Below are 72,089 nucleotides of genomic sequence, written 5' to 3'. Positions count from 1 at the left end.
TGATGCTGCAAATTCGCTGGTCTAGGAAAAATGGAAACTTAATATGTTTCAAATTTCTGAGATTTTCCAAGATTTCGTAACACTTTCCTGCAAAATCGAACAAGCAAATCAGCAGTAATTTTCGAAAATCTGTAATAAACAGAACGAAGAACGCGAAGAACACGAAGAACAATCTTCGAATTCCAGCCAAATATTCTTCAAAAACAACCAAATATTGTCCCTAAAACCTGCAAATCAGCCAAATCAAACAAACCAGAAGATCAAACAGCCAAAAAATTCGAAAATTTTATCAAACCAAACACACAAATTTCGAAAATTTTAAAAACCCTAATTTTCAGGTTTCAAAAATTTCGAAAAATCTCCCTGTTTCTGCAGCAAACAATTCTGAACCGAGCCTTCAAGAGCCTAATGCTCTGATACCAATTGTAGGTCCCCTTGATGTGTATGGATCTTCACAGAATCTTCTTTCCTATCAAGAGTGCGGAATCCTCTTGATCAGAATTAGCAGAAAACGTGTAGAAATAGAAATCAGCAATCACTTTCAAACTGGGTTTTCTATTGATTATCAATCACAAGGAATTACAATCAATCCAAAACCCTAACCACTATCAAATTCGTCCAAGCCTAGTGCTCTCACGAAAATACTCTCTCACAAATACTGATTTGGCTGATTAACTGATCAACCTAAACCCTAAAGCCTAACCTTGTTTATATACCACAAGGTTTACAAGTTGGACTAGGGTTTACTACTTGGGCAAGCTCAATTCGTTCCCTAGACCCAAACTGGGTTTAGTTTAGCCCAAACTCTATAATCTCACTAATACAAAGCTAAACCCGCTAACCGTTTATCGTTTAACTAATTACAAGATATCCAAAGACCAAATCTAAGATGTTGTCACAAATATGCACCAACACTAGTTAAGCTCTGACTATATATAGGATCATTCGAGGAAATTGAATACATCAAAGGTCAATAGCTTTTAAACTAAAACCTATTTATGGAAGTGGTGGAACTCGCAATGTGACCCACACTAATGATTTAAGGATGTGTTTCACCAATAAGTCGAGAAGCATTATCACATAATGATATGCGTATCGATGATATGATAAGAAACCCGTATCGATTAAGGATCGTCAGGATTAGAATCTAAGGAAGAAAACATGGACCTATTATAAAGGTCATTTAGGATGCCTCTAGAAGCCCAAATAGCCTGTGGAAGTTAAATCCACTGTCCGACAGAGAGTACCTCCATTACTTTAGCAAATCTCGAGGTCGAGATTTCTTTTAAGGGGGTGAGGATGTAACACCTCGTAAAATCACGTCCAATGATGTATTGAGACGTGTAATAAATCCTAATGAAGTCAAACATTGAATTTAAGGGACTAATTTTTCGAAAAATCGAAAACTTTTATTATGAAAGGATTGGAAGTGTTAGCATACCTAAAATAAGTTTCTAAATAATCTCTTACGATGTTTATATTCATAAATGTGCCACTTGATGATTAAGTGTAACCGTTTGCGTAATTAATTGAAAGTTTGCGCAATAAAGGGTTAAAAGCGTCAACATGTTAATTCTTACCTCTGAGTGACCTTTTGACAAACCGGGAGGTTCATAATATTTAATTATACTCTCGGGAATGCCAAGTAATGGCCGTCTAAGGATTTTTACGCCTATAAGTAAAGTTACGCGCAACTTTGCAAGTTAGAGGGACTAAAAGCGTCAATATGTTCAATTATACCTCTGAATGACCTTCTAGCGAACTCAAAACATCGTGATGCTTAATAATACTTCCAAGGATGCCTAATATGGATTAGATGAGGCTTCAATTCTAATAAATGATGAAATGCGCAAGTTTGCGTAATAGAGGGGCCTAAAGAGTCAACTTTTGAATCTACGCCTTTCGGTGACCATTTAAGTGAACGGGAGTGTAGTAATATTTAAATATATGCTTGGGAATGATCAATATGGGCCATGGAAGGCTTGGATATAATTAAATGACATTTCGTGCTACTTTGCGCAATTAAAGGACTATTTGCGTCAAACTGCAAAAGTACGTTGATTCGTATGGTAACGAACCTTCCGGAATATGATCATAAGTTAAAAATTCCCTAAATATCCTTTGTATAGCTTAGATATAGGCTTAGAGGTGTTTAGTGCGCAAAAATAAACTTTTAAGTCAAACAGGGACTAAAAGTGTCAAAAAGTGCACAAGTTTGCATTTTCGCGCATATCTTACATTCTGGATATATCCGGACATCCAAAAATTTTGGTAAGCATTAAAATATTTTATTTTAATGATTAGCATGATAAAATTCCATTTGTCGCGTATTTCGGATCGTTTTTCGCGTCCGTTCGTATTTCGTCGTAATTAGCCGAACAACGTGACCCTACGGCCAAACGAACTGACATCCGACATATTCTGGGCATGTTTTGTATCCCCTATGTTTATGCATCATTGTAGAGCCTTGGAAATGGCTTAACAAGCCTTAAACATGCCAAATAGGACCTTATATGCTCATAGGGACCATTTCTACAATTTTTAAAAGTTCTGTTTGCTGAACTAAAGTGCATCAGACCTGTAAATACAACTGTTTTCATTATAGCAGCTGATTTCTGGTTTCCACACATTGTTTCCTTCATTCTATGGGCCATTTTGAGCACCCATGGTATTGAAAAACAATGGGTGATACTTGTAAGGCCGAGATCGAAGCACGTTTATCGATGAACGATCTTAACGGTTCTGAAAAACCTATAAATACCCCACCTCATTTCCTTCAAACCCACACTTGATTTCTGAATTCTCTAAGTTGGAGACCTTGCCCTTCATACCTGAGAATTTAGGAATCAAAACCTCCTTGCTTGGACCCTTTGTAAGTGTCCTTTCGTGCTTAGTTTAAATTTTTAGTATTTATAGCCGAAAAGTCAAGCGTTTCGATAAACGCTTTCACTTTTAAAACGGTTAAGCCATTGTTCGCAACGAACATGGCTACGTGACCGTAATTAGGTAGGTGCTAAACCCTCAAAAGGGCACCTCCTAATTACCACGTTTACTTAGTTTAATTGTCGGGTCAAATAAAAGTCAAACGGGTTAGTTTTAAATAAAATACGTAACTATTAACATAAAAACCATAAAATAAGTTTTCTTACTTTAATAACTTGGTAAATATTAGTTGAACATGTCTAAGCATGTTCAACCCGACAATTCTAAGTATAGGCTCGGTTCGGAACCGAAAGTCGCGAAAGTTGACTTTTGCTTTGACTTTCAGTTCTGACCCGATTTAGCTTAGTTTAGAAATGCCTTAGGATTCCATTAGGACCATATTATAGGTTAGTATAACCCTCCGAGGTTATACAACTTGGTTCCATAGAAATCCTAGTTCATGCATGTTTCCGTTAAATACCTAAATGTTGACCGTTATGCCCTTTTGATCCTAATACGAGAATTTTGAAAATATGAGAGGACAATAATCTTTATTACTGATTTATAAACTTGTCCCTAAAATTTGACATCAGTTTGAGGTCTAGATTAGGAGTTATGCTCATTAGCGTAAATGAAAAGCTTTTTATTAATTAAACGGCATAATTAGCGTATATCCTATCTAAACCCATTTTTTGATACCGAACTTTTTACCTACTGATATAAAATAATATTTTGGGATTTTTGGAGATTTTTATTTATTTTTAGGCTGAGCATAACATAGGGTTCTAAGCTTGATTCGGTAGTTGTCGGTTTTGCCCTTTTGGGCTATAAAATGAGTTTTACAAATCCTATTGATATCAAACCTTTTTAAACTGATCTGATATGATAAATAGAATATTTTAAGCCTTCTGGAATAATAAAAATATCAGCTTTTCTAATAAAACCCCGAAACCGCTTAAAACCGTCTTTTTACGCGTTTTAAACGCATAGTATGTATTAAAACCATTACATATATATATATATATATATATATATATATATATATATATATATATATATATATATATATATATATATAAGACTTGAGACCTACTGATATATTCAGTAAATTTTTATATTTTAATGTAAGGAAAAGTTTTAAACTCGGGTTTTCAGTTTTGACCTTTTAAGCCTATATGAAATTACCAAAATGCCCCTACGGTGCATAGTATGATTATAATTAATAAATTTGACATATATATGATACCCTACTGTTATAACTTATTAAATTAAGTATATTTACTGATTAAGTCAGACCTGTAACTCAGAATAATATTTAATCTCTCTTATAACCTTAAAATGACCAAAATACCCCTACGGGGCATAAATTGGTTTTAAATTCGTTTTGGGCATAATGAAAGGTATCCTACTGATAACACAACATATTTAAGGCATATTAACTTAGGAAACCTGTTCATGACTCTTGTGGTTACCCGTTACGCCCTTTTCGCGTTCGGATCGGCTTATGTAACTAGTTTGCATAAATTAGGCGAAACGGGTCAAACCTTATCATTCTTTATCTCAAAATCCAGAATGTGTTTAGTTTACACTTATCACACAAGTGTTCAAGCTTGTTGGGTCTAAACCACATTCTAATCCGGTTCTCGCTTAATCATACTTCTTGGGCCGTATCTTCCTTTAAAACTAACCGGTCGAAGCATATGCTTAATTACGACCCGTTAGGAATCTAAGAGGTTATTAAAAACGTCCGTTCTAGAGTAAGAGCCCCAGTAAAGGTACTTGCACTTGCTGATTAGGATGTACGGCTGAGTATAAATTGCATTTTTAAGCTCAGGTAAATACTCTTAACTTATTTTCCCTATACGGGCTTGGGATATGGTATTATAATAATACTGCTTGGTCGGGTATTGAATGTTTAATCATATTGTGATTAAATTATTGAGGTAACCCGCTTTAATCTTTCTTGTTTGAAATAAAGGCCTTTAGGGGTTAATGACCATGTCCCGGATATCCTTGGCATCATTATAAAATAAGAATGGCCACGTCTTATGCACGGGGTGTAGGCGTACACCTGACAGTTGCATAAGGGAAACGGTATCTCACTCTCTTGTGGGCCTATACTTGTGGCGTGTCTGTTAATCTTGACTCGGTTTCTACATCGGGCCCTAAATGTATAACGAACAATGTAAGTCTGTATACAAGATTATTTTTATATAATTGTCCCAAGTTATAAAAGTTTTGTGCCATGTGCATTCAAATCAATTTTTAAACATTTTCAAAATGAGTCAGTTAAGTTGTATTTACCAGTGTAAACTGACATATTTTCGCATAAAGATTAAGTGACATGTACTATACGTAATTGGTTGGGAGCTCATGGCGTCAATAGGGAATCTCGCAAGTTCTAGATGCCTAAAGTCTGTTGAACAATATTATCTTTCTGTTTTAATGATCCGCCTGTGGATCCAACTTACATTCCGTTGTAATATTGATATTACTTTTGAATCGGATTGTAATATATTTATCTTTTGCTTCCGCTGTTCATTTAAATTGTGTTGTTTGACTATGATGATATCAACTACGTCACGATACTCCCCTTCGTGCCCACCGGTAATACGTGGAAATATCGGGGTGTGACACAAATGATGGAGAAGATGAAGAAAAAATGTTTTTTTTATATTTAAAAAACAAATTGTCTCTTTTTTGTACTCGAAAAGACCAAACTACTCCTGAGTTGGACGGTTAAACATGCGTTTGATTGACGAAGGAGGTTAGAGTGTTATTATATTTGAGCACAAGGTGACATCAGGCAAGGCAAGATCTGGAAAAGAGGGAGTCATTACGCAATCTGGGACAAACTAAGGGGGCAAATTATAATTTTCTCTTGATGTATTTTTTTTAAAGATTTTAATGTTAACTTTCGTTTTTCTCCCTGTGGTTTGATTATTTTAATGGTTTTACTCCATTAGTTTTAAAATAGCCATTTTCCTCACTTTCCTCACTGATCTTTCAAGTTTGTGGTCAGTTTGCTTCCTAACTCTAACTCAGTTAAAAAGTTTAAGGAAAAGTATGGGTATTTCGGTAGTTTACTCCCTGGCTCTAACTCAATTAAAACGTTTAGTTAAAAGTTGTGGTCGCCAGGTGGTAGTTGCAGGTGGTGGTGGATGGTTGTGGATGGTGATGGCCGGTAGAAAGAGTGGTTGAAAAGACGGGGAGATCAGAAAAAAATTACTTATATACATGTAAATAAACAAGTTATAGGTTTATTTAGGTGAAAAGACTTACATACCCTTGCTTTTATCTATAAAATTACCAAAATACCCTTCTAGTTAATGGATATTTTTGGATGAAGTTAGAGTTGGGGAGCAAAATAACGATAAGTTAGAAAAATCAGAGAGAAAAATGGCTGTTTTTAAACTATTGGTGTAAAATTGTTAAAATAACAAAATCACATGAAGCAAAATGGATGTTAACTCAAGAATTTAATGAAAAAGGGTAAAATTCAATATTTTAATTTAGGAGTAAAATGCACGGATAGTCCCTGTGGTTTGGTAAAATTTCACCCTTAGTCCCCAACTTTTGGAAATTACACCGGTGCTCCCTGTGGTTTAACAGTTTGTTACTCGGATAGTCTCTGGAGTGGATGGGGGTTACTTTTCTCCGTTAAGTCCATGTGAAATTACAAAATTACCCTTGCTTTTATTAAAATATAAAAAATAATTCACATACACACACATATATATAAACATAGACCAGATTTTTTCCACCATGGCTCTCTCTTTCTCTCCCTGGCAAACCCCTATCACCACCTGCCGCCACCAGCACCACCACCTGCCACCACCCACCCCCACAACACCACCAGCCACCACCACGACCAACCCCACACCACGACCGCCTGCTTCAAATCCGACAATCAGCAGCTCCGTCGTAGTCATCACCACTACCAACACAAATCTAGCAACCCTGCACCACCGGTTTGTCGAGATCTGAAACCAAGTTTCAATATGGGGGTTTCAGGGCTTCAATTTTGGGTTTGAATTTTGGGGTTTGATACTTTGATTCTGAATTACAATGATTGGAATTACTTTGATGTGGGTTTAAATTGGGGGTTTGATACAATGGTTGTGGTGGGTGAGTAAAGGCGTTGGCTGTGGTGGTCGAATGAATGCGGTGGTGGTGTTTGCAGATGAATGTGGTGGTGGTTAGGGTGTTTGCAGGTAAAGATGAAGGAGATGACGGAGAAGAACGAGGTGGTGGTTCTGGTGGTCGAGTGAAGGCGATGGTGGGTTTAGGTTGGAGGTGGTGCGATGGTGGAGGGTTTAGGTTGGAGGTGGTGCAACGATGGTGGGTTTCAAGGTGGAGGTTGGTAGATATGGCCGGTTGTTTCAGGGTGGAGGTCGGTAGCCATGGTGGAGGTGGTGGTTCAGACAAAATTTCCGGCGACAAGGTAAAAGTGTTAAATGTTAGAGGGTGGTGGCGGTGATGGTGCAGGTTTGAGGAGGCTGTCGGTGGTGGGTGGAGGGTGATGGTGGTGGCGGTGATGGTGCAGGTTTGAGGAGGTTGTCGGTGGTGTGTGGGGGGTGATGGTGGTGGATAGAGGTTGAAGATGAAGTATAATTTCTACTTTTTTGTATTATATTATTAAGGGTAATTTTGTAATTTCAGATGTACTTAACGGAGAAAACTAACCCCCATCCACTCCAGGGACTATCCGAGTAACAAACTGTCAAACCACAGGGAGCACGGGTGTAATTTCCAAAAGTTGAGAACTAAGGGTGAAATTTTACCAAACCACAGGGACTATCCGTGCATTTTACTCTTTCATTTAGTAAAGAAATTAAATCCTAGACGTTTTCCCCAAATTATCACTTTCGCTTCCATCCCAATTCTACCCGCTTCCGCCCTTTCGACACACAGGAAGCAATTAAAAGGGAATTGAAGGATGGGGGCACAGATTTTCTCGATGGAATCGAGTAATTGTTCGATGTATGTTGATGCTTTTAGGCTCTTACTCTGTCTTTCCAGTTAATAACTTTGTTTTATTGTATTCGAATTTCTTTGTTTTATTTTATTTTATTTTTTATTTTTTTGTTTGGAATTTGTATACGTTTTCATTAAAAGGCCAAAGTAACACATTACAAACAAGTGGCAGGTAAACGGGCAACAAGCGGCGCCGCAACCCCCTTTTGAATTGCAAAACCAATTCAACTAAATACGAAACGACCCTTGAAGGTTGAGAGATTACTATTCACAACCCGTTAGACCCTGTTTAGTAATTCCACAGCCTGTGGGACTAGGGAACCAAATGTATCAAAATTTGGTTATAAATGTATAATGTTTTCTTATTTACTTACATATTATGCTAGACTTAATTAATGGTGAATCAAATTTCGTTATAAAGGTATAATGTTTTCTTTTTTAACTGTCTGATTAACCATACGGAAGAAAATATTCTAATATATTATATATATGATGATGATTGTCAACTATACTTTCAAAGGTCAGCAGCGTTCTTTAACCACAATCTGCTTGCTGAAGTCACAATTTGATATTTTGATTCATGATCAATGAGATTTCACTAGGTTTAAAGGGGGTGTGAACCAGCCATTCTAGATAAATAAAATTGTTATGTTAATAATACTTGTTTTTATCATCTTGATCATCACACATAATCTTGTATTTTTGTTCTGATTTAATGCCATATCAATTAGAAGTACTTAATTGATTGAGAAGATGACGGTCAAAGTCAAAATATGTGATTCTTGTGGATGAAATAAATCTAGATAAAACAATATATGCTTCTGCATTTTTGTCATTTTTATATTATGAATTTAATTGCAACATCTAGGTTGAAGCTTTTATTTTAGAGTTGCTAGACCGGTCAAGCATTGACTTTGTTTTAACTGAAAATGTTAAAGGACATTTGGAAAAAAAGTATGCTTAGCCCAGTGAAAGTATGATATAATCACTTTGTTAAGTATACACAGTTTAAAGTTTGATAAAACAAGGATGATTTAGACCAAAAGTAATTCCATTGGTATTACAATAAACAGAAGTGTTTTATTTACCTTGGAGACAGGGAGTATGGTGTTACCAAGGGTTATGGAATAGTAGATGCCTCTTTGTTGGTTAGTTTTTGTGTTTATCCTTTATTTAGTCCATAGCTTATTTTCACCTACATTCATTCCTCCATGACATTATACATAACAATTTTGAGTCTTTTACTTATTTCTGGGCTAGTTTGGGTCATGGTGAAAATCCACTTCTTGTGTTACAAAAATGAAAGGATGCAAAAAAGTTGTAGGAAAGTAGGCTCTAGACTCTAGAGGATTAGTTATTACCTGAACCATGATGCAAACACGTTCATAGAAAGTATTTCTACCATTGTGTATATTTCTGTTTTGTTGCGTATTTAATATCTGATGTGTGTGTTCTCACATATGGTCATACAATTTTTTTTGTATTTTACAACATGAAGGTTAAGCGTGTCGTTACTTTCCGTTTTAGTTGTTTAAGGTGATTAGGCAAACACACTTTTATGAAATGCTGTAGATAATTTCATGGTGCTATTATGTTAGAAAGTTATAACTTAGAGATGGCAAAAAACACAGCTAGAGATCAAAAGAAGTTCTATGAGAATCAAGGCAAAAAAGACATGTTGGAGCCTACCTATTTCAAGTCGGACATTAGGGGATGGTTGTTGGATGTGATTCATGTACTCGAGCCTATGAGGCCGGTTATACCGAACTAAACCGAGCCTATGGATTATTACGCTTATTTGGTTAAGTTAATTAGAGAAAAATCAAATGAGTAATATGTAAATTATAATAGATAGGTTAGATAAACATGGGGATTTATTATATTATTATATAATTAATCAGTTGAGTCCTACCCTGCTTGTGATCAAGCTGTATCCTAGATAACCTAATCAAATTTGTGATTAAGGTTAAGAGAAGCGTAATCAATTTTGAAGTATTTTATGATTAACAAGATTGAGAGATATTCAACTAGCTTCGTTGCGTTTTGCTATGTGATATGTCTTGTAACACTATGCATTGTGGGGTGATGCCCCATGCTACCTCACCCGTTAACAATTGAAACATCGGGCCCGTGTGTATGTTAAATGGGGATTTGGCATTTTGGGTGAAGATTCAATTATCTTAAAAAAGTAATGAAAAAAAAAACATATATAACTATCATATATACATATAAATGAAAGGGGGGGGGGGGATGTATATGTTATCTGGTATTTGGGTTGGGTAAACGACTACCTTACCAAATTCCATAGCCTACTAAAGTTATTTAACCCATAGGCCATAGGATACATGGCAAGAGCTGAACGGAAAGGTTACTATATATCCTCTTGTGTAATTTCATTTTTATAAATACAATGTTATGTAACACAATTTTATAATTTATGCCTGTCCCACACTTCCCTCCCTTTGCTCTCTCTTGACCTGACGGGCCACATCCGAATGTCTACGGCGCCCCTTGACCTCCTCCTATCTGCCCTCTCGCATTGCTTTAAGGTGAAACTCAACCCTTCTTTTAATAATTAAATACACACATCATAGATGTCGATTGACCATAAAACTCTATGATTATCTGTTTTTTAATCTCTTCTATGTCGCCCATCTGGGTTTAGTACCATTCTGTATTTGAAGTCAACTGGAAAACTTATGTATTTGATTCCTTTTAGTAAAACAATTATAATTAATTAAGTAAATAAGTATAGTTAAATGATTATGGATCCATAAAGTCAACTACAATCGTGAAAACACGTATTCAATAATTTTGAACACGGGTTAGGTGTTGGGTTGTGGAGGATTTGACTAGTAGGGTTGTTCTTTGTTACACTCCTTCTGCATCTAGCAGGAGTTTCTCTGTTAATGTAGTAAAGTCCACAACCCTAATTGTAATCCCTATATATACTTCTCTTCATGTACTGTAAATTTCCTGATCACCTAATAAAAAGAAAACTAGTTGTGGAGAGTGGATGTAGATCAAGCTTGATCGAACCACTATAAATCCCGTGTTCTTGTGATTTTAGAGAGTGTGTGTGAGTGTGTGAGTGTGTAAGCTTGCTGATTATTGTTATATTGTTTGTGTGAATCGTGTTCTTGACCTAACAACTGGTATTAGAGCTAAGGCTCTCGATTGGTTCACACAAACTAGTAACAAACAGAGGTGAAGAAGAAGATACCTCTCGGGACTAGGGTTCCGATTGAAGACGTATTCATTGCCGCCGCAGCAGATCGCGACTAGGGTTTCAGAAACCCAGTAGCCGCCGTCGCTGCTGTTCATCTTCCCGCCGCTATCACATCCGCCGCTACCTAGGGTTCCAAATTAGAGACCATCCTTGCTGGAAATCGCATCTAGGGTTTCAAAATCGAAGGTCTAAGGTTTCGATTTTACATTTGGGAGTGGTGATTTTGTGAAGATCTTGGGAGCAGGTCGCAGGAAGAAGAAAGAGAACCAACATTCTTTTTTTTTTGTCTTTCTTTAAGGGAAACAAGTTTCCCTTATTTGCTAGAAGAACCCCTAACTTTGACAAAGTTCTTATCAGCCATTTTTCTCAGTGCCATTTTTTTAAAGCTCGAAACAAATAAGTGTTTGTTTTTCGTTTGTTGCTTCCGCTAGTATAATTATCCCTTAGCAGTACGAACTTGTTTAGTTTGTAGCAGTTGATAATTATTTGTTAAAAATGGCAGAAGATAGTAAAATCAAGATTGACAAGTTTGATGGTAGTGATTATGGATTTTGGAGAATGCAAATAGAAGATTTTTGTATCAAAAGGGTTTGAATTTGCCTATGTTGGGACAACAACCGGATGACATGTATGATGAAGAATGGAAGTTGTTGGATAGACAAGCTTTGGGTGTGGTTAGGTTTTCTTTGGCAAAGAGTGTTGCGTATAACATTGTCAATGAAACAACTACGTATGGTGTATTGAAACCTTTGTCCAACATGTATGAAAAACCATCTGCTTCAAACAAAGTATTCCTCATCCGACAATTGGTTAACACCAAGATGAAGGAAGGCATGTCAGTTACCTCTCACATAAATGATTTCAACTCGATTATCTCTCGTTTAGCCTCAGTTGAAATAAAGTTTGATGATGAAGTACAAGCGCTCATCCTTTTATCATCATTGCCCGAAAGTTGGTCAGGCACAGTCACAGCTGTTAGTAGTGCATCTGGCACTACCAAACTCACTTTTGAGACTATTCGTGACTTGATTATAAATGAAGATATCAGACGGAGAAGCAATAATGAAACTTCCAGTTCAAGTTCTTTATTGCACACAAAAAGTAGAGGAAGAAGAAACTATAGAGGAACTAATCGAGGTAGGTCAAAGTCCAGAAAAAGGGGGCAATCAAAGAACAGAAAAGACATTAAATGTTGGAACTGCAAAGAAAAGGGTCACTTTAGAAGCCAATGTACAAAACCAGCTGCAAAGAAAGAAGTAAACAGTGTAGTCTCTGAAGAATCAGGAGATGCTCTCATATGTTGTGTTGAGAATTCAGTGGAATCCTGGATTATGGATTCTGGTGCTTCTTTCTATGCTATCTCATGCCCAGATATGGTCAAGAATCTACGAACAGGTAACTTTGGTAAAGTTCATTTAGCCGATGATCAAATGCTTGATATTACGGGTATTGGAGATGTAGACTTGATGACCTCATTGGGAACTATATGGACATTGAAAGATGTCAGGGTTATTCCTAATTTGAGGAGAAAGTTGATTTCAGTTGGAAAATTGGACGATGAAGGGTTTAATGTTCATTTTGGGGGTGGACAATGGAAAGTGATCAGAGGCAACTTAGTGATTGCCAAAGGAAAGAAGAAAGGCACTCTATACATTGCAGAGATTCATGCCAAAGGTGTTCATGCCATGACCGCCAGTCTAAGTCCATCTACTTTATGGCACAATCGACTCGGACACATGAGCGAGAAGGGATTGAAGATGTTGGCTCAGAAACGGAAGTTTCCAGACTTGAAGAAAGTGGAAACTGAATTCTATGAATCTTGTGTCCTTGGTAAACAAAAGAGAGTCACTTTTGTGAAGACGGGGAGGACACCGAAAGCTCAGAAGCTGGAGCTTGTTCACTCATATGAATATGGACCAACATCAGTTTCATCTCTAGGAGGCGCGAGATACTATGTTACTTTCATCGATGATTCAACACGCAAGGTATAGGTCTATTTTCTTAAACATAAATCTGATGTATTTGATGCTTTTAAGATATGGAAATCTGCTGTTGAAAATGAAACTAATTTGAAGGTAAAGTGCTTAAAGTCGGACAATGGTGGTGAATACATATTGACTATTGTGCCAAGAAAGGGATAAAGATGATCAAGACGGTTCCAGGAACTCCTCAGCAGAATGGTGTAGCAGAGAGAATGAACAGAACACTGAATGAGAGGGCAAGAAGCATGAGGTTGAATGCAGGGATGCCCAAAACATTCTAGGCAGATGCTGTTAATACTGCAGCCTACTTGATTAACTGTTCACCATCCGTTGCCTTGGGTTTCAAACTGTCAGAAGAAATGTGGCAAGGAAATGAGGTAAGTCTCGAACACTTAAGAGTCTTTGGTTGTAGTGCTTACGATTTGTTAGAAGATGGTGACAGGGATAAGTTAGACTCAAAGTCCAAGAAGTGCACATTCATTAGTTATGGTTTAGAAAAGATGGGTTACATGCTTTGGGATAATGAAGGCAGAAAAGTAATCAGAAGCAAAAATTTCATCTTCAATGAAAACGAATTGTACAAAGACAGAAACACCAAAGGACCAGAAGTTCAAAAAGAATATGTTGAATTCGAAAGTGGTGAAACAAGAAAAGAAGCTTCAGTCGACATTCCAGAAAATGGGGATGAGTCAAGCGACAGTGGGAGCTTAGGGGATGATTCTAGTAATGATTCGGAGGAAGAAGAAGCTACTCCTTCAACTCCAAACTCCCCAGAAACACCTCAAGTTCAACCAAGAAGGTCGTCTAGAGCAACTAGACCGCCAAACAGGTACTCACCATCAGTCAACTACATACCTTTGACAGAAAATGGTGAACCCCAGTGTTACTCTGAAGCTATGGGGTTGAAAGATTCATTGCAGGGGGAGCTTGCAATGAAAGATGAAATGAAGTCGCTTGAGAAGAACAAGACCTGGCACTTGACAAAGCTTCCATCTGGGAATAAGGCTCTTCAGAACAAATGGGTTTTCATGGTCAAGGATGAACATGATGGTACCAAACGGTACAAAGCAAGATTAGTAGTCAAGGGATTTTAACAGAAAGAAGGTATTGATTTTAATGAAATAATCTCTCCACTGGTGAAGATGACTACCATCCGACTTTTTCTCAGTATTGTACCAGTAGAAGGCTTGCATCTAGAGCAGCTAGATGTTAAGACAGCTTTTCTACATGGTGACCTAGAAGAAGACATCTACATGACACAACCAGAAGGTTTTCAGGTTAAAGGCAAAGAAAACTTGGTGTGCATATTGAAGAAGAGTTTGTATGGTCTGAAACAAGCGCCTAGACAATGGTACTTGAAGTTTGATAACTTCATGGGAAGAGTTGGTTACAAGAGATGTTACAATGACCATTGTTGTTACATCAAGAAGTTCAAGGGTTCTTATATCATTCTACAACTCTATGTGGATGATATGTTAATTGTCAGTTCAGACATGACAAAGATCAAGAAGTTGAAGAAACAAATGTCTGAAGAATTTGAGATGAAAGACTTGGGAGCTGCAAACCAAATACTCGGGATGAGTATTTTCAGAAACAAAGAAGATGGTTCTTTGACACTCTCTCAAGAGAAGTACATCCAGAAAGTGTTAGAGAGATTCAGCCTTATAGATGCCAAGATCAGAAGCACACCTTTGGGAAGTCACTTTAAGCTTTCTAAAGTTCAGTCACCCAAATCAGATGAGACAAAGCAGAAATGGCTAAATTTCCATATGCATCTGCAGTTGGTAGCCTCATGTATGCAATGGTATGCACGAGACCAGACATTGCTCATGCAGTGGGAGTTGTTAGTCGGTTTATGTCCAATCCGGGAAGAGAACGTTGGGAAGCAGTTAGATGGCTGCTAAGATATATGTAAGGAACTTCCAAAGTGGCATTGCATTTTAAGGGGAAACAGGTTATTCTGAACGGTTTTGCGGATGCAGACCTTGGTGGGTGTAAAGAGTCATTCAAAAGCACCACAGGGTATGTCTTTATAGTGGGAGACACTGTTGTAAGTTGGATGTCCAAATTTCAGAACAGTGTTGCCCTATCAACCACAGAAGCGGAGTATATGGCAAGTGCTGAAGCAAGCAAAGAGCTTATTTGGTTGAAGAATTTTCTCAAAGAGCTTGGCAAGGAACAAATTGATTGTGCACTGTTCTGTGACAATCAAAGTGCAATACACCTTGCAAAGAACCCTGTCTTCCATTCAAAGACGAAACATATACAGTTGAGATATCACTTTATCAGAGATCAAGTCAGTGATGGCACTCTGAAGTTAAAGAATATCAAAGGAACTGAGAATCCAGCTGATATGTTGACTAAGATTGTCACCTTAGAGAAGTTGAAGCTTTGCATAGCTTCAACTGGCCTTCAGGTTAATTGATGAGAAGGCCGCCCGCAACTAGTAAAGATGAAGAGTTTACAGAGGTACTTATGAAGACAAAGTTTTAAGGAGAGCAGTTTGAAGTCATCAAAGCCTCCAAGTGGGAGATTGTTGGGTTGTGGACGATTTGACTAGTAGGGGTGTTCTTTGTTACACTCCTACTGCATCTAGCAATTTAGAAGGGTGTTCTGTGTTACACTCCTTCTGCATCTAGCAGGAGTTTCTCTGTTAATGTAGTAAAGTCAACAACCCTAATTGTAACCCCTATATATACTTCTCTTCATCTACTGTAAACTTCCTGAGCACCTAATAAAAAGAAAACTAGTTCTGGAGAGTGGATGTAGATCAAGCTTGATCGAACCACTATAAATCATGTGTTCTTGTGATTTTAGAAAGTGTGTGTGAGTGTGTAAGCTTGCTGATTATTGTTGTATTGTTTGTGTGAATCGTGTTATTGACCTAACAACTGGTATCAGAGCTAAGGCTCTCGATTGGTTCACACAAACTAGTAACAAACAGAGGTGAAGAAGAAGATACCTCTCGGGACTAGGGTTTCGATTGAAGACGTATTTTCGCCGCCGCAGCAGATCGCGACTAGGGTTTCAGAAACCCAGTAGCCGCCGCCGCCGCTGTTCATCTTCTCGCCGCTAGCACATCCGCCGTTGCCTAGGGTTCCAAATTAGAGACCATCCTTGCTGGAAATCGCATCTAGGGTTTCAAAATCGAAGGTCTAAGGTTTCGATTTTGCATTTGGGAGTGGTGATTTTGTGAAGCTCCTGGGAGCAGGTCACAGGAAGAAAAAGAGAACCAACGTTCTTTTTTTGTTTTGTCTTTCTTTAAGGAAATCTAGTTTCCCTTATTTGCTAGACGAACCCGTAACTTTGACAAAGTTCTTATCAGCCATCGTTATTTTGCTCAGTGCCATTTTTTTAAAACTCGAAACATATAAGTGTTTGTTTTTCGTGTGACAACCATCACCAAACCAGGTATCCGTACGACTTAATTAATACTTAATTACTGCTTAATTACTGTGCTTGCTTGAAATTATGGGTAAACTGCTACCTGAATACTGATACATGTACTTACTTAAATCATACTTTACTTGCTGTCACTCCACGATTTGCTTACAACACCTTAGTGACAACCTTGATGCACCAAAAGCACAGTAGCACAATAAACGGATAACCTATTAAACGTGCTGTTATAGCCAGCACCAGGCAGGTACTGCCTCTAAGGCCTGTAAGAGCCAGAGATAGTTTGCTACACTAGTAGTGAGTGTAGGGATACAAGGGTTGTAGAACTACGTTACTTGGAATAAGTTACAGTGACCGGATTTACCTAAAACGTACTCTAAGTACAAAACACAGCACTTTAACTAAAAATTCAGCATTTGGTTAACTAATAAAGTGCCAAAAAAACATGAGAAAAATATTACTAGACACTTTCCAAAGTGTCGGGAATAAGTTGTGTCACTAAAAATAGTAGTAACGACACTTTAAAGCTTTGTTAAGCGCTTTAACGGATTACTATCCAACCGAACAACCGGACTTTACCCGGAACATGAAAATATTGCCATTTACATCGTTTATCTTTTTCTGAGCCAGTTAGGGTCCCTGAACACCCTAACACCCGCTTTAATGCACAACACATCAGTAACCGAGTTAATCCCTAACATAACTAACTAATACTTAATGTTTAGTTGAAAACTAACTAGGTTACCCCCCCCCCCAACCGAACTCGTCCCCTTTGGGGGACACCCATGTCCTTTCTTGATTACTTAATTCATTAGTGTCTAATATCTATTAGACACCTAAACCATTGGATAATGATAATAACATTTGCCTATAAGATCAAGCCATAACACATCATTCTTTCACTCAACACTCACCAACACACACTCTCTCCCTCTCCTCTCCAAGCTCTCGGCCGAACATCCCCTACACCATCCATCCATTTTTCGGTTTTGGTCTTGCTATTTCAAGTGACTACAAGTGTTAAGGATCACATACGAGGAAGCTTGGTGCATTCGGAAAGCGAAGGACCTCTTCTCATTGCTTTTATCCACTCGTTCTTCGACTAGAATCTTCCCTAGCCTCGAGCTAGTAGTAAGTTGCTTGAAACACCCTCTCGAACTATTTTAAAGTGGATAAAACGATATGTGACGGTTAAAACTCGTGAACATACAAGATGAAGTGTTAAAAGTCTATTAAAATGATGAATATGTTGGTTAAAAGCACAAGGGTTGTGTAAATCTTGTAAGACTCGTTTTGTGTAATTATTTAGGGCCGATCTATGTTGTGGTAGCTCGGATAATCGTCTAACCCGGATTGGTCATGATCATGGATCATGACATAGAGTTTGTTTAAGTGTAACAAGGGTTAAGTGATGAGACTCTACCACACGCGAAACTTGAACTTGTGTAAAATCGACTTTACTTATTAAATAAGTGTTTAAAACTAGTAGATCTACGGATCTACAAGCAGTATTTTCAAAGGACCAAGTGTCAAAGAAATCTTATTTTCTAAAAACCGCATCTTACATGAACAAGACTGATTTTTAAACACACAAGTGTGTAAACACTTGTGTAACACTAAGTTTCGACAAAGAACTAGTTTTGTCAAATTTTACAAGAAGTTGTAAAGATGGAATTTCTTTAAAAGCGAGGTTTTTACGAAACCGGATTGATTTATACAAAGATCCACTAAAAGTAGTGGGATTTACTTCATATTTTTGGATAAACCACAAGTTCATGTAATTTATGCGATTTATATATATTTTGACTAGTTTGATGCTTTGATCATTGTTTTGATTGAATGAGAAAATTGTTGATTTGAGTTATAAAAGAAAATGATACGCTTGAAAGCGTGGCCACCTCCAGTTACAGGGGAAACTCTGGCGAAATTTTTCCAAAAACCTAACACTTAGAAATATTTTCACTACAAGTGTTAGAAATACATTTTGACTTGTTTTCAAATTATAGATTTCGCCACGACTTTATTTACAAAATATCGGAGGTGGGATTTTCACAAAATAAAACGGGGTAAATATATATTTGATATATATATTTTCATAGCGTCACTTGTAAAATGTTTATGATTATTTTGTGAAATATACGAATATTATTTTTATAGTAAAAATAATATTACCAAATATTAACGCTTCCAAAATAATACATACGCCTTCATAATCAATAATAAGTTACAACGGTATAGTTAATACCACCCAACCTCTATCCGTAACCTACGCATTTTCGAAAAATACTAATGAACGTGTAATCGTCAAGAATATTATTTCGGGAAAATTGTATGAAATAAAATATAATATTTTTGGAAAAATATTTATATTTTGGAGTTAGAAATAAAATATATTTTAAGTGAGAATTAATAATATATTTCGAAGTTATACGAACGCAGGTGTATTAAATCCCCCATCATTGGGAAGGAAAATAATTACCAAGTAATTTACAAAGCGTAAACACGAAATAGTTGTCTAACTATTTCCCCAAAAACGTAAACCTTAAGCTAAAGCACGGCCGTCCGTCTAATAGAGTTTGTACGTGTAGGTCGTCGCACAACTGCTTGATCAGAGATATACGTGGTAGAGACGCACCACTGTGAGTTCATGTCCCCCTTTTCTGTGAACTGTTTTCAGTTTTCTAAACTACGGGGGTGAAATACATGTTACTTTGATTACGAATACTTTATACATGGTATGGTTAGCGTAAGGAGGTTTACTACTTAGATCATGTGAGTGGGCAGGCGGAAACTTGAGGCCATTAATCCTCAGGGTAGGACCGAGGGACAAGAGCGGTAGATCTACTTGGGTGTAGCGAGCCCAGCCCAAGGCCCAGCATAACGGACCTCGGGGTGACTTTGTGCCCAACGCATAAATCTGTTAGGTTTGAGTCTTCCGACTTGCACCTCACACATATCAATGGCCTTCAAAACCATTGGTGATCTCCTTTTCCTTAATTGCTACATACCAGGATTTTTATACTTACAAAGGTTTTGCTTACTCACTTACGCATGAACTCGCTCAACATTATTGTTGATTTTTCCAACTTACATGTATTTCAGGGAACTAAAGATCTGGCGCGGTATGTTATGTTTTCCCACTGCTTATGGGTTCGGAGGTCATCCAGGTTTAGGGGATGTGACTTTTACCTGGACGAGTCACAGTCCTTAAACTGCGTTTATTCATGTTGATGTTTATGTCTTCCAAAACAATGTTATGTTATCATGTTGTAGTTTCCAAGACAATGTTGTGTTGCGTTTGTTTTAAAACTTAATTAAATGGATGATCTTGCATGGTTTTTATTTCATATAGCTTGTTATGATTAAGCTATGGTATTAAGAAGTCACAACAAATTAACCACGCTTCCGCAAAGCCAGGGTGTGACAGCTTGGTATCAGAGCTCTGATCATAGCGAACTAGGATTCCTTCTCGAGTCTAAAGTATGATCACTAGGGCTCTCACGAAAACATTTTTACCGCATACCACTTAAGTCCAGATCCAAAACGTTTTTACAAACAAATGTTGAGCACATTTTATTTATTATTTATAGGCTCAGTCTGGGAGGCTGAGGCTCAGTCTGGGAGGCCGAGGCTCGGTCTAGGAGACCGAGGTAGTTGTCTAGTGGGACTAGGGAGTCAGTCAGGGAGGCTGGGAAAATTGTCTAGTGAGACTAGGGAGTCAGTCTGGGAGGCTGAGGAAAATTGTCTAGTGGGACTAGGAAGATCAGTCTGGGAGGCTGGGAGGCTAGTGGGACTAGGAGAATTATTTGATTGCTTAACTGGTAACTAATGTGTTTATCTGATTGTATGATTGACTATTTGTGCATGTTTATGTTTTTGTTACAGACACCATGGACACCTTTGGCACTGGTGATTCAGACACCACGGGCCCTAGGCCCATTGTATCAGATGACCTAGAGTCTTCAGAGCACGAGGTCCACACATCAGACGTTACCAGCACCGACGAGGATGACTTCCAGCCCTTTGCGTTACCTGATGATGCTGTTGAGCTCGCTGATGGCCCTTTGGCCGGGGACCTACCGCTCGTAGAGATCCCTGCCCCCATACCTTTGGCCGCTTATCCTGTTCTCGATATGCTTTTTGACGCCGATGTTGATGATGACGTCGATTTCTTTGATGACGAGCCCCTAGAGGATGATATTGAGGGCGAGGCCCTTATAGCCGACAGTGGTCTTTTGTTGCACGCAAATGCTCCAGCTGAGGAGTCACCTGCTCACTCACCCGTCCCAGACTCTTTCGAGTCTGTGGCCTCCGCATCGTCACACACTCAGAGCGCACAACACTATTCACACGGTTCAGATCCTGACAGAGCATCCTCTGTTGCCCCTGCTCCTAGATTTGCTTTCGATCACGATGTTGAGGAGGTTTCAGACCCTGATTTTCCCCCTGGATTTGACCCGGACCAGGAGATAGAGTTCATACACTTGGATCAGCCTATGGTTGACCCAGTAGACCCAGTTGACCCTGCATTCGCTGACGATGCAGATTTTGATATGGAGTTCGTTGATCCCGAGCCTGCCGTGGCCCTTGAGCCGGTAGTCGCTCCTGACCCAGTGTTTGAGTATGACCCTGTTCATGCTGGCGCACCCATTGATCCTGTGATTGCTGACCCACCCATTGATGATCATCCTGTTGATGCGCCACTATTGGAGGGCGATCATATTGTTGCTGCTGATCATATTGATCCCCCACTTATCGCTGATGTACCTGTTAACCTTTTTGTTGCACCTCATCTTGACCCTATGCCGGTGCAGTTTGATCGTGCACTTTTTGAGGCACAGATTGACCCAAGAGATGAGCACGCCCAGCATGGGTGGATTCCTTCTGATGACGAGATTCCACCTATGCCGGTGCAGTTTGATCGTACCTGTTAACCTTTTTGTTACACCTCATCTCATACCACTGATGCACGTCACGTTGATTTCTCCTTTTCGTTTGCTCAGTACACACCTCCAGCTCGACCTGGAGAGGGTTCTTCGGCCTATCCCTTTGGACATGTGCCGACGTTTGTTCCAGTTATGCCACAGTATTCATCTGCTATTCCCCCTGTTCCTCTATTTCCTGTGACACCTTTTGATCCAGCTAGTGAGCCGTTTCTCTGGACGTCACCGCCTATTCTGCCACCATCAGACCCCTACCATCCTTTCCGCATGGTGTATTCTATCGAGGACGTTCTTATGTCATTTGTGGTTCAGCAGGAGGCACTGACTTTACGCATTCAGGAGCTCGAGAGAGCTCAACCTCCGCCATGTCAGTGCCAGGGTCAGACCCACCCTGCTTCTTCGCAGCACCCTCGACCTTTACTACCGGACTATGCTGCACGCCTTTTGGCACTAGAGCAGCAGATTGCTTCCTTGTTGCGTACCCAGAGAGCCATGGAGGAGGACTGGCTCCAGTTGCGTCGATTGTTCTATTCCCATTTTCCCCCTCCTCCACCGCCATCAGTGTAGGGCGACCTTATACAGCACAGTTGGACGTTGGTGAGAAGACGGCGATTGCCATGACCGCACAGCTTTTTGGAGACTGCACACCGATTCTGACTTTTGTTTTATGTATGTGGGATGTATTGACACTGATTTGATATTCTTTTGGACTGGGGTGATGTAGCCCTTAGTCATTGATGTTGTATGACACTATTATGTACCTGTACACTTAGTATGTGGTCTCGATATATGGCAATCGGAGTATTCTCATCATATATGATGTTCTGATTGATTATTTATGACATGGGATGTTGTGTGATTAATGCATTTATAACATGGGATGTTATGTGATTGGTCTATTTGTAACATGAGATGTTATGTACTATTACTATCATTATATACGTACGCTTTATTACGGCCTGACCCATGTGAACACATCTTTTAGAAGATGCCGCCGAGACGTCAAACGCCGATGCCTACCAATGAGGCAGAGCTCCAGCAAGTTATTGATGCCGCCATCGCACAGTATGCCGCCTCTCAAGGAGGGACTAGTGGAAGTAACTCAGGCAACACTGGCAACAACAATCCACCTCATGATAATGGCTAAGTCATTAAGACATACCATGATTCAATTGGATTTCTCTAGCAAGGTTGCTAATGCCATTCATATGTTGTAATGTATGTGCAGGGTGCACCTATAAGCAGTTTCTGGACTGCAAGCCTGTCAACTTTGATGGCACCGGAGGTGCTGTCGCTTTCGTTCGTTGGGCCAAAAAGACTGAATCTGTTCTCCGCATGAGCAAATGTGCACCAGACCAGCAAGTCACCTATATTTCTGGGCTATTCTTGGATGGAGCCCTGTCTTGGTGGAATTTGCAAGTTCAGACACTTGGTGAAGCTGCTGCCTACGCACTAACATGGACCGAACTGAAGGAGCTAATGCGCAAAAAGTATTGCTCTCGCGCTGAAATCCAAAGATTGGAAACTGAGTTCTGGCATTTGAAGATGGAAGGCCCTAAGATCGCGGAATATGTTCAGAGGTTTCATGACTTGTCGCATGTGGTACCCTATATGGTCACTCCAGAATTCAAGCGAATTGAACGCTTCATTTAGGGTTTAGCTCCCCAAATCATAAGCATGGTGACCTCCTCCAAGCCTGCAACAATCACAGAGGCAATTGATCTGAGCGTGGCTCTCACTGAGGAGGCTATCCGCCTAAACAAGTTCGATGATTCTGAGCCAAAGAAGAAGGAGACTCACGTCGAGTCATCCAGAGGTAACAAACGGAAGTTCTCGAACTTCAAGCAAGGCACCAGTGGTGTTGTTAAGAAAGGAGAGTCAAGCGCTCCAGCTCAGGTTACAGCTGGTAGTGGAAAGAAAGGAAAGGGATATATGGGCACCCAGCCCAAGTGTAATACCTGCCAGCGACACCATTTTTGCCGTTGTGGTTTGAAGGTATGTGAAGCGTGTGGGAAACCTGGCCACTTGAAGGATTCTTGTTGGGCCACTGTTGGCCAGGGAGGCCAAGGAGGATTTGGAAACAGAAACAATAACCGGGGTGGAAATGGAAACCGCCCACAAGGAAACAATGTAGGTAATGGGAATCGAGGCAACAATGTAATTCAAGCGGGCGCTGTGTATCGTAACCAAAGGAATAACCAAGCTGGAAATGGTGGTGGAAACGAGTAGAGACCTGGATGCTTTAATTGTGGTGATGCTGGGCACTATAAGAGGAACTGCACAGAATTGAACCAAGCCCGTGGGAGAGTGTTCAACATCGAAGCGAGGGAAGCGCGCCAGGATCCCAATGTCATTACTGGTACGTTCCTTGTAAACCAACACTATGCATCCGTTTTATTCGATACTGGTGCCGATTATAGCTTCGTATCGTTAGAGTTTAAGAATATGCTTGGGTTAGCCGCTAGTAAGTTAGATATTCCTTACTCGATCGAATTGGCTAATGGAAAGTTGGTAGAAGCCAATGAAGTTATCAGAGGTTGTGTGATCGAATTGGGAGAGCGTGAGTTTGCTTTGGATTTACTACCAGTCCAGCTGGGAAGCTTCGATGTGGTAGTAGGAATGGATTGGTTATCAGGCAATAAGGCTGAGATAGTTTGTCACGAAAAAGTCGTCTGTATCCCGACCGAAGATGGTGAAACAATTGTGGTTCATGGAGAGAAGCGTGATACGCCTTTGAGAATTATCAGCTGCTTGAAAGCGCAAAAGTGTTTGCAAAAGGGATGTGCTGCCTTCCTGGGACACATTGTAGATAAGAAGGCTGCTGAGCCGAAAATCGAAGACATCCCTGTCGTGAGGGAATATCCAGAAGTCTTCCCAGAAGACTTGCCTGGACTGCCACCACAGAGGCAAGTAGAATTTCGCATCGATTTAGTTCCAGGCGCCGCGCCTGTGGCTAAAGCACCTTATCGACTTGCCCCATCTGAGATGCAAGAATTGTCGACACAACTTCAAGAGTTGTTAGACAAGGGATTTATCCGACCAATCTTCTCGCCTTGGGGAGCTCCGGTCCTGTTTGTCAAGAAGAAGGACGGTAGTTTTCGAATGTGTATCGACTACCGAGAGTTGAACAAGTTGACAATCAAGAATAGGTATCCTCTGCCAAGGATTGATGATCTGTTTGACCAACTGCAAGGTTCAAGATTTTATTCAAAGATCGATTTACGATCTGGTTACCATCAGTTAAGGATACAAGAGGAAAGTATCCTGAAGACAGCCTTCAGAACTCGTTATTGGCACTACGAGTTCCTAGTTATGCCGTTTGAGTTGAAAAACGCGCCTGCAGTTTTCATGGACTTGATGAACATGGTTTGCAAGTCGTACTTGGATAAGTTCGTGATTGTGTTCATCGATGACATCTTGATTTATTCAAAGACGAAGGTTGAGCATGAACAGCATCTAAGAGCTATTTTGGAGTTGCTGAAGAAGGAACAATTGTACGCCAAATTCTCTAAGTGTGAGTTTTGGCTCCGCGAAGTCCAATTCCTTGGACACGTGGTGAATGGAGATGGAATTCATGTGGATCCAACCAAGATCGAAGCGATCAAGAATTGGGAAACGCCAAAGACGCCAACCGAGATTCGGCAATTCTTAGTGTTGGCTGGGTATTATCAAAGGTTTATTGAGGATTTTTCAAAGATCGCTCAACTTTAATGCTCCTCACCCAGAAGGATAAGAAGTTTGATTGGGGAATCAAGCAGGAGGAAGCATTCCAGTTATTGAAGGATAAGCTCTGTAATGCGCCGATTTTATCGCTACCGGAAGGTACAGATGATTTTGTGGTATATTGCGACGCTTCGCGTCAAGGATTGGGTTGCGTGTTGATGCAACGCCAGAAAGTTATAGCTTACGCATCGCGTCAGCTGAAAGTGCATGAAAAGAACTATACCACTCATGATTTGGAACTAGGTGCAGAGATATTTGCCTTAAAGATCTGGAGACACTACCTATATGGTACAAAGTGTACAATCTACACAGATCACAAAAGTCTGCAACACATATTCGACCAGAAGGAGTTGAATATGAGGCAGAGACGTTGGGTTGAGTTGTTGAATGATTACGACTGCGAGATAAAGTATCATCCAGGGAAGGCAAATGTGGTCGCCGACGCCCTAAGTCGAAAAGAAAGGATCAAGCCCATAAGGGTTAGGGCTTTAGAAATGATTATCCAAACCGATCTTTCTCTGCGCATTCGTGCCGCGCAGAAAGAGGCTCTTAAGAAGGGAAACCTTGAGAAAGAGTATCTCCGTGGGATGGAGAAGCAATTGGTGCCAAACGAGGAAGGAACGTTATATTTTGAGAAAATGATTTGGGTTCCTCTGTTTGGTGACCTAAGGAAGGTTATTTTCGATGAAGCTCACAAATCGCGGTACTCTATCCATCCAGGAGCGGATAAGATGTACCAAGATCTTAAGGATTATTATTGGTGGCCTAGGATGAAAGGCGATGTTGCTGTTTATGTGAGCAAATGTTTAACGTGCGCTAAGGTTAAAGCGGAATATCAGAAGCCTTCAGGACTTCTGCAACAACCTGAGATTCCCAAGTGGAAGTGGGAACAAATCCCCATGGATTTTATTACGAAGTTGGCTAGAACGCCAAGAGGTCACGACACTATTTGGGTAATAGTGGACCGATTAACGAAATCTGCGCATTTCTTACCTATCAGAGAGAAGGATAACACGAGCAAATTGGCTGAAATTTACATGAGGGAAATCGTTACGCGCCATGGAGTTCCTCTCTCAATCATCTCTGATAGAGACGGAAGGTTCATATCAAGGATTTGGCAATCCTTCCAAGAAGCTTTTGGCTCACAATTTAATTTGAGCACTGCATTTCACCCACAGACCGACGGTCAAAGCGAGCGAACTATTCAGACGTTGGAAGATATGCTGAGAGCATGTGTTATGGATTTGGGCAGTAGCTGGGATAAGCATTTGCCTTTGGTCGAATTTTCATAGAACAACAGCTACCACACCAGCATTGGTGTCGCGCCATTTGAAGCTCTATATGGCCGCAAGTGCAGGTCACCGCTTTGTTGGTCTGATGCAGGTGATAAGCAATTGGTTGGTCCTGATATGGTCCAGGAAACCACAGATAAGATCGCACAGATCCGAGATCGCATCAAGGCGGCTCGTGATCGCCAGAAATGTTATGTGGATCGAAGAAGGAAACCTCTAGAGTTTGAGGTAGGTGATATGGTTTTGTTGAAGGTATCACCCTGGAAGGGTGTGGCACGTTTCGGGAAGCGTGGAAAGTTGAACCCGCGGTATATTGGTCCATTCAGAATTTTGGAAAGAATTGGGCTAGTAGCATACAAGCTGGACTTACCTGCTGAACTGAATGGTGTTCACGATACATTCCATGTATCCAACTTGAAGAAAAGTCCAACTCAAGATACTGTTGTCATTCCTACCGACGAGATTCATGTCGACGACACGCTCCACTTCGTTGAAGAACCTGTTGAGGTTACGGATTGGAAAGTGAACAAAACCCGCCGGAGAAGTGTTAAGCTCGTCAAGGTTCGTTGGAATGCCAGACATGGTCCTGAATTCACCTGGGAGCGTGAGGACCGGATGAGAGAGAAATACCCCCACTTATTTCCTATGAACCCTGCATCTAGAAGCAGAACTTAAAATTTCAGGACGAAATTTTTCTAACAGGGGGAGAATGTAACAACCCTCACCAAACCAGGTATCCGTACGACTTAATTAATACTTAATTACTGCTTAATTAATGTGCTTGCTTGAAATTACGGGTAAACTGCTACCTGAATACTGATACATGTACTTACTTGCATCATACTTTACTTGCTGTCACTCCATGATTTGCTTACAGCACATTAGTGACAACCTTGATGCACCAAAAGCACGGTAGCACAATAAACGAATAACCTATTAAACGTGCTGTTATAGCCAACACCAAGCAGGTACTGCCTCTAAGGCCTGTAAGAGCCAGAGATAGTTTGCTACACTAGTAGTGAGTGTAGGGATACAAGGGTTGTAGAACTACGTCACTTGGAATAAGTTACAGTGACCGGATGTGCCTAAAACGTACTCTAAGTACAAAACACAGCACTTTAACTAAAAATTCAGCATTTGGTTAACTAATAAAGTGCCAAAAAACATGAGAAAAATATTACTAGACACTTTCCAAAGTGTCGGGAAAAAGTTGTGTCACTAAAAATAGTAGTAACGATACTTTAAAGCTTTGTTAAGCGCTTTAACGGATTACTATCCAACCGAACAACCGGACTTTACCCGGAACATGAAAATATTGCCATTTACATTGTTTATCTTTTTCTGAGCCAGTTAGGGTCCCTGAACACCCTAACACCCGCTTTAATGCACAACACATCAGTAACCGAGTTAATCCCTAACATAACTAACTAATACTTAATGTTTAGTTGAAAACTAACTAGGTTACCCCCCCCCCCAACCGAACTCATCCCCTTTGGGGGACACCCATGTCCTTTCTTGATTATTTAATTCATTAGTGTCTAATATCTATTAGACACATAAACCATTGGATAATGATAATAACATTTGCCTATAAGATCAAGCCATAACACATCATTCTTTCACTCAACACTCACCAACACACACTCTCTCCCTCTCCTCTCCAAGCTCTCGGCCGAACATCCCCTACACCATCCATCCATTTTTCGGTTTTGGTCTTGCTATTTCAAGTGACTACAAGTGTTGAGGATCACATACGAGGAAGCTTGGTGCATTCGGAAAGCGAAGGACCTCTTCTCATTGCTTTTATCCACTCGTTCTTCGACTAGAATCTTCCCTAGCCTCGAGCTAGTAGTAAGTTGCTTGAAACACCCTCTCGAACTATTTTAAAGTGGTTAAAACGATATGTGACGGTTAAAAGTCGTGAACATACAAGATGAAGTGTTAAAATTCTATTAAAATGATGAATATGTTGGTTAAAAGCACAAGGGTTGTGTAAATCTTGTAAGACTCGTTTTGTGTAATTATTTAGGGCCGATCTATGTTGTGGTAGCTCGGATCACGTCTAACCCGGATTGGTCATGATCATGGATCATGACATAGAGTTTGTTTAAGTGTAACAAGCGTTAAGTGATGAAACTCTACCACACGTGAAGCTTGAACTTGTGTAAAATCGACTTTACTTATTAAATAGTGTTTAAAACTAGTAGATCTACGGATCTACAAGCGGTATTTTCAAAGGACCAAGTGTTAAAGAAATCTAATTCTCTAAAAACGGGATCTTACATGAGCAAGAATGATTTTTAAACACACAAGTGTGTAAACACTTGTGTAACACTAAGTTTCGACAAAGAACTAGTTTTGTCAAATTTTACAAGAAGTTGTAAAGATGGAATTTCTTTAAAAGCGAGGTTTTTACGAAACCGGATTGATTTATACAAAGATCCACTAAAAGTAATGGGATTTACTTCATATTTTTGGATAAACCACAAGTTCATGTAATTTATGCGATTTATATATATTTTGACTAGTTTGATGCTTTGATCATTGTTTTGATTGAATGAGAAAATTTTTGATTTGAGTTATAAAAGAAAATGATACGCTTGAAAGCGTGGCCACCTCCAGTTACAGTGGAAACTCTGGCGAAATTTTTCCAAAAACCTAACACTTAGAAATATTTTCACTACAAGTGTTAGAAATACATTTTGACTTGTTTTCAAATTATAGATTTCGCCACGACTTTATTTACAAAATATCGGAGGTGGGATTTTCACAAAATAAAACGGGGTAAATATATATTTGATATATATATTTTCATAGCGTCACTTGTAAAATGTTTATGATTATTTTGTGAAATATACGAATATTATTTTTAGAGTAAAAATAATATTACCAAATATTAACGCTTCCAAAATAATACATACGCCTTCATAATCAATAATAAGTTACAACGGTATAGTTAATACCACCCAACCTCTATCCGTAACCTACGCATTTTCGAAAAATACTAATGAACGCGTAATCGTCAAGAATATTATTTTGGGAAAATTGTATGAAATAAAAAATAATATTTTTGGGAAAAATATTTATATTTTGGAGTTAGAAATAAAATATATTTTAAGTGAGACTTAATAATAATGTTGAAAACCATTGGTGATCTCCTTTTCCTTAATTGCTACATACCAGGATTTTTATACTTACAAAGGTTTTGCTTACTCACTTACGCATGAACTCGCTCAACATTATTGTTGATTTTTCCAACTTACATGTATTTCAGGGAACTAAAGATCTGGTGCAGTATGTTATTTTTTCCCGCTGCTTATGGGTTCCGAGGTCATCCAGGTTTAGGGGATGTGACTTTTACCTGGACGAGTCACAGTCCTTAAACTGCGTTTATTCATGTTGATGTTGATGTTTATGTCTTCCAAAACAATGTTATGTTATCATGTTGTAGTTTCCAAGACAATGTTGTGTTGCGTTTGTTTTAAAACTTAATTAAATGGATGATCTTGCATGGTTTTTATTTCATATAACTTGTTATGATTAAGCTATGGTATTAAGAAGTCACACCGAATTAACCATGCTTCCGCAAAGCCAGGGTGTGACATTTCGTTTGTTGCTTCCGCTAGTATAATTATCCCTTAACAGTACGAACTCGTTTAGTTTGTAGCAGTTGATAATTATTTGTTAAAAATGGCAGAAGATAGTAAAATCAAGATTGACAAGTTTGATGGTAGTGATTATGGATTTTGGAGAATGCAAATAGAAGATTTGTTATATCAAAAGGTTGGGACAACAACCGGATGACACGTATGATGAAGAATGGAAGTTGTTGGATAGATAAGCTTTGGGTGTGGTTAGGCTCTCTTTGGCAAAGATTGTTGCGTATAACATTGTCAATGAAACAACTACGTATGGTGTATTGAAAGCTTTGTCCAACATGTATGAAAAACCATCTGCTTCAAACAAAGTATTCCTCATCCGACAATTGGTTAACACCAAGATGAAGGAAGGCATGTCGGTTACCTCTCACATAAATGAGTTCAACTCGATTATTGTCACACCCCGACCACGTTAAAACAACAAACCGTGGCGGAAACGTCGGGGAGTGTTGCAACAGAATTATTGTTTCACAACCATGGTAACCAAATGTTTTGTTTTATTGAATTATTATGTAATGTATATTGTCTTTAAATCAAAACAAACAAACTACATATTGTTTATAACTGTTTTTAAATCACTAAGGCCTCGTTCGGTCCTATGTGACACAAGCTTCCTAGCAAGCAACATCAAGCAATACTACCTGAAACATATGTAAAAAGTAAAGTCAGCAAAGAAATGCTGGCGAGTACATAGGTTTTATGGGAGTATCGGATTCATGGCTCGTTTATATGTTGCAGTATCTCGTTAGACTACAAGAGTCAAAATACAAACCTCGTTTTGAAAGTGTATTGCAACATACATAACCAACTCAAATTAAATTGGTTATAGTTTATAAAATCTCGTAGCCATGACTCTTAACCCAAAAACATTTGCTTTAGTATAACAACTTGTAAAAATTTCGTAAAAACTCGTTAATAAAACTCGTATGGTTTATATCGTTTCGAAAACCTCGTTGTGTGACATCGTTTCAAATCGTTTCCCCCAGTGAACTAAATAATGACACACAATGTAATATGATAGAAGCACTTATATATAAAATGTACCAGCGGCGTATCTACCATGATTCTATCATACTACACCCGTCCCATTATCTAATCACTACCCAAAACCAATCGTTTAATTCGTTTATCTCGTTTCAAATCGTGTATCTCGTTTCAAATTGTTTAATTCGTCCCAAATCGTATTCGTTTTAATAGTGAAACTACTTTTGGTCGTCTCGTTAACAACATTCAAACCTTTGTGACTCATCTAACTTGTTTCTCGTTTCGTATTAACAAACCACCAAAGGGTAAGTTAACAATCATCAGGTTCGGTCGTTACCTAAATAACCCCCACACATAACCATGGGTGTAGTCTGATAACGGGATTTGTCAGATCCTATGGTACCATAACCTAATACTGGTCGGCTTGATCAGAGCTAATGAATGTCATTTTTTATGTAAATACAACCAACAAGTCTTGTTCACCTTATTGAAAATGGTTATTAGTTTAGTATAAACCATCGTTTTTGAAATCCTCGTTTAAACCTTGAAATTCGTTTTGTACATATGAATCACCCCAAAACAATTGAAAACAATAAAATAGGGGAACTATGTACTCACTTGAGGTTGTAGGTTATCCCTGATTTTGTGAACTATGAATGCTCGGGAAATCAAGGAATCAAGTGGTACCTAGTATCGGATCGCTAGTCAAACATCAGACGCCTAAATCGGAAGATCGGAAAGAATGAGGTCTTGTAAACCAAATGAGTGTAGGAACTCATGTGATATGGTTTAACAAAGCCTACATCCTAGATCGGAACCTAATCTAAGTGCTTTCGACCCGTTACGACCCGTTTAGGTAGCTTACGCTACTTTAACGCGTCGTGCACGCAAACGCGCGTTCGAGACGTCTAACTAGTCCTATGACAAGTATTATATGCCTAAACATGTTTAAATAGGTTTCATAATCAGTTTAGGTGACAAAAGTTAGGTTACATATGCTTAAAGTCCAATTATGCATGAAAAGGGCATTTTGGTAATTTACCTAAGGCATATAATCTACCTATCATACAACTACTTAAACTCGGTGACCATACGGTATAACCTCGGAAGGTTATTCCTTATGCAACTATGGTCACTAACCATGCTTGGTCGGATCCTAAAGATCGACCAAATGGGTCGAGTTCGAAAGTCTAAGCGGTGGTTTAGACTGCTCGACTTACGACTCTAAACAAGCACTAACTAAAAGTGACGAGTTAAACATGTCTAAAACATGTTTAACCTACGGATTTGGTATCAAAACAAAGCGTTTTGATACCTAATAGTAGTTCCATTGCAAAATGCGTGCTAATACGCATTTTGACCGAAACTTAGACTCGTCACTACACCTAGTCAACGTGGTAATCAATGGGTATAGTCACTAAGGACTATAACCAACGTGATTACGCTCACGTTGCGAAGTTCAAACGAACTTCTCGTTGACCAACTCGTGGTCAAAGCTGAAAGTCAAACTATATTTGAATTCCAAACTAGGAAAACAACAAAAAGAATGAAAGAATACTTACAAAGGGTCCTTGCTATCTTTTCAACAAGAAAAACCAAGTTCCCAATGAGAATTAGAAAGCTCCAAACAATTGGGAGCTCTCCAAATCAGATGAAGAAGAAGAGAAGAAGAAATGAGCAAAGAAACAAGTGAAATGCTTGGCTATTTATACTTGCAGGAAGATCATAGGATCATTACACATGTTTGTGTAACCTCCAAGCATTAAATCCTAGCCACCCACTTGTTTGATGCAGGTTAGAAGCCTTGGGGAGGTGTTAACTTGGTCACCACACAAAGAATTTACCAAAACAGCCCCTGAATTTACAACAGAATGCTAAAAATCAACTTTCTGGTCGCTGGGCACCTGAGGCGGCCCGCGTAAAAAATGGGGAAGGGCTTACGCGCCCCGCCTGAGGAAAGTTTGGCAGATTTGTCAGTTTTGGTCCCTGCAGCTTAGAAACATGCGTTTTGGCCTATTTTTGACACGTTTAAGCCCCGTTAACCTCATTTCAAGGCTCTAAAATGAAGTTAAAGTATTGGGAACTCAAAACATGCTAAAAAATATCACGGATGTCGGTTCGTTTGGTCGTACGGTTGCGTTGTTCGGTTAATTACGACGGATGTCGTAACGAACGCAAAAAGATCCAAATTGAGCGACGAATGGAATTTTATCATGCCAATCACTAAAATATAATATTTTAATGATTACATAAATTTTTGGATGCCCAGATGTGGTCAGAACGTAAGATATGCGCGAAAATACAAACTTACGTCGTTTTGACACTTTTAGTCCCTGCAAGATCAAATAAGCATATTTTTGCACACCGAACCATTCAAAGCTTATTTCTAAGCTATGTTTAGGTTATTTATGGTATGTTTAGCTTATGATCAAGTTCCGGACTCTTCGATACCATACGAATAAGTATAGTTTCACAGTTTGACATAAATAGTCCCTGCGATCGAATAGACTTATTTTCAACACACCAAACCATTCAAAACTTATTTCCAAGTTATGTGTAGGTTATTTAAGGTATGTTAAGCCTATTTCACTATTCCGGAGTGTTTGTCGCATTAAACTGACTTCGTTTACATACCAGTTTGCGTATAACTTTCCAGAAAGCGATTTAGAGCTTGAAATCGAACGAGAATTGATATGTGCAAACGATACACATATTTATACAGATTCCAAGTATGAAATACAATATTTCATTGATTTGGTATTTGTTTGACGGTCTTGGAGGCACAGATGTCACAATTATCTCTCGTTTAGCCTCAGTTGAAATAAAGTTTGATGATGAAGTACAAGCGCCCCTCCTTTTATCATCATTGCCCGAAAGTTGGTCAGGCACAATCACAGCTGTTAGTAGTGCATCCGGCACTACCAAACTCACTTTTGAGAGTATTCCTGACTTGATTATAAATGAAGATATCAGACGGAGAAGCAATAATGAAACTTCCAGTTCAAGTTCTTTATTGCACATAGAAAGTAGAGGAAGAAGAAACGAAAGAGGAACTAATCGAGGTAGGTCAAAGTCTAGAAAAAGGGGCAATCAAAGAACAGAAAAGACATTGAATGTTGGAACTGCGAAGAAAAGGTTCACTTTAGAGGCCAATGTACAAAACCAGCTGCAAAGAAAGAAGTAAACAGTGTAGTCTCTGAAGAATCAGGAGATGCTCTCATATGTTGTGTTGAGAATTCAGTGGAATCCTGGATTATGGATTCTGGTGCTTCTTTCCATGCTATCTCATGCCCAGATATGGTCAAGAATCTACGAACAGGTAACTTTGGTAAAGTTTGTTTAGCCGATGCTTGATATTATGGGTATTGGAGATGTAGACTTGAAGACCTCATTGGGAACTATATGGACATTGAAAGATGTCAAGGTTATTCCTAATTTGAGGAGAAAGTTGATTTCAGTTGGAAAATTGGACGATGAAGGGTTTAATGTTCATTTTGGGGGTGGACAATGGAAAGTGATCAGAGGCAACTTATTGATTGGCAAAGGAAAGAAGAAAGGCACTCTATACATGGCAGAGATTCATGCCGAAGGTGTTCATGCCATGAGCGGCAGTCTGAGTCCGTTTACTTTATGGCACAATCGACTCGGACACATGAGCGAGAAGGGATTGAAGATGTTGGCTCAGAAAGACGAGGGACTGATTTCTCACTTTCTTCATTATTTATGTACTTTTTATATACCATGTTTTTGGTACAAATTAACATAAACTTTCATATGCATATTTTAAATATTTGATGAGCAGTTGTGATATCTTTTTGTTCAACTACTAAATAAACCGATTAGGTTGGTAGCCGTAGGGGTGTTTAATTTTTAAAGGGTCTTTTTGCAAGTTGGACGCATGAACTCAAAAACTCATGTCTAATCTTGATCTGATTATCATCATTTTCTTGTTTGATTAGGCTGGGATTTTTTTATGAATTTTGAGTTCTACTTGAATAAAGTATACATTTTTCCAATTATAAATCCCTTTTCCTTTTTCAACTGATTAATGCAAAAAATTCCAATCTTGATCTGATGATCATCATTTTTTTGTTTGATTAGGCTGGGAATTTTTATGAATTTTGAGTTCTAGTTGAATAAAAGTATACATTTTTTTCATTCTAGGATAAAACCCTTTTTCCTTTGTTTAACTCATTAATAACGCAAAAATTTCCAATCTTGATCTGATTGTCAACATTTTCTTGTTTGATTAGGGTGTAGTTAGTCTGGGATTTTTATATATCTTGAGTTCAGAGGCGGACCTAGAGTGATAGAAGGGGTAACCTCCGTTCCCCCTTGACGCTCTGGTGACGCTCCGACGGTAGTGTAAATATTGGAAAAATTTGACGTTTTTTCGATTTTGTTACCTCTTTTTATTGAAACGTGTTCTAGTTGAATCAAGTTCTAGTCGATTATCATTAATTCTCTAGAGAATGATTAATACAGTATATGTGTTTATTTATTTGTAGGAGACACAAATATTTTTTATGTTTTTTATTATTTTTTATTTTTATTTTTTTTATTTTTTTTATTTTTTTTTATTTTTTGATTTTTTGATTTTTTTATTTATTTATATATTTAGCCTATCATGCCCAAATCCATCTTGACAAAAACCTATCATGACCTAAACTCATCCTAACTCATTTCTTAATAAAACCATCCTAACCCAAACTCATCCTAACCTATACCCTCAAGTCTCAATCGATAATCAAACCAACAGAAAAGATGAAGAAAAGAATTTAGATCGAATAACTCACAATCTTATTAATCAGAAAATAACAAAAAATTGATTACAAACTCTTAAACCATAACTCAGTTTCTCTCTAGTCTTGGGTCTCTTCTCTTATCTCTTAATAATGTCTTAACCCCACCTTGGTTTATATAGGCTAACCCTAACTTGGTGACCAAGACATTACCAAATAACCCTAACTTGGTGACCAAGACATTACCAAATATAATTATAATGTAATTAGGAAACTTAACCAATTATGACCAACTTGTCAACATTGATCCCTCAAGTTCACCGACTTGAACTCCTTTATCACCCCTTTCCATCACCGACTTGTGATGAGTCAGGAATTACCGCCAACAATCACCCCCTTAATTTCCGACTCGAAATAAGTAGGTTCTAACATGTCTTCTTTGTCTTGATTCTCATAGAATTCATCTTGATCTCTAGCTGTGTTTTTCGGCACCTTCCTAGCTCAAACATTCTTGCGAACTTGTACTCGACTAGTCATTTCTCCACGACTCGTCCTTTGGTCATAAGAACTCGCACCACCATTGACTCGGTTGCGATCTTGAGCAAAAACTCGCTTTCTTGGATCATTAAATGTACCTCCTTGGGTTTGAATCCCTTACTTTACCTTTTCTTTGAATTCTTGAACATTTTTCTTTGGACTTTGAATTTTGGGTTTCTTCATTAAACTTGAAACTTTGTGAAGATTTGTCATACCCCGACCACGTTAAAACAACAAACCGTGGCGGAAACGTCGGGGAGTGTTGCAACAGAATTATTGTTCCACAACCATGGTAATCAAATGTTTCGTTTTATTGAATTATTAAGTAATGTACATTTTTTTTAAATTAAAACAAACAAACTACATATTGTTTATAACTGTGTTTAAGTCACTAAGGCCTTGACCAGGTCCTATGTGACACGAGCTTCCTAGAATGCAACATCAAGCAACACCACCTGAAACATATGTAAAAATAAAGTCAGCAAAGAAATGCTGGAGAGTACATAGGTTTTATGTGAGTATTGGATTCATGGTTTGTTTATATGTTGCAGTACCTCGTTAGACTACAAGAGTCAAAATACAAACCTCGTTTTGAGAAGTGTATTGCAACATAGTTAACCAACTCAAATCAAGATGGTTATAGTTTATAAAAATCTCGTAGCCATGATTCTTAACTCAAAACATTTGTTTTAATAAACCAAATTGTATAACATCTCGTAAAAACTCGTTAATAAAACTCGTATGGTTTATATCATTTCAAAAATCTCGTTATGTGACATCGTTTCAAATCGTTTCCCAAGTGAACTAAATAATAACACTCAATGTAATATGATAGAAGCACTTATATATAAGATGTACCAGCGGCGTATCTACCATGCTTTTATCATGCTACACCCGTCCCATTATCTAATCACTACCCAAAACCAATCGTCTAATTCGTTTAACTTGTCTCAAATCGTTTATCTCGTTTCAAATCGTTTAACTCGTCCCAAAATCGTATTCGTTTTAATAGTGAAACTACTTTTGGTCATCTCGTTAACAACATTCAAACCTTCGTGACTCGACTACCTCGCTTCTCGTATTAACAAACCACCAAAGGTTAAGTTAATAATCACAGATTCGGTCGTTACCTACATAACCCTCACACATAACCATGGGTGTAGTCTGATAATGGGATTTGTCAGATCCTATGATACCATAACCTAATACTGGTCGGCTTGATCAGAGCTAATGAATGCCATTCGTTATGTAACTACAACCAACAAGTTTCGTTCACTTTATTGAAATCGTTATTAGTTTTGTATAAACCATCCTAATCGTTTTTGAAATCATCGTTTAAACCTTGAAATTCGTCTTATACATATGAATCACCCTAAAACAATTGAAAACAATAAAATAGGGGAACTATGTACTCACATTGAAGTGCAAAGTATCCTCAATCTAGAGAACTTGATAAGCTCAATCAAACCAAGGAAACTCAAGCAGCACCTAGTAATCGAATCGCTAGTCAAACAATAGACACCTAAATCGGAAGATCAGAAAGAATGAGGTCTTGTAAACCATATGAGTGTAGGAACTCATGTGATATGGTTTAACAAATCCTACATTCTAAATCGGAACCTATCCTAAGTGCTTTCGACCCATCGCGACCCATTAAGGTAGCTTACGCTACTTTAACGCGTCGTGCGCGTAAACACGCGTTCGAGACGTCTAACTAGTCCTATGACAAGTATTATATGCCTATACATGTTTAAATAGGTTGCATAATCAGTTATGTGACAAAAGTTTTGGTTACATAGGCTTAAAATCCAATTATGCATGAAAAGGGCATTTTGGTAATTTACCTAAGGCATATAAACCACCAATCATACAACTACTTAAACTCGGTGACCATAAGGTATAACCTTGGAAGGTTATTCCCTATGCAACTATGGTCACTAAACATGCTTGGTCAGATCCTAAAAATCGACCAAACGGGTGGAGTTCGGAAGTCTTAGCGGTGGTTTAGACCGCTCGACTCACGACTCTAAACAAGCACTAACTATTAGTGACTAGTTAAACATGTCAAAACATGTTTAACCTACTGATTTGGTATCAAGACAAAGCGTTTTGATACCTAATAGTAGTTCCGTTGCAAAATGCGTGCTAAAACGCATTTTGACCGAAACTACTACTCGTCACTACACCTAGATAACGTGGTAATCAGTGGGTATGGTCACTAAGGACTATAACCAAAATGATTACGCTCACGTTGTGAAGTTCAAACAAACTTCTCGTTGACCAACTCGTGGTCAAAGCTGAAAGTCAAACTATATTTGACTTTCAAACTAGGAAAACAATAAAAAGAATCAAAGAATGCTCACAATGGGTCCTTGCTATCTTTTCTACAAGAAAACCAAGTTCCCAATCAGATTAGAGAGCTCCTAACACTTGAGGGGGCCTTCCAAATCAGATGGTAGAGAAGAGAAGAATGAATGAGCAAAGAACAAGTGAAATGGATGGCCTATATATAGTTTTTCGCAAACCGTTAGGATCATTCCTTGGAGAGGAGGGCATGATCCAAGCCATACAAGTGTCAAGGAAGGTTGGGGGACTTGGAGAACACACAAACCAGCCCCTAGCATTGAAAACTAGAGATCAAAACCAGCAAAAACGAGCTAAATGACCAGATTCAATGCTTCTGTCTGACAGGCCCTCGTGCCTCGCGTAAGATCTTACTTAGTCTTACGCGCCCCGCCTGACCATCTTTGGCAGATTGTCAGTTTTAGTCCCTGCAGCTTAGAAACTTGCATTTCGGCCCATTTTTTGACACGTTTAAGCCCCGTTAACGTCATTTCAAGGCTCTAAAATGAAGTTAAAGTATTGGGAACTCAAAACATGCTCAAAAAATCTTGGATGTCGGTTCATTTGGTCGTACGATCGCGTTGTTCGGTTAATTACGACGAATGGAATTTTATCATGCCAATCACTAAAATAAAATATTTTAATGATTACATAAATTTTTGGATGTCCGGATATATTCAGAACGTAAGATATGCGTGAAAATGCAAACTTGTGCACTTTTTGACGCTTTTAGTCCCTGGATGACTAATAAGTTTATTTTAGCATACTGAACCCCTCAAAGCCTATTTCTAAGCTACGTAAAGGATATTTAGGGTATGTTTAACTTATGATCAAGTTCTGTAATATTCGTTACTATACAAATCGGTATAGTTTCGCAGTTTGACACAAATAGTCCCTACGATCGAACAACCTTGTTTTCGACACACCAAACCATCCAAAACTTATTTCTAAGTTATGTGAAGGTTATTTAAGGCATGTTAAGCCTATTTCACTATCCCGTAGTGTTTTTCACATTTAACTGATTGCGTTTATGCACCAGTTTGCGTATAACCTTCTAGAAAGCGATTTAAAGCTTGAAATCGAATCAGATCGAATTGTAAAATCACCAAACACATAAAACACATGTAATAACACCAAAACACATTGTATTATTGATAATTAACATTGTTTTACATTTTTCATCGATTGAAGAGCACAGTTGTCACAGTCTCCCCTACTTTAGGAAATTTCGTACCGAAATTTTAACTAGAGGAAACTTGTGAGAACAATTGCGGATATTTCTCCTTCATTTGGTCCTCACGTTCCCAAGTAAACTCTGGGCCACGTTTGGACTCCCAACGAACTTTGACTAATTTAATTCGTTTGTTCTTCAACTGTTTGAATGTACGGTCCACTATCTCCGTAGGTTTCTCGACAAAGTGCATCGTTTCATCGATTTGAATCTCGTCGAGAGGAATGTGAAGATCAGCGTTAGCTAAACACTTTCACAAATTGGACACGTGAAAAGTCGGATGGATATTTCCAAGCTCTGGAGGTAGCTCTAGTCGATAGGCAACCTTTCCAACTCTTTCAACAATCTTAAATGGTCCAACATATCGTGGTGCAACTTTTCCTTTCCTTCCAAATCTCTCCATTCCCTTCCAAGGTGACATCTTGAGTAGGACATGGTCTTCGACTTGAAATCCGCATAACTCTTTTGACGACTTCTAGCTGTCCCAAGATTATCGCGAACTTTCTTGATTTTGTCTGTTGTTTCCAGAACGAGTTCAGGTCCAGTAAGCTAAGCCTCACCGACCTCATTCCAACAGACAGGTGAACGACATTTTCGACCGTAAAGAGCTTCGAATGGTGCCATATTGATGCTAGCATGATAAATATTGTTGTAAGAGAACTCGATCATTGGCAGATGAGAATCCCAATTACCACCAAAGTCTATCACGCATGCTCTAAGCATATCCTCCAAAGTTTGAATCGTCCTCTCAGATTGTCCATCTGTTTGGGGATGATAAGCAGTGCTTAGCTTTAGTTGGGTTCCCATAGCAGATTGCATGGTTCTCCAAAAATGAGATGAAAATCGAGCATCACGATCGGAAATGATATCCAAAGGAACACCATGTCGTGATACAATCTCATCAACATAAATCTTTGCAAGTTTATCAGCAGATAGATCCTCGCGAATTGCAATAAAATGAGCTGACTTCGTTAATCGATCGATGACAACCCAAATAGCATCGTGACCTTTAGATGTACGCGGTAATTTAGTGATGAGATCCATAGCAATGTTCTCCCACTTCCAGACCGGTATCTCTGGTTGTACAAGCAAACCAGAAGGTCGTTGATGTTCAGCCTTGACTTTGAGACAAGTTAGGCATTTCGATACGTACAAGGCAACATCTTTCTTCATACCAGGCCACCAAAACTTAGTACGAAGATCCTTGTACATTTTATCAGCACCAGGATGGATGGAATATCGAGACTTATGAGATTCGTCCATCGCTAAAGTGCGAAGATCCTCCTGTTTCGGAACCCACAAACGATCCTTGAAATAGAGTAGACCATCGTCTTTCGCTTCAAGTTTAAGCTCAACCTGACGTGGCAATTCCTCACTTATCAAATTTTGTGAAACACAAAATTGCTGAGCTTGAAGAATACAAGTTTGAAGATCAGATAGAGTTTGAACTGAATGAAGCTTAACTCGCTCTTTTCGACTTAGCGCATCGGCTACGACGTTCGCTTTACCAGGATGGTAGCGAATCTCGCAATCGTAGTCACTCAAGAGTTCGACCCAACATCATTGCCTCATGTTCAACTCCTTCTAATTAAGAATATGCTAGAGACTTTTGTGGTCTGTGAAAACTACACACTTCGTGCCATAAAGATAGTGTCTCCAGATTTTGAGAGCAAAGACTACAGCGCCTAACTCAAGATCATGAGTCGTGTAGTTCTTCTCGTAAACTTTCAATTGTCTAGATGCATATGCTATAACTTTACCTCGTTGCATAAGAACACAACCCAGGCCTAAGTTGGACGCATCGCAGTAGACAACGAAATCATCGTTTCCCTCGGGTAAAGATAGAACAGGAGCGTTACACAGCTTCTGTTTCAGCGTTTGGAACGCTTCTTCTTACTTGGGTCCCCACTCAAAAGGCTTATTCTTCTGAGTCAAAGCAGTGAGTGGAACCGCAATCTTAGAGAAAATCGCAATAAAACGACGATAATACCCAGCAAGTCCGAGAAAAGAACGAACTTCTGTGGGTGTCGAAGGTGTATTCCAATCCTTAATTGCAGCGATTTTGCAAGGATCCACATGAATACCCTGCTCGTTGACTATATGTCCCAAGAACTGAACTTCTTTAAGCCATAATTCACACTTGGAGAATTTAGCAAAAAGTTGTTCCTTCTTTAGGAGTTCGAGAGTCAAATGAAGGTGTTGCTCGTGGTCGGCTCAAGACTTTGAATAAATAAGAATATCGTCGATGAACACAATGATGAACTTGTCTAAATAAGGTTTACAAACCCTATTCATTAAGTCCATGAAAATAGCTGGAGCATTCGTCAGACCAAAAGGCATGACAGTAAACTCATAGTGTCCATATCTCGTGCGTAAAGCAGTTTGGGGAATATCTTCTTCGAATACATGAAGCTGATGATACCCAGAACACAGATCAATCTTGGAAAAACAGGTAGCACCTTGTAGCTGATCAAAGAGATCATCGATTCGAGGTAGGGGATATCGATTCTTGATGGTAAGCTTATTAAGCTCACGATAATCGATACACATTCGAAAAGATCCATCTTTCTTTCTCACAAAGAGGACAGGAGCTCCCCAAGGTGAATAACTCGGTCGGATGAATCCTTTATCAGATAACTCTTACTATTTCGATAACTCTTGCATCTCAGAAGGTGCAAGATGATAAGGTGCTTTTGCAATCGGGTTAGCATTGGGTATAAGATCAATATGAAACTCGACTTGACGAACTGGAGGCAAACCAGGCAGTTCATCAGGAAACACCTCTGGATAATCCCGAACAATCGGAATATCCTGAATACTCTTGTTCTTGCTTTTCTCCTCGGTAACATGTGCCAGGAAAGCAGCATATCCTTTTCGTAAATAGCTTTGGGCTTTCATACATGACATGAGTTTCAAACCAATAGATGGTTTCTCGCCACGAACCTCAAGAACATCACCAGAGGAAAGAGGAATACGAACAAACTTGTTGAAACAAACAACCTCGGCATGATGTTTGGTTAACCAATCCATCCCCACAATAATGTCGAAACTCCTAAGTTGCATTGGTACGAGGTCGATAGGGAAAAGATGGTCATCGAGGTTCAATTGACAACCATGAAGAACAAAATCGAGTACGAGTGGTTTACCAGTAGCAACTTCGACAGATAAGGGCTTCCTCAGTTTAGTTCTAGGTATCGCAAGTAAAGGCTCAAAGGATAACGAAACAAAACTCCTATCGGCACTAGAATCAAAAAGAACAGACGCAAGTTGATTGTTAACAAGGAACGTACCGTTAACAACTTCGTTGTCCGCCCTCGCCTCATTTGCATTCAAATGGAATGCTCGTCCACGAGCGGGATTCACATTTGCTATAGCGTTACCATTCGGATTGACATTCGCATTCGTATTCGCGTTTACCAATCTCGGGCAGTTGTTGCGGAAATGACCCATTTCTCCACAATTAAAACATGAACCGGGTGGGAATCTCGCAGCATTCCCTTGAGCTTGTGCCGGAACCTGAGCGGCCTGATTTTGACCAAAGCGACAGATGTTGGTCAAATGCCCAAGTCTACCACACGTAGTACACTGTTTACAGGCCTGTTGAGCAACATGGTGACCGTTGCATCTAGTGCAGTGAGGTATGGTACCAACATATGCTTTCTTTGCAGGAGGTTGAATTGGTGGGTTCTGAGCAGTTTGATTGGTGACAACAAAGTTTTGGGAAGCCTTGCGCTTCCTTGACTTTTTCGAAGACTCACCCTGCTTCTTACCCTTACCCTTTTCCTTATCAGAATCAGTTAACTTCTTTTTATCACCATTGCGGGTGAGTTTACCTTTCCTAACTTGAGGCTCCATCAGGGTAGCAGACAACTCGATTACTTGACGAAGGGTAGTAAGATTAACACCGGTCATAATGTCTTGCATGGAATCCGGTAAACCATCGATATACCTCTCAATTGCTTTATCCAACGGGGTAACCATCGTGGGACACAACAAACTGAGCTCCTCAAATCGATCCGTATAAGCACGGTGTTCTCCCCCGACACGTTTCAAATCATCGAATTCCCGTTCCAAAGCTCGAATCTCGTGACGGGGACAAAACTCTCTCATCATGAGAGCTCGGAGCTCTTCCCAAGTTTGTGCTAGTGCCACTTCGGCACCCCTATCACGCATCACTCCATTCCACCATGTAAGAGCTCGCTTCTCGAACACACTAGATGCAAACTCAACTTTGCGCGCATTCGGACACTGCACATGTCTGAATGTGCTCCCGATACTCTCAAACCACTGTAGGAGCGCGCTTGCTCCTTGCGACCCAGAAAACTTAAGCGGCTTCGCAGAATTGAAATTCTTGAAATTACACGGTGCATTATTGTTGTTATTATTGTTGTTGTTGTATAGTTCGTGAATTTGGGTCACAATGCCTGGAAGCACAACAGCCATTTGCTGAGAGACAAGGGCTGCGACTTCCTCAGCAGTATAAGTTCGAGCATCGGTCTGAGCATCGCGTCGAGGAGGCATTGTCTAACAAGGAAACATGAGAAACGAGTGAGGTTGATAATTGGAAAATACAAAAGAGGTATTGGAAACATCGACAAAACACAAGGAAGGCAATCATTCGTTCGTTACCTCGAACAAACAAACGACACGCGGTGCCTAATCAAAGTATATGGGTTACTATAATGTATCGCGAATACATGCTCGCCTATAAGTGAACACTCACCCCAAGAGTTCCCAGGTAAGAGTGTCTGGTCCAATAATTCAGATTTGTACAAACACTCTAGCCTTAGACAGAAAACTCAGGGTACAGGCATTCACCCTTCCAGTTTGCACGTGTTCACATTATTTAGACCCAAACTTTGACGAGAGTTTGAAAACTTATGTCACACCCCTAACTTCCACGTGTCACCGGTGGGCCCGGTGGGGGAGTATCTTGACGTAGTTGATATCATTATATGTCAAACAACACAAATTATAATGCACAGCGGAAGCAAATGAAAATAGATTTATTTCAACCATTTAAGTGTAATATCAAGTATCACAACTAGTCGAAATAGATCCACAGGCGGATCGGAAATAAAAGAAGGAAATTGTTCAACAGATATGTGCATCCCAAAGCTTGCGAGACTCTATGATGCTAAGGAGAAACCAGCCTATTGCGTATAGCACCTGCACTTAATCTTTTTGGGGAAAATACGTCAGTTTGCACTGGTAAATACAATTTAACTGACTCATTTTGAAAACATTTGAAAAATTGGTTTTAAATGCACAAGGCACAAAACATTTTATAACTTAGGAATAATTAATCAGAGTTAAACTTGTAAAAGATTTACATGTTTGTTAACCGTTCAGTCGCCCGAGTCGTATCGGGTTTAAGGTTAAATGACACACCACTTAGTATAAGTCCGCGGCGGGAAACCAACATTTATACCTTAATAATGGACATAATACCGGGTGTACGCCTACACCCGGGTGTCAAGGTCGTGGCCAAAAATGATGCCAAGGATATCCGGGATATGGTCATTAAGCTCCCAAAGGCGTAAAAACAAACAAAACCAAGTTTTCAAACGGGTCACATTGATAATACCCAACTACTAATGAGTTGGGGTCAATTGCCCGACCAAGCGGTATTTTATATACCGTACCCCCAAGCCCGTATAAAGGAAAATAAGTTAAAAGTATTTACCTGAGCAAGTATAATCACAAATTCAAAAATGCACGTGTCTTTTACTGGGCTCCTATTCTGGAACGAAGGTTATAATAACCTATTAGAATCCTACCGGGTCTTTAATATAGCCTAGGCCTAGACCGGTTTGTTTCAAAGAGTAAATATGGTTTAATCGCGAGGAATGCGAAAACCGGGGAGGAATGTGATTTAGACCCTACAAGCTTGGATACTTGTATAATATGGGTAAAATAAACACATTCTGAATTTAGAGACTAAGATGATATGGTTTGACCCGTTTCGGCTAATATGCGTGAACTAGTGACATAAGCCGATCCGAACGCGAAAGTGCGTAACGAGTAACCATATAAGTCATATGCAAGTTTCCTGAGATTATATGCACCGAATATATCGTAATATCAGTAAGGTTTGTCCAAATATGCCCCAAATGTTTTTAAACGCCAACTACGCCTCATAAGGGCATTTTGGTAATTTTACATAAGCTAAAAGGGTAAAAACGGAAAATCTGAGTTTCTAACTTTAGTCTACTATTATAACATAAATTTTTTTATTAAATATATCAGTAGGTATTAGACCTTATATATAAAACTAGTTTCGACATATATTATGTCATAAAAATGCCTAAAAAGGCGATTTGGAGCCATTTCTGGGTTTTAAAAGAAAAGCCCAGAAGGCTCAAAATACTATATTTAACATAACAAATCAGTAGAAAAAGGTTTGGGGTCAAAAGGTTATGTAAAACTCATTTTATGACCAAAAAGGGTAATACCGGCATAAGCCGAATAAGCTAAGAACCTCTAGTTATGCTCAGCCTAAAAATAAATAAAAATCTTTCAAATTCCCAAAATATTATTATATAACAGTGGTCATAAAGTTTTGGTATAAAATTCGGGTTTAGATAGGTTATGCGTTAAATACGCTAATTATTTACTGAGAAGGCTTCTAGTTACGCTAATGAGCATAACTCTTAATCTAGACCTCAAACTGATGTCAAATTTTGGGGACAACTTTATATTTCAGTAACTAAGGTGTCTACCCTTTTATATTTTCAAAAATCATGATTTTTGGACATTTGGGCATAATGGTCAACATATGGGCATTTAACGGAAACATGCATACGAACTAGATATCTAATGAACCACATTGTATAATCACAGGAGGATATACTGACATGTTAATAGGTCCAAAAGAAGCTCTAAGGCAGTTTTAATCTTGACTAAAACGGGTTAGAACTGAAAGTCAAAGCGAAATTCAAACTATGCGACTTTCGGTTCCGAACCGGGCCTAAACAGAAAATTGTCGAGTTGAACATGTTGGAACATGTTCTTATGCTTATTACCAAGTTATATTAATGTTCAAACAGGTTACATGCAACCTACATTGCTAATTATACGTTAATTTGAAATTAAGCATTCTGTTGACTTTTTACGATTAGCTTTGACTCGACAATTGACTTGCTTAGAGTGGGAATCTGGAAACACCCTTTTAAGGGTTTGTTACCCACTTAATTACCTTCCTAAAGGTATCTTTAATTCGTGATTTGACAAAGCACATTATGCTTAATCACGAAGTCAAACCTTAATTACGACGGTTTGACTTTTACTTAATTAGCTAAGCTAGAAAGGATTAAAGAAGGTTAAGGACACTTACAAGAGTCCTAAGATGAATTAGAGAGCCTAAGAAAATGAGTTGGTGACCAGAGAAGTTCCAGAGAGCCTTGAGCCAAGTGTTCCAAATGAGCAAGAACAAATGAACACACTTGAACTCTTTATATAGTGAACTAGGAGCTCCAAGATCTTGACAAGCAAGTCTAGGATAGTTACAAGATCATCCCAGATGTCCCTAAGGGTCTATATACTGCCTAGGAAGCCCATAGATTCACCATTTTAGGTTTTAAGTCGGCTTAACTTGTTGGACAGGCAGCTGTCCAAAACCTGCTGCCAGCGACGTCCTTACGGACCGTAAGCATATGGCCTTGCGGTCCGTATGCCTTCCTTACAGACCGTAAGCTTAAAGCTTTGCGGTCCGTAACCGACCTTGCTGAAACATGGTTCAGGTGTCCTCCTTACGGACCGTAAGCCTAAGGCTTTGCGGTCCGTAACCGATCCGTGCGGGACATTCTCATGCACCCTGCTTACGGACCGTAAGCCAAGGGCCTTGCGGTAGGTAAGCGATGGCCAGAAGACAAAAGTTTGCAAACTTTTAAGTCTTGACCATGCAATCCACAATACCCGAAACATGCCTTCACTTTTCAGATTGTGGGACCATCTTGACCAGCCATTGCATGGCTCATTTGCCCTTACATGTCCCCCATTTAATCTCTACTCAAAAAGGACTTGTAATTGACGGAGATTTCAAAAATTGAGTCTTGGATTCTCAATACTTGGCCAAGCTTATATCAATTCTTATTCATAAGAATTTTATTTAGATTAGGAGTAGTAACAACTTATAATTCCATAGCCCTTAATAAAGATGAAACTTTATTTATTCGAGAACAACCGGTTATCGTATGAGATGATCATCAATTGATTTAAGGATCTTGGGATTTATAAAATTTGGGTCGCTCGGAGGTGATTTAATAACGTGTCGCCCTTGGGCCGTTCAGAGGTATTCTAAATAACATGACGCCCCTTTTTATCAGAAATCCTACCACATATCTCTTTATTAAATCCGGTTTCTCTGACACGCCTGTCACAGATGACACGTGTCTTTATTCTAATGGACAGGAATTTTCGAGGTGTTACATCCTCACCCCCTTAAAAGAAATCTCGACCTCGAGATTTACTGAAACAATTGAGGGCATTTCTCCTTCATCGTGGATTCTAACTCCCACGTATAATCAGGACCTCTGCGGCCCTCCCATTTGACCTTGACAATGGGTACGTGCTTCCTCCGAAGCTTCTTTACCTTTCGGTCCTCAATCGACACAGGCTTTTCTATGAACTTTAAGCTTTCATCGATATGCACATCTGTATGCGGTATGACTAGCGATTCATCAGCTAGACATTTCTTCAGATTGCAGATATGGAACACATTGTGAATACCACTAAGTTCCTCTGGTAAGTTCAGCTTATAAGCCACTGATCCTACACATTCGATGATCTCGAATGGTCCAATGTATCTTGGGCTTAACTTACCTTTCTTGCCAAATCTCATTACCGCTTTCCAAGGTGATACCTTGAGCAAAACCTTATCGCCAACCTCGAACTTGAGGGGCTTTCTCCTATCATTGGCATAGCTCTTCTGCCTATCACGGGCAGCTTTTAAGTGCTCAGTAATTTGGGTAACTTTGTCAGTTGTCTCCAGAACCAATTCAGGTCCTGAAACTTGGACGTCTCCTACCTCTGCCCAACAAATGGGTGTTCTGCACTTCCTACCATATAATGCCTCAAAAGGCGCAGCCTTAATGCTGGTGTGGTAGCTATTATTGTATGAGAACTCGATCAGAGGCAGGTGTCTATCCCAACTTCCTCCTAGGTCAATCACGCATGCACGAAGCATGTCCTTCAGGGTTTGAATAGTACGCTCACTTTGCCCATCCGTCTGAGGATGATAAGCTGTACTAAAATTCAGTTGCGTACCCAGAGACCTTTGGAAACTTTTCCAGAAATGAGACGTATATCTGGTATCCGATCAGAGATAATGGATACTGGTACGCCATGCAGGGATACTATCTTATCCACGTACAGTTGGGCTAGCATGTCAGAGCTGAAAGTCTCTTTAATGGGTAGGAAATGTGCTGACTTAGTCAGTCGATCAACTATCACCCAAATAGTGTCATTTCCTTTCGACGTCTTAGGCAACTTGGTAATAAAATCCATCGTTACCATTTCCCATTTCCAGGTCAGGCTGTTGCAGCAAACCTGACGGTTTCTGATGCTCAGCTTTAACTTGAGCGCACGTCAGACATTTAGCCACATGGGTGGCTATAGACTTTTTCAAGCCTATCCACCAGTAATTTGCCTTTACATCCTGATACATCTTATCCGCTCCAGGATGGACGGAGTATTTGGAACTGTGGGCTTCCTTGAGGATAACGTCACGAAGACCTCCAAAAATAGGAACCCATATTCTTCCATTTAGCCTCAGGATTCCGTCCTTGCCATAGGATAACTGTTCTTCAGTCACTCCTAGCTTCTTATTAGGGTAATTAGCTTCTAGCACTGCTTCCTTCTGTGCAGCTAACAATCTTTCATTTAGACTGTTCTTCACCTCAATGCTTTTGGCGTTGATTCTGATTGGCTTTATCCTTTCCTTCCTGCTCAGGGCATCTGCGACTACATTGGCCTTGCCTGGATGGTATCTTATTTCACAATCATAGTCATTTAAAGTTTCCATCTATCGTCGCTGTCTCATGTTCAATTCTTTCTGATTGAACAGGTGTTGAAGGCTTTTATGATCAGAATAGGTCACACATTTAGTGCCATACAAATAGTGCCTCCACAACTTTAGTGCAAATACAACGGCACCCAATTCCAAGTCATGAGTGGTGTAATTCCTTTAATTGTCGTGAAGCGTAGGCAATGACCTCGCCTTTCTGCATTAACACACAACCCATTCCGGTGTGTGATGCATCACAATAGACTACAAATTCATCGATTTCATCAGGTAACGTCAACACGGGAGCGTTACTTAATTTCTTCTTCAAAGTATCGAATGACTCTTGCTGCTTAGGTCCCCAATTGAACTTGCTATTCTTGCGAGTCAGCAAAGTTAGGGGTGCTGCAATTCTTGAGAAATTTTCGATGAATCTCCTGTAGTATCCAGCTAAACCTAGGAAACTGCGGATTTCCGTAGGTGTCTTTGGCCCCCGCCAATTCATGGCAGCTTCAACTTTTGCGGGATCCACTTGAATACCACGCTCACTGACCACATGTCCAAGAAATTGGACTTCTTTCAACCAAAAGTCACATTTGGAAAACTTCGCGTATAGCTTTTCTTGATGAAGCAACTTCAGAATACAACGGAGGTGCTTCTCGTGATCAGCCTGACTCTTGGAATAAATGAGAATGTCATCAATGAAGACGATGACAAATTTATCCAAATAAGGTTTGCAAACGCGATTCATGAGATCCATGAATGCGGCAGGTGCGCTTGTGAGCCCGAAAGGCATCACTAGGAACTCGTAGTGACCATAACGAGTCCTAAACGCAGTCTTGTGTACATCTTCATCCTTAACCTTCAACTGATGATATCCCGACCTCAGATCTATCTTGGAGAAGTAGCTCGCCCCTTGAAGTTGATCGAATAGAACGTCGATCCTGGGTAGAGGATACCTATTCTTAATGGTAACCTTGTTAAGCTCTCGGTAATCGATACATAGACGCATCGAACCATCTTTCTTTTTGACAAATAAAATCGGTGCTCCCCAAGGAGACGAACTAGGTCTAATGAAACCCTTGGCTAGCAAATCGTCTAGCTGCGTTCTCAATTCCTTCATCTCCATTGGTGCTAGCCTATAAGGCGCTCTAGCAATAGGTGCAGCTCCAGGAACGATATCGATTTTGAATTCCACTTGCCTGTCTGGTGGCAAACCAGGCAGTTCTACTGGAAAGACTTCAGGGTATTCGGATATAATGGGAATATCTTCAATCTTGGGCTTTTGCTCATCAATGGTTACTTGTGCCATATAGATGACACAACCATTCTTCAAACACTGGGATTCTTTGAGCATAGACATCTGCTTAGGCAATCCATGACGCGTATCTCCCTGAATAGTAAGAGATTCTCCAGATGGAGTCTTGATTATTACTTGCCTTCTACTGCATACGATCTGGGCTTGGTTATGCGATAACCAATCCATGCCCAATACCACATCGAAACCAGCTAACTTGAAGGGTAGCAGGGATAGAGGAAAAGAGTGGTTCCTAATGGATATAGCACATCCATCTAACACAGTCGAGACTGTTTCTAAGGTACCATCTGCTAATTCTACCTCATACTTTGCACTAAGGGCTTTAATAGGCAATCCTAACAGCTCACAGAATTTACTATCCACAAAAGATTTATCTGCTCCCAGAATCAAATAATACTCTTGCGAAAACGTCGTTAATGAGAAACGTACCAGTTATGACGTTATCGTTCTGGATGGCCTCTTGAACATTCATTTGGAAGACCCTGGCATTGGTCTTCTTTCCTTCTTCAGTCTTCTTAGCATTCTTCAGGCAGTTGGTCTTGATGTGCCCCTTCTCGTTGCAACTGAAGCAAGTTGCATCCTTTAACCTTTTGCACTCAAGAGTCCGGTGTTCAGAAGACTTGCATATCCCACACATCTTAGACTAGGATTTCTGTTCAAACCTGCACCTTCCAAAATGGTGCTTCCTACAGATCTTGCACTTGGGCCTATCGCCCGACTGGTGCTCACTCCTTCTGGTCTCAAACCCTTTCTTACCATCATGGTTTCCCCTATGCTTCTTACTCGATCTACGTGAAGTATCATCTTCACGCTTCCTCTTGTCAGATTCCGCACTTCTCGGAGCTCTCTGTCTCGCTGCATCTTCAGTGAGAGACAGAGATAAGTCGGTGACAGATCGGAATGTAACAGGTCGCGAGGCCTTCACGCTGGCCTTGATTTCTGGGGCCAAACCCCCAATAAAGCGCGCGATCCTTTTAGGTTCAGGGGTTACCAGGTAAGGAACCAATCTGGATAGGGTGTTGAAACTCGTGAGGTACGCCTGGCAGTCTAGGTTTTTCATAGTCAGAGATAGGAAATCGGACTCTATGCGCTCAACCTCATGCTGAGGGCAGTAGTTTTCCTTGACAAGAGCAACAAACTGCTCCCAAGACATACTATACAGGGTAGCCTTTCCAGAAGCCTGGATCAATGCTCCCCACCAGGCTAGAGCCTCATCCTTGAAAGATTGGGATGCAAACTTAACCATATCCTTCTCAGCACATCCACTGATGTCTACCACCGTCTCAATCTCATCAAGCCATGACATACAGTCAACTGCCCCTTTCTCCCTAGTAAACTCCCTGGGTTTACATGACACAAAGTATTTATATGTGCAACCTTTGGCACGTGGGGCTTCATCAACCACAAGCTTCTTGGGGTGAACACTGTTTTCATTTGAGGAATGACGATCCTCATCTTTCTTAGGTTTGGGAGGAGTAGGTGGCGGCTTGTTGCGAACCTCAGAATGATTCTTTGGTTTCGCATGCGGTGTAGACAGAGTTCTACTGCGGGTTTCACTGTACTCACTGTACTGTCGCGCTAAGGCTTTCTCAACCGCTTCATTCACAATTGCTTTTAACTCAGCACTAGTCACTAGGAACTTTGCATCATCACGGTTCTCAACCGGATGGCTATTGGCTTCCTCTGATCTGGCCATGTAGCTTCAACGCTACATATAATAAATAGGCAAAGTTTTATCTTAAAGGCTCTTTATAGTATTTTATGTTTTATTAACCAAGGTTTTAAATTGCCATTTTAGGTTAAGTTATTAAAACATTAGGATGTTATTATTATCCTATAATACTCTTATTATTAGCACATAAGGGCCTGGTCACAAGGACAGTTAAGATATTTAATAACCAAGATTCTACAGTATCTAGGTGTTTTAGGTCGAATCATAGTTCGTTACCATCTATTAACAGGGAGTCATAAGCTACCACTGTCCTTAGTCACGGAAGACATTAAATTATTGTCCACAGGCACTTCACTTTCAAAGAAGTGGTTAAATAATTTAAGGGAATTTAAAATTAACCCTTTATGATATATGGCCTGTGTGACTTTACTGATTCACAGTTTGCCAAGAGCATTAACATACTAACAGATGTTAATAATTGGAATCTATTAAGTATTGACGGGAAGGGTAAGTTTGGTAAGAAATACTGAAACGATGTAGTAAAGTCTTTGCAAGTAAGCATGAAAGGAAAGAAGTAAGGGCATGTACTTCAATACATTTACGATAAGTAAGAAGTGCAATTTGACCTTGAAAAGTCAAAATGTGGCAAGTTGGCGAAATGACTAATAAAATGAAAGAAATGCGTGTAAGAATTGGAATGTGTGATATGTTATAGCATGTACGTAGGAAATGGTGGAAGAGTTATAGGTGAGTAACTCCTTAGTAAAATGAATGTTAGGATAGGCATGGTATGGTACGCGATGTCTGACTAGTATGACCCGTATACTTATGTAAACTAAATAATGTATTAAATAAGAGAAAAAGTAATGTAAAATTTATGGGATGATTTAAAGGTAATGTAAAAGTACGCATGGTACAAGTAACTGTAGAAAACGTAGAACGACGCTAACTATGGAGCTAAGCATGTAGGTGTAACTATGAAGTAGTAGTTTTGTTGTGATAACAAAACAAGAGTTAAATGTTATACAACGTGTGCTTGGAATGAAATCTTAAAGGATGAGGCAAAAGTATTAAATCTATTTTAAACAGATCATATGAAGGTAAGCATTATTATAAGTTTAAATGAATATGTATACTGACCTGCTACTAACGGGTCGAGGAAATGAGAATGTTATGTGAAAGTATGCCATGGAAAGTATAGACTTGTTAAGAAGAAGTCAAGTGTATGAATAATTACGAAATGAGATAGAACGATTACTTATAATTAAAATGTGACTATTAAGTCAAACACAGATGTGTGTGTGTAAGAGGAAAGTGAGAAAGGTTTCGGGGACGAAACCTTCTTTAAGGGGGGTAGACTTGTAACACCCCAAATTTCGTATGACATAATATAATGTTTTAATCGCAGTATTTGACGGAAGGAAATGGTAAACATAGATTTTTACCATTAGTAAAGTCTTATAAATTTTAGTAAATCTAAAATTCTTAGGTATGCATGAAGGTTTGCTAGATTAGTATGAAGAAATGGGGGAAGATGACATGTTATGAATAAGTGAGGGGTTGAAAATGAAAAATGTGTTATTAAAACACATAACAAAAAAAAATGCCCAGGGAATGGAAGTGGGTGTGTGTGCGATCGTGAGGAGAGACCAGGGGAAACCTTCCCCTCAAAACCCTAACACCTCTCAAATCATCAAATTAAGAAGGAAATTGAAGGTCAATCGAATGCATGTGATCAATTCCTTAGTCATCTAAGTGTTTCCCATCATGGGGTAAGTCGAATTATGTGATTTGATGCTAGTTAATGATAAGGGTTTTGATTAATCTTTGAAGTAGTATGAAATTGAACTTGTTTATGAGTTAGAATCATCATGTAGAACATGGATTATGCATGGTTTGGGTTAAATTGATGTTTATATGTGAAACCCATTTGGTTATGGTGATGATAACAACTTGAATGATCACCCATGTCTAATTCTTGCTTAATATTGATGTATTTTGGCATGCATGGTAGATTCTTGTTAGAGGAATTGAAAGAAATGTGATTCTAGTATGTTTAATGATTATGTAGAAATGATTCATGATGATTAGAAGGAGGAATTTTGGTGAATTATGTATGAGGTTAGAAGGATATGCATGAATTAGTTGTACATTAAGCTTAGATGGTAGTACGCACACAAGGTGTTTGATGAAATGCCTAAATGACAATAATATGTGAAATTCGTACCATACGCTTGAATGATGTGATGAATATATATGGAATGTTTGATCGTATTAGTTTCAACTTAAGAATGGTTATGGAACGAATGAGAATCCTAGAAAAGAGTAAACTTAATTGATATTGGCGTTAACTATAAAGATGTGTTATGAACGGAATCGTATGTATATGTGTATATGTAATTATTTGATTATGCGGCCAAATATGTCCTACAAAATGAGTATGAAGCGTAGATGGCATAATGACTATATTCCAACAGGTTAATTTGTGAATGAATGTGTGTCCAAGTTGGAAGTTGAAATGCTTGATAGTTGACTTTCTAGAAAGTCAACAATGGTAGGAATGTTGTGAGCTAGATCTCTTATCATAAATGTACGATTTAGGAAGTCAAAGTGATGCACGAAATATTTATAGCAAGATATGTAATGGCGTGTTTACATTATGCGAGTAGAAAGGATCTCATTGTTAATCTATGCTATGAGTTGCAAGAAATTCATTAATGAAAGTCAATTGTTGAGCATAGATTTATTGTGATTGATGCTTTGTGTGGCCTTGTTTACTAACAAGGGTATCGATGTATGGTCATGTAAGGATAGATAGCATGTCTACGGGCGCAAGCACGGAGGCTAATGGGTCAAAAGAAAGCATGGAACCTATGCTTGAACTTGGACGCTCAAGGTAAGTGACTTCCGACTCACTTCTTAGTATGCATATAGATTTCATGTTCATGAGTATGGGAAATTATGTAAGAATATGAAATAATGAAAGTTTTAAGATATGTATTGATCTAGTTTAGATGAGGGAAGTTATCTAAGTCGAAGGTAATCTGATGGGATTAAACGGGTCAAGATGAGGCAAGGAAGCGGGTATGAACACGGATGCACAAGGTAAGTGATTTCCGTAATCACTTCTTAGATCGTTTAAGTAATATAATGTTTTAATTAATTAAACATGATGTTGAGATCAAATATGTGATGAAGTCCTTCGTCGTAAATGTGGGATCCTAAAGAATATGTAGTAATAGAGTACCTAAATGTGGGATCCTAAAGCATATGTAGTAATAGGGTACCTAAATGTGGGATCCTAAAGAATATGTAGTAATAGGGTACCTAAATGTGGGATCCTAAAGCATATGTAGTAATATGGTACCTAAATGTGGGATCCTAAAGAATATGTAGTAATATGGTACCTAAATGTGGGATCCTAAAGCATATGTAGTAATATGGTACCTAAATGTGGGATCCTAAAGAATATGTAGTAATATGGTACCTAAATGTGGGATCCTAAAGCATATGTAGTAATATGGTACCTAAATGTGGGATTCTAAGTTAAGAATTTCCTTAATCCGGAGGTAGGATTTTAAGTTAATATGATAGAATGTGAATTTACAAGCATGTAGGAAGAACGAGAGGTTAAACAGATAAACGGTTCAAAAGTTATGCGCGTTTTAGCGCGTACGAACGACAAAACATCAGTTTTGCCAGACGCCTTATTTAGCTGTTTATGGGTATTTCTGGCTACGGGTAAAGGCGAGGCCCGTCGCCGACGCCTCTAGGGCCGTCGCCGACGGCCTCCCCAAGTCTCAAAAGCTGAAATCTTGTTATTTAAGTTGATTTATGTATCGTAGGCTTCGGTTTGTTACCCGTGGACTACGGCGTATGTAGATACGCATGAAGTGACGTAGATGTGTTTATATAAGAGTATGAACGTATGTATGTAATTGGTTATGTGTGATACGACAGTAATTCGGGGAGAATTAGGTAAGTGATATGTTCGAGTTAGTATGTATGTATGAATGTATTTATGTAATTATGTAAGTATATGTACGTGTGAGCGAAGGTATGCACGTGTGTAATTATGATTCGTTTTATGAATGCATGTAAGTATGTAATTATGTATGCAAGATCGGTTATATATGTAGGTATCGGTATATGTATGAACACAAGTAGCTATGTATGGGCGTAAGCATTATGTATTTAGGTACGAAGGTACATACGCGTATAGGTACGAATGTATATACGTGGATGCAAGTATGTATGTATGTATGTATGTGAGTAGGTATGTTTGTAAGTAGATATGTATGTAATGATGTACATGAGTATATGTGTGGGTATGTACGTATGTACGTAGATGGTCATGTGTGAACATATAAATATGTATGAAGGTAGGTACGCAAGTATCCAATGAAATTGAGTACTAACGTTAATATTAGCGTGCATGGTGAAGGAAGTGTAACGCAGGAATAACAAAGAAGTCTCACCACGGAATGTATGATCAGATGGAAAGCTGGGATGTAAAGAGTTAATGGATCAATAAGTAAACGAGAATAAATCGTGTATGTTTATAATGCGTACTAACGTTATGAATTTATGTGGTGAGCGCAGGTAACACAAGTCATGAGGATCATCAAGGAATAGAGATCGAGGATCGAGTCACATGAAGGATTGTACGGGGTGTATAAGAATGTAATTTGTTATATATATAAGTTATGTTTTATTCTATAATTGAGTTAGTCTGATGTGTTTAATATAGAGGAGTTATTTTAAAAGTGAACTTTCAAGTAAGACATAAGGTTTATAATGAAAGAAATTTTATGGTACGTATTTTCCGCTGCGTCTTTTAGTTAAAGCGTGTTAGGGCGTTACAAGTTGGTATCAGAGCCCTGGTTTGAGGGAATCAAGTACGAGAAAGTAGGTACTTGAACTCAAACCTATGTGCTCTTGTGATAAGGAACCTGTACAATCCATGACTCGATCAAGATCTAAAGGTAGAAATGGTATGAAAACGTGTATGTATGTATTCATATGAAGAAGCTAACGGTTTGCTATGTGCAAGGTAAGCTTAAAAGTTTGGAGAGGATGATCCGTGAATGCAGTCTAAGGTGGATGCTAAGGCAATCAAGGATGCGAATAGACAGACGGACCCCAGGTACACAATGTTGATATGTATGGGTACCGTTGTTAAAAGAAAAAGGAAGAAGTCTCCTTGGGAGGGTAAGTACTAAACGGAAGATAACGATATTGTCTTGGTAAAATTGTAAAATGTAGCACGAACTGAGACCCACTAATGCGGACATAAGGCGATGATTACCTGAAGGCACGGAATTAGTATGTGAATTGCGCACCTGGCCAGTACGCAAGAAGCATATGACGTTCGTGAGACCGTGGTAATTATCGCAGGTATGTCCGTTAGAATTGGGTAGCAGGTGGGCGGTGCGGGTGAAGTGGGGGTAGTAAGGCTCTCGGGAAATTGAGAGTACTATGTAGGAATGAAAAGTATGAGTGATAAGAATGAAGAATGTTGAATCCGTAAGAAAGTACGGATCAACAGGGTATAAATGAAATGTTTGAATCCGTGAGACGGATTCAAAGAATGAAAGGTGTAAAATGCAATGTTTGAATCGGCAAGAAGGAATCAAGGAATGAAAGGCATGAATGGAATGTTTGAATCCGCAAGACGGATTCAAGGAATGAAATGCAGAAAACGATATGTTGAATCTGCGAGACGGATTCAGCACATGTAATGAATGAAAGATGTGAATGGATGATGTAAATGAAATGTTTGAATCCGCGAAAAGGATTCAAAGCACGAAAGGAAGAAAATGTATGAATGGTATGTTTGGAACCGCCTAGACGGATTCAAAACATGAAAGCAATAAAAGGCATGAATGTGACGTTTGAGTTCGTGAAACGGATTTAAAATATAAAGGGATGAAATTAGTCTATATAAGAAGATGCCGATGGTTCGACCATGATTGAGTTGAACGGGCCATGTAAGTAGTATAAAGTAAAAGGTGATAGTGTAATGAAAGAAGTTTTGTATGAGTTACGCGTTAGATGTGTTAGAAATCGACTCTTGGGAGTCAGGATGGATTGAAGGGCTACGACCCGGACAATAACTTAAGTATTGACGGGAAGGGTAAGTTTGGTAAGAAATACTGAAACAATGTAGTAAGTCTTTGCAAGTAAGCATGAAAGGAAAGAAGTAAGGGCATGTACTTCAATACATTTACGATAAGTAAGAAGTGCAATTTGACCTTGAAAGTCAAAATGTGGCAAGTTGGCGAAATGACTAATAAAATGAAAAGAAATGCGTGTAAGAATTGGAATGTGTGATATGTTATAGCATGTACGTAGGAAATGGTGGAAGAGTTATAGGTGAGTAACTCCTTAGTAAATGAATGTTAGGATAGGCATGGTATGGTACGCGATGTCTGACTAGTATGAACCCGTATACTTATGTAAACTAAATAATGTATTAAATAAGAGAAAAAGTAATGTAAAATTTATGGGATGATTTAAAGGTAATGTAAAAGTACGCATGGTACAAGTAACTGTAGAAAACGTAGAACGACGCTAACTATGGAGCTAAGCATGTAGGTGTAACTATGAAGTAGTAGTTTTGTTGTGATAACAAAACAAGAGTTAAATGTTATACAACGTGTGCTTGGAATGAATCTTAAAGGATGAGGCAAAAGTATTAAATCTATTTTAAACAAGATCATATGAAGGTAAGCATTATTATAAGTTTAAATGAATATGTATACTGACCTGCTACTAACGGGTCGAGGAAATGAGAATGTTATGTGAAAGTATGCCATGGAAAGTATAGACTTGTTAAGAAGAAGCCAAGTGTAGAATAATTACGAAATGAGATAGAACGATTACTTATAATTAAAATGTGACTATTAAGTCAAACACAGATGTGTGTGTGTAAGAGGAAAGTGAGAAAGGTTTCGGGACGAAACCTTCTTTAAGGGGGGTAGACTTGTAACACCCCAAATTTCGTATGGACATAATATAATGTTTTAATCGCAGTATTGACGGAAGGAAATGGTAAACATAGATTTTTACCATTAGTAAAGTCTTATAAATTTTAGTAAATCTAAAATTCTTAGGTATGCATGAAGGTTTGCTAGATTAGTATGAAGAAATGGGGGAAGATGACATGTTATGAATAAGTGAGGGGTTGAAAATGAAAAATGTGTTATTAAAACACATAACAAAAAAAAATGCCCAGGGAATGGAAGTGGGTGTGTGTGCGATCGTGAGGAGAGACCAGGGGAAACCTTCCCCTCAAAACCCTAACACCTCTCAAATCATCAAATTAAGAAGGAAATTGAAGGTCAATCGAATGCATGTGATCAATTCCTTAGTCATCTAAGGGTTTCCCATCATGGGGTAAGTCGAATTATGTGATTTGATGCTAGTTAATGATAAGGGTTTTGATTAATCTTTGAAGTAGTATGAAATTGAACTTGTTTATGAGTTAGAATCATCATGTAGAACATGGATTATGCATGGTTTGGGTTAAATTGATGTTTATATGTGAAACCCATTTGGTTATGGTGATGATAACAACTTGAATGATCACCCATGTCCAATTCTTGCTTAATATTGATGTATTTTGGCATGCATGGTAGATTCTTGTTAGAGGAATTGAAAGAAATGTGATTCTAGTATGTTTAATGATTATGTAGAAATGATTCATGATGATTAGAAGGAGGAATTTTGGTGAATTATGTATGAGGTTAGAAGGATATGCATGAATTAGTTGTACATTAAGCTTAGATGGTAGTACGTGTTAGGGCTGGATTTTTATCATATGTGATCCTTACACGTGATCCTAACCAGTGATCCTTGTTTCTTTGGCAGACAGTGATCCTCAGCAGGACTTCAGGATCAGGATCATGGGACCATTGGAAGGATCCTCATGCTAATAGTTATCTTCGTGTAATACAACATTATTTTGCAGGAACATCTAGCAGGATACGCTCTTAGCATCGTAATCAAGGGACGCGTCTTCACAATTATAGCACGAGCTTAATCAAAGATAGACGTTGCAAAGGATATGGAAACTTAGCTTGATTTAAGGGCGGCAATTTAGGCTAGATTGTTCTTTATTTCTAAAGGGTAATGAGCTGATTATTAGTCTTTTTTCCTAAAATAGGTCTCCTACACACGTATAAATACCACTCTTCCTCATTCGGAAGAATACACACGACATACAACACAACTCTCACACACTTAGACACTCGAAAACAATACTGATCCTTGTACTCAGCTCATTATCATCCAAAGTTGTAACCATATTTTTCTTATATTGAAGTTGGTGATCGGTAGTTGCCATCACCCGAGGTTTTTTATGCCGGAGATCATACATTGATCAAGGGCTTTTTCCTCGTATAAATCATTGTGTCTTTGCATCTTTATCACGGAAGTGATCCTTTACTTTCATAATTAACCAAGCATCATACCCCGTTTACATAAAGTTTGGTTACATTATCCTTGTGTGATTTTTGACCAAAACAGTTTGTCGCCCACCGTGGGGCAATTGGTGCTTCATTCATAAGAAAATCTTTTGTTCGAAATCATTTCGAAGCGTTACATGGCTTCATCATTGAAAAACATGTCCACGACAATGTCTGCAGTCACCTCGTCCCAGAGCATTCTGCCTCCACCACCGGCAGGATCCCAGAAGAATGCTGAGAAGAGACAAACTACTACCACTTCTAAAACTCCATCTCCTTCTGCTATGAATTCTTATATTCCCAGTACTAGTGATGTATTTACTTTGATTTTGCAGATGAAGGATCGTATGCAGCGGCAGGATGAAACTAATGAAAGGATCCTCAGGGAAATTGGAGATCTCAAAAGACAGAAGAAAACGGCAGAGGATCATTCTCCATTAATGCCCAAATCCTTGAGCTTTGATACTCCAATGATTACTTCTCAGCCATCAGGAATTCCAGACGTGCAAATCATGGGAGAATCAAGAGGATTGCACCACGGATCGACTTGCAATGACTCAGGCAATAGGCTCACACTTCCAGCCGGCAGGATCCTATCCCCAGCATTTAGGATCCTTCATGAATCCGGGAGCCTATCCGGGGGCACAGCAGTTTCAAGGATCCTACTTTGTTCCAGGATCATTCCAGGGCCAAGGATCCTCCTTTGTTCCAGGATCATCCCAGGTTCAAGGATCCTCCTTCGTTCCAGGATCATCCCAGACACCAGGATCCTTCCAGATACCAGGATCCCTAAAAAGTTTGCAAACAGGAAGTCTAGATGTCCATCAAGGGGACTTCATTCCAATGCAGACCATTGCTTCCACTGGTCCCTCCGTTGTTCCAGAATCCCAGCAATATGGGTTCCCTAACTTGAACCCAATGGGAGGTAACACTTTAAATAATTATCCTACCACTAACCATGGATTCATGCAGGATACAGGTACCAATCATGCTATGGCCAGGGAGTTGCAGAAGCTAAAAGATATGATCTCAAGTGTTCCAGGAGTAGTCAAGCCTATCCCAGAGATTGCAGATGGAAGCCACAAGGTATCTCGCTTTGCACCACCAATTTGTGATGCAGAGGTACCCAAAAGGTTCCATATCCCTACCATGAAGCTGTATGATGGCACAACGGATCCAGAGGAGCATATAGCACAATACAGGGAGAGGATGGAGATTAATCCTATCCCAGAAAAGTTGAAGGAAGCATGCCTATGTAAAGGATTTGGATCCACTCTTACGGGATCAGCTCTTAAGTGGCTGCTAAGTCTTCCCCCCTACTCTATTACTTCATTTGCTAATTTAGTTAATTTATTCAATAACCAATTCTCTTGTAACAGAAAATTTGAAAAATTAACTAGTGATTTGTACAGGATAACTCAAAATCATAATGAATCATTAAGGGATTATATAACTAAATTTAGTAAAGAATCCTTGGACATTCCCAACTTGGATATGGCTACGGCTGTTGAAGCCTTCAAAATGGGACTGCTTAAGGATTCATTATTCTATGATGATCTTGTTATGACACCATGCAGGAATCTAGATGAAGTAAGAACTCGAGCACTCAGGTTCATCCGGCTAGAGGATGACAAGAGGATCCAGGAGAGACAAGTAGGATCCTCAAAACAGGAGAAGCAAGGATCCTCCTTCAAGAACAACAAATTCAAATCCTACCATAGAAATGAGAACAAGAATGTGCATGCTGTTGACCAAGAAGAGGATGATGAAGAATATCCTCCAATCTCAGAATATTGTTTTTCCGTTGCTAATCATGAACTAATCCTTGCAATGCAGAATCTAGGTGAAAAAGCTAGGTGGCCCAGGAAGAATGATAAACCATCCGGGACTAAAGACAAGTCAAAATGGTGTGCATACCATGAGGATTTTGGGCATCTAACTGAAGAATGCATAGCTTTAAGGAAAGAGATTGGATATCTGTTAAGCAAGGGGCACCTAAAAGAATTATTGGGAAGAAAAAAGCAAAGGACTCAGGATCCTGAAAGGATCCCCGAAAAAGCTCCAGCACCTCCGGCAAATGCACAAGTGATCAACTTTATATCCGGAGGATCAGACATCTGTGGTACATCCTTCTCGGCGGCCAAAAGACATGCAAAAGAATCAAAAATGGATAATGGTGAAAGGCCTATTAGAACATCAAGTGTCTCAGAAGGGAAGATGATAACATTTGATGAGGATGATCGCATTAACATTCAGGATCCTCACCATGATAGTTTAGTTATCACTCTCTTTATCTCTTACCATTTTGTCCGCAGGATCCTTATCGACGGAGGGAAGCTCAGTGAACATTATCCAGCTTGATGTTCTGAAGAAAATAGGTATCCCAGAATCAGACATCACACCAAGATCCTCCGTGCTTGTAGGATTCAGTGGAGAAACGAAGAAAACTCTGGGGGACATCAAACTCCCAATCTACGTGGAAGGATTACATAATTACCAAAAATTTTGTGTTATTGACTGTTTATCTTGTTGCAACGTTATCCTTGGCAGGCCTTGGATACATGATATGAAAGCAGTCCCATCTACCTACCATCAATGTGTGAAGCTCCCTAGCCCATGGGGAATAATCAAGATCGACAGTGATCAGCAGGAGGCTAAGGATTGTTATACCTCATCCATGAAGCCAACCTCGAAGCCAAGGGAGCAATAGCAATTACAGTATCCTCCGAGGGATGTCTTGGAGGCAAGGGAACAAGATGTGGACGAAATCCTCTTGGATCCTAGTGATCCTGAATCAAAAATCTATATCGGATCAGGGATCCTTGGCAAGATGAAAGAAGACTTAATATCCTTCCTCAAAAGAAGAAAACCTACCTTTGCTTGGAAACATGAAGATATGACAGGTATATCTAAGGATATTATTACTCACAAACTTGGCATTGACAGGTCTATCAAACCAATCCATCAAAAATGGAGGAAGTTTGCACCAGAAAGGAATGCCATTATTCAAGAAGAAGTAGAGAGACTACTTCGAGCAGGTGCAACATATCAAAGGCTGGTAAATATGATGTTCAAAGATCAAATTGGAAAAACTATGGAGGTGTACATAGATGATATGGTGGTCAAGTCAAAGAAAGCTGAGGATCACCTAAGGAACTTGGAAGAAGCATTCGATATCCTTGATAATTACAACATGAAACTTAATCCTTCAAAATGCCATTTTGGTGTTAAGGCAGGAAAGTTCCTAGGATACATGGTAACTCAGAGGGGCATTGAAGCAAGCCCGGAACAAATCAAAGCATTAGTAAATATCAAATCTCCTGCCAATGCCAAGGATGTTCAAAGACTGACAGGCAGGATAGCAGCTTTGAACAGGTTCATATCGAAATCCTCAGAAAAATGCAAAGAATTCTACGATATCCTAAGGAAGAATAAGAAGTTTGAATGGACTGAGAAGCATGAGAACGCTTTACAAGCCCTTAAAGAATATATGTCCTCAGCACCAGCATTAGCAAAACCGGAAAAAGGAGATGTGTTATCCTTATACCTGGCGGTATCCTCAACCGCTGTAAGTGCTGTCCTTGTCAAGGATCACGAAGGTACACAATATCCTATCTACTATGTAAGTAAAAGTCTACTTGATGCCGAATCCAGGTACTCACACCTCGAAAAACTTATTCTTGCATTAATCATGGCATCCACTAAGTTAAGGCATTATTTTGAAACCCATACTATTGTTGTTAAAACTAATTTTCCAATTAAGAATGTCCTCAGGAAACCGGAGATGTCAGGGAGAATGGCTAAGTGGGCAGTGAAGCTTAGTGCCCATGATATAAGATATGAACCAAGAACAGCCATTAAATCACAAGCCTTAGCCGACTTTGTGGCTGATTTCAGTAGTGATCTACAAAAAGAAGCAGAATTGGAGGTCCAGCAGCTGGATGAAACCAAGGATCCTTGGATATTACACACTGACGGATCCTCAAATGTCAAGGGCACAGGGCTCGGGATCCTACTAAAATCGCCACAGGGGGACATAATACCCCACTCCATAGCCTATGAGTTCCAAGCAACTAACAATGAGGCTGAGTATGAAGCCTTGATTGCTGGCTTGCAAATTGCTAAGGATATGGGGGTAAAATATCTTAAAATATATGTAGACTCATTATTGATCACCAATCACTTTAACGGATCCTATGCTGTTAAAGGTGAAAAACTAACCAAATATTTAGAGATAGTAAAAAAATTGGCACTCTCTTTTGTTTCTTTCAGCTTAACACATGTACCGAGGGAGGATAACACGGAAGCTGATGCATTGGCCAACTTAGAATCATCCTTAAAAATTCCAGAAGACATAAGTATCCCTATCATCTATATCCTAGCTCCTGCTATTGAAAATCAAGTGGCCATGGAAATAGAAGAGGATACTGCAGTAATCCCTAGTGAAGAAGCTCAGTCTTATTCAGGATCATGGGTCTCACCAATCATGAAATACTTGCAAAACGGAGAGATTCCAATGGGAGAAAATCCTAGAGCTTTCCGGATCAAGGTATCTCAATTTACAATCTTAAATAATGTACTATATAAACGATCCCTTGCAGGACCATACTTAAGATGTATTGAGGATCCTGAAATTGAAGAAGTGTTAAGAGACTTCCATGAAGGAGATTGTGGAAACCACACTGGGGGCAGGGCATTATTCTCAAGGATCCTTAGAACAGGATACTACTGGCCAACCATGAAAAGGGATGCTGTAGAATATGCTAGGAAATGTGATCCTTGTCAAAGACACAGCAATATCCTTCATCAACCAGCTGAACTGCTACATCCTATACCATCCTCTTGGCCATTCATGAGATGGGGGATGGATATAGTTGGCAAGCTCCCTAAAGCACCTGGTGGAAAAGTATTTATGCTTGCCATGACTGACTACTTCTCTAAATGGATAGAAGCTGAAGCTTTTGCTCAAGTCAGAGAAAAAGAAGTTATATCCTTTATCAAAAGAAACATTATAACTAGATTTGGCATTCCCTCTGAAATTGTATGTGATAATGGTTCCCAATTCATTGGAAGCAGAACTACTAACTTTTGTGACAGTTGGGGAATCAAGATGATAACATCAACACCAGTTCATCCACAAGCCAATGGCCAAGCAGAATCATCCAACAAGATCATCATCAACAATCTAAAGAAGAAGCTAGGATCCAAGAAGGGAAAATGGGCAGAAGAGTTACCTTATGTGCTATGGGCTGATAGAACAACTCCCAAGAATGCCACTGGTCAAACACCTTTCTCTTTAGTATTTGGGGCAGAGGCAGTGATCCCAACAGAAATGGTGATCCCAACTGCTAAAACAAGTGCTCGTGATCCTGAAGAAAATGCTACAATTCTAGCTCAGGATTTGGATACTATTGAAGAAATCGGGGATCTAGCTAGGATAAGGATGGCAAGCTACCAACAAAGAATGGCTGGTGCCTACAACAAAAATGTCAGATTAAGGAAATTTCAAGTCGGAGATATGGTGTTGAGAAAAGCATTTCAAAATACTATCAATCCTGCTGACGGGAAGTGTTTTGGTCAAAAATCACACAAGGATAATGTAACCAAACTTTATGAAAACGGGGTATGATGCTTGGTTAATTATGAAAGTAAAGGATCACTTCTGTGATAAAGATGTAAAGACACGATGATTTATACGAGGAAAAAGCCCTTGATCAATGAATGATCTCCGGCATAAAAAACCTCGGGTGATGGCAACTACCGATCACCAACTTCAATATAACAAAAATATGATTACAACTTTGGATGATAATGAGCTGAGTACAAGGATCACTGAGTGTTTAAGTGTTTGAGAGTTGTGTCGTATGTCGTGTGTGTTCTTCCGAATGAAGAAGGGTGGTACTTATATGTGTGTAGGTGACCTATTTTAGGTAAAATGACTAATTATCAGCTCATTACCCCTTTAGAAATAAAGACAATCTAGCCTAAATTGCTGCCCATAAATCAAGCCTAGTTTCCATATCCTGTGCAACGTCTTTCTTCGATTAAGCTCTTGCCATATTTGTGAAGACGCGTTCCTGGATCATGATGTCTAGAGCATATCCTGCTAGATGTTCCTGCAAAACAATATTGTATTGAGTGGAAGTGGCCGTTAGTATGAGGATCACCATAATTCCCCATGATCCTGATCTTGAAGTTCTGCGGAGGATCCCTGTCTGCCAAAGAAACAAGGATCACTGGTTAGGATCATGTGTAAGGATCACCTATAATAAAATCCAGCCCTAACAATTGCCCCCAAAATATAAGGAGTTAATTGTAAATAGACGAGTTATATTTTGTTTTGATCTTATCTCTAACGGGCGATTCCGGATAACTAGCCGTTACACATGGACTAGCCGTTGTGATAATTACGTCACAGATGTGACAATCCCTGCAAATCATCATTATAAATAGGAGATAGGGTTAGGATCATTCGGTATTTAAATTCGAGGTATCTTCCCTTTATAATCACAACCGAAGACTTGATCAGGTATCCTCTTCTTCTCTCTTTCCCTTCTTCCTTCCCTTTGCTCTGTTTTTTGCTTCTACTCTGTTTCCGTCTTGTCATAAACATGTTGCTCCGGAATTCTCCACACAAGGATTCTAAGAAGGATAGTCCTTTAAAAAGCCAGGGGATTATCAAGGATTCTCCTACGGAGAGGTGTTGTTTTACTGATGTTCACATAGACAGAATTCGTCATTGTTTTCCGGCGAATGCGGTTTTCAAGTCCTTCACACCTACCGCTCTGAGTGATTCTGTTTCGGATACCTGGGTGGCTTTTCCTGCTACTCCATTCACCATAGGGTATTCATATCCTTTTCCATCCTTCACCCAATCCTTCTTTTCTTTAACCGGCATCTCTTATATCCAAGCTATGCCGATGATCTGGAGGGTTCTGTATACCTTCGAAAGGATCATTGAGCAGAGAGGGATTGATCTGGGGATGACAGAGTTGGCCGAGTTTTACGATCTTACCACTTTTGGCTCTTACCGGTATCTGCTGAAACGGAAAGCCGGGGAGGATCACCCTGTCTTCAAGGTCACCAAGAATGATCCTAACTGGAAGCGTCGTTTTTTCTTTGTTAGAAGGGATTCCATCCCGGATGGGAAGGATCTGCCCAAAGAATGGGCCACTCATGGTAGGATAGAGGATCCTCTAAGGATCATTGTCAGCCTTGTCCCATATGATGAGGATCACTAATATCTCTTTTTATTTCTTGTGCAGCTATATCCATTGCTCATCTGAAATTAAGCCCTGCTGCAAAAGAGAGAGTTCTAGCTTTTAAAAAGCTTAATCCTGAAGTCAGAAGTTTCCAGGTCACCGTCCAAGATTCTCAAGAAGTATCCTCTGCATCTGCCACTATGTCAAGTAAGTATCCTTACAGAAAATAAATTATATGTAGGATTGTTTGATTAATAAAGCAACTTATCTTGTTTTTTGATTGTGTAGGTGCCGGAAAGTCTGCCAGGTCTGTCAAATCAGCTTCTAAATTTGGGTTAAGTGATCTTGCCAATGTTACGTCTTCAAAGAAGAAGGCTCCTGCTGCCAGTCCTTCAGCATCAGCTCCCAAAGCGTCTATCCGGGGCAAGGGGAAGAAGAGGAAGACTACTGAAGATCTACAAGGATTTCCCCTCCTCCGTCAGCAATTCCTTGACTATGTGAATGAGGTAAGGATCACTGCCCCTGTAGGTTATCCGCCTAGCATATCCTGCTTTTCTTGAGGATCATCTGATCCTATGCTTATCTTTTTCTTCTCCTGTTGCAGAAACTTGCCGAGATTGAGACCTATCTTGGCCACGTTGAGGACCAAGAGAACCAGATTGCTGACCTTCAACAAATGGGCGTGCTTAAGGATCTCAAGATAGGAGATCTTGAGAAGGAACTCCGGGTCATGAAGGCTGAGGCTGCTCAGAGGTTGATTGATATGGATAACGAGAAGCAGGAGATCACCCAAGATGCTAAGGTCTCCGCGGCAATTGCTATGTATAAGATACAACTTCAGATGGCCGAGGAGGCTCAGGATCCTACCTTTGACAAAAGCTCGTGGGATGTTGAAGGTTGGAAGGCAAGGCTGGCAGACCTGGAGGACGAGGATGAGGCTGAGGAGATCCCCATGCTGGAAGGTGGTGACGCTGAGAAGGATCAAGGTGGAGATGCTGGTGGTGATGAAGCAGCGAAGGTGTAGGCTGCATGATTGGGCGATGATGGATATTTCGAGACTAGGCCGGAGCCCAATTTTTTAGGATTGGTAGTGGTTTTTGTGGTTGTTGATGTTTGAAACAATTATGGTCTGTAATCTCTGAACAATAGTTTCTTAGGGTTAAGGATCCTGGATCCTTCGAACAATAGGTAGGATTACAAAAGGTGGAGGGATCCTCTGTTTGGGGGATGAAGCCTTTGTGATCCTGCCGCTTTTATTTCCTGCAAAATGCTAAGACCGCATAGACAATGGACACCCTTTGCCAACCCATGTGGACGGGCCACGTTTTGCTGGTAGAAATGTGGGTTGGCAATTTTGACAATTTTTGAAAGGGTTAATGATCCTTTTGTTTAATAATATAACTTTAACTTTTCTGGCTTATCTTGTGTTGTTATCCTTCAATAATCTTCTTATTTCTCAATTGCTGTATTTGTTAAAATAACAAGAGTTGAAAAAGTGTTTAATAAACTTAGGATATGATCCTAGATCAAATATCCTCATATTGAAAATTCTCAAAGAGTTTTAGTTCAAGGATCATAGGTTCGGTTGTCAAAGTATAAGGGTTGGTTAGGATAAAGAGTATAATCAAAAATAGTCAAGGGTCATACCTGAGGATCCACGTTAGGATCCTAACCTTCAATCAAGATAATCATAGATAAGACTTTGATAGTTAATAAGGATTAAGGACCCTTATATGTTTAGACTTCCAGAACCTGAAAAGTGAGATATAACTTGGGACTAAGCCAATGTAAAAGATAAATTAGTAACTGGGGACGTGCCCAAAGGATAACTGAGAATGATCCCAAAGGATCACTGGGGACAAGCCCATAGGATAACTGGGGATGATCCCAGAGGATCACTGGGGACAAGCCCATAGGATAACTGGGGACAAGCCCAAAGGATCGTATGTAAACTGGAGTATGGCCCTTTCTGGCAACTATCCAAACTTAGTGACATGAAAATGTCAAAACCTTAGCTAACGTGAAAACGTTAGAAACCTTAGGAACGGATGTATGGTGCGTCCACCATTATACGTAGGATCCTAAATATAGCCAGTACGATGAGGTTGTCAGCCCCGAAAGTGGGTACTGGTCCCAAAGACGTGAACTATACCAGGATCATCGTGCGCTGCTGGCGGAAACTGGGGATAATCCCAAGGATAACTGGGGTTGTACCCAAGGATCTGTGGTGCTTTTGGAGATCTTTGACGATTTGCTGAAGATACCTGAACTATCATAACTCAAATGGTTTGTGAGTAGAGGATGAAGGATACATGATCCTTATCCTTAGGCAAAAAGTAAGAAAATGCAATAGTTTTAGGATAAGCATATTACCAGAGTAAGGATCACCAATATCTCCAGGATCCTTCAAGGATACTTCAATGTAAGGATCACATGCAGGAAGGATCATGTTCACATGAAATATTTCTTTAAGTGAACAGCATTCCAGGCTCTTGGTAACAAGTTTCCTTCCATGGTTAGCAACCTGTATGCCCCCTTTCCTGCTTCAGCTTCAATCAAGTAGGGACCTTCCCATTTTGGTGCTAGCTTCCCGTCAGCAGGATTGATAGTATTTTGAAATGCTTTTCTCAACACCATATCTCCGACTTGGAACTTCCTTATCCTGACATTCTTGTTGTAGGCACCAGCCATCCTTTGTTGGTAGCTTGCCATCCTTATCCTAGCTAGATCCCTGTTTTCCTCAATAGTATCCAAATCCTGAGCTAGGATTGTAGCATTTTCTTCAGGATCACGAGCACTTGTTCTAGCAGTTGGGATCACCATCTCTGTTGGGATCACTGCTTCTGCCCCAAATACTAAAGAGAAGGGTGTTTGACCGGTGGCATTCTTGGGAGTTGTCCTATCAGCCCATAGCACATAAGGTAACTCTTCTGCCCATTTCCCTTTCTTGGATCCTAGCTTCTTCTTCAGATTGTTGATGATGATCTTGTTGGATGATTCTGCTTGACCATTGGCTTGTGGGTGAACTGGTGTTGATGTGATCATCTTGATTCCCCAACTGTCACAAAAGTTAGTGGTTCTGCTTCCAATGAATTGGGAGCCATTATCACATACAATTTCAGAGGGAATGCCAAATCTAGTTATAATGTTTCTTTTAATGAAGGATATGACTTCCTTTTCTCTGACTTGAGCGAAGGCTTCAGCTTCTATCCACTTGGAAAAATAGTCAGTCATGGCAAGCATAAATACTTTTCCACCAGGTGCTTTAGGGAGCTTGCCAACTATATCCATTCCCCATCTCATGAATGGCCAAGAGGATGGTATGGGGTGTAGTAATTCAGCTGGTTGGTGAAGGATATTGCTATGTCTTTGGCAAGGATCACACCTCTTAGCATACTCTATAGCATCCCTTTTCATGGTTGGCCAGTAGTATCCTGTTCTAAGGATCCTTGAGAATAATGCC

This window comes from Helianthus annuus, chromosome 9 (genome assembly GCF_002127325.2).
Source record: "Helianthus annuus cultivar XRQ/B chromosome 9, HanXRQr2.0-SUNRISE, whole genome shotgun sequence".
Lineage (NCBI taxonomy): Eukaryota > Viridiplantae > Streptophyta > Magnoliopsida > Asterales > Asteraceae > Helianthus > Helianthus annuus.
This window is presented reverse-complemented; position numbering follows the sequence as displayed.